This window comes from Pogona vitticeps, chromosome 7 (assembly GCF_051106095.1).
Source record: "Pogona vitticeps strain Pit_001003342236 chromosome 7, PviZW2.1, whole genome shotgun sequence".
Classification (NCBI taxonomy): domain Eukaryota; kingdom Metazoa; phylum Chordata; class Lepidosauria; order Squamata; family Agamidae; genus Pogona; species Pogona vitticeps.
In genome coordinates this window covers 14,162,523-14,226,470 of record NC_135789.1, presented here as the reverse complement: position 1 = coordinate 14,226,470, position 63,948 = coordinate 14,162,523, and the positions used below count along the sequence as shown (strand labels likewise).

The 63,948-nt window shown below is 49.5% G+C and overlaps 1 protein-coding gene and 1 long non-coding RNA gene across 4 annotated transcripts; one reads left to right on the top strand and one right to left on the bottom strand.

Moving 5' to 3' along the window:
• Positions 1 to 14,609: 14,609 nt before the first annotated feature.
• MIDN (midnolin) lies at positions 14,610 to 51,020 on the bottom strand. Of its 3 annotated transcripts, none has more exons than XM_020780933.3 (8): positions 50,454 to 51,020; positions 41,549 to 41,775; positions 38,599 to 38,686; positions 38,067 to 38,129; positions 28,754 to 29,179; positions 27,365 to 27,491; positions 25,926 to 26,213; positions 14,610 to 19,435 (listed from the first exon to the last, which is right to left on the bottom strand). In XM_020780933.3, the coding sequence occupies exons 2-8, from the start codon at positions 41,764 to 41,766 to the stop codon at positions 19,173 to 19,175; spliced, it is 1,473 nt and encodes a 490-aa protein (XP_020636592.3). In that variant the 5' UTR covers positions 41,767 to 41,775; positions 50,454 to 51,020; the 3' UTR covers positions 14,610 to 19,172. The 3 variants fall into 3 exon arrangements, with proteins under 3 accessions (XP_020636592.3, XP_020636591.3, XP_020636593.3); XM_020780932.3 differs by lacking the exon at positions 50,454 to 51,020 and adding an exon at positions 42,414 to 42,770; XM_020780934.3 differs by lacking the exon at positions 50,454 to 51,020 and adding an exon at positions 42,126 to 42,407.
• On the top strand, positions 38,682 to 41,378 carry LOC140701669 (uncharacterized). The gene is made up of 2 exons (XR_012080582.2): positions 38,682 to 40,518; positions 41,157 to 41,378. It is a non-coding gene; the product is annotated as an uncharacterized LOC140701669 (long non-coding RNA).
• Positions 51,021 to 63,948: the final 12,928 nt, after the last annotated feature.

Genomic DNA, 63,948 nt, shown 5'->3' with positions numbered 1-63,948 from the left:
CGGATCATTACGCGTATGAGCATTGCGTTAAAAACATTCCTTGTCCTATTGCACCATCTGGTAGTGAAATTTGGGTAGTGCAGCCACTATGGTTTGCAAAGGAAAAGGCATGTTATATTAAAACTGTCATTCCTTCCTGAGATTAAAGAATGACAGGAAGGAAGGAAGGAAGGAAGGAAGGAAGGAAGGAAGGAAGGAAGGAAGGAAGGAAGGAAGGAAGGAAGGAAGGAAGGAAGGAAGGAAAAGATGGGGAAGGAAGGAAAGATTAAAGAATAACAGGGAGAAGGAAGGAAGGAAGGAAGGAAGGAAGGAAGGAAGGAAGGAAGGAAGGAAGGAAGGAAGAGATAGGGAAGGAAGGAAAGATTAAAGAATAACAGGGGGAAGGAAGGAAGGAAAACAAAGAAAAATAAATGGGAAGGAAGGAAAAGATAAGGAAGGAAGGAAAGTTTAAGGACAGGGAGAAGGAAGGAAGGAGGAAGGCAGAAAGAGAAAGAAGGAAAGAAGAGGAAAAGAAAAAAAGAAAAATAAAGAGGAAGGAAGGAAGGAAAAGATAGGGAAGGAAGGAAAGATTAAACCATGACAAGGAGAAGGGAAGGAAGGAAGGAAAGAAAGAAAGAAAGAAAGAAAGAAAGAAAGAAAGAAAGAAAAACAAAGACAAAAGAAGGAAGGAGATGATGGATGGATAGAAAGGGAGGGAGTAAAGATAGATCTGATGCTTTACAAAAGGAAACAAGCAAGCAAGCAAGGACAGATGGAAGGAAGGAAAGAAGGAAAGAACTGGTGATGGCCGGAAGGAAGGAAGGTGCCCTCAGAGCTCCCAAATGGAAAGCAGCCGAAAAGGCCTTGCATGCAGTGCAGGGCGGACATCGGCAGGCGGCAACCTTGCCTTGTGTTGAAGGCCGATGCTTTGGCACACAACCGTTGCACCACTGAACCCACAGGGAGAGGGAGAGGGAGAGGGAGAGAGACATGGAGCAGGCCAGCTCGCCCGTCCTCTTTGTGTGAGGTCCTGCGGAGACATTTGCCAGAGCGCCAGCCCGCCTCGTTTGCTCGGCGCCTCCCAGGGAGAGCCTCATCTCAACAACAGCCACCTCCTCGGCCCTGCTAGTCTTTGTGCCGTGCAGCCTGAGGCGGAGTGGCGGGTGTTGGAAGGGTATTTCGGCCCTAAAAAAGAGGGGGGGAAAGAAAGGAGGCCGAGCAGGCAGGAATTCAAAGGACCCTTTTGGGTTGTGAAAGGCCTTCCCAAAACAGAAAATAAAAGGATATCGGGTGCCTTCCAGTTTGAATCTGGTTTCGCTCCGGTCTGAGTTCAAATCCACCTTTTCCATGCCCGCCTGAGTCAAGGTCATGAAAGCGCAGAAGGGACCACATGGAGGTCGGTCGAGACCAACGGTGGCTAAGCAGAGGCTTTGGGGAAGCCTGTGAGCCAGGGCTCTTTGGGTGGACAGATAGACTGCTGTGGGACAGGGCAGTTCCCACCTAAATGGGAATAATAAGCCTTCATGCCCCCCCACCCGCCTTTTCTTCCTCAACTTAGTAGGAAGGCAAGGGTCCTGAGGGAGGGAAAGGAAGGAAGGAAAGAAGGAAGCAAGGAAAAGATAAGGAAGGAACTGATGATGGATAAGAGGAAGGAAGGAAGGAAGGAAGGAAGGAAGGAAGGAAGGAAGGAAGGAAGGCCTTTAAACTTTCCATTTGGAACTTACACCCTAAGGTTGGCCTCCTGAGGCTCCCTCTCCTCTCCACACCTGGATATTATTTTTGAAACCAAAAATTAAAAGTCATCATTGGCAAGCTGCCATTTCCAGCCATCAGCGGCTTTCTTTCTTAGAAAGGAGGTGACTTATGAATTTTAGGAGGAGGGGAGTGTTAAGGAGAAAGGGGGGGGAAGGATGTGAGAGTCTTATATTAAAGGGAAACCTAGATCTGAACGTTCTCTGGATGCACAGGATGCCGAGTCAGGATTTGTCCCCAAAGTTGACTCAGCATAATTCCGGCACCAAGTTCTTTCTCCTCCTTGGTGATTGTTGGTCAGCCGACTGGCACATACAGTCTCACTCTGAATCGTTCGTAGTAGAAATAACAAAAACGTTTCATTTAGTTACAGTTGAACACCTAACAGCAACTAAAACAAACAAACAAACATGGCTGCTCTCTGCTAACACGTCACAACTGACTAACCAACCACCAACTGAAACCATGGTTTTTTTCTTGGCGCATTCATTGTGGCGTGTTCAAACCACGGTTTGTAGGATCTTTGAGCCAGCCTCCTCTGTGGCCAGTGGGCCCCGCAATCCTCAAATGAGAAGAAAAAGACGGGAAGAAGAACAAACCAGAGATGTTGAAAACAAACCGTGGTTTGTAGCCCTACCTAGTATGCAATTTGTGGCTTAAGGGGGAAATGATGGTTAGTACAATCCATGGCGTATCGTGGAGTCAGGTGTGAATGGAAGCTTTGAGGTCAGCTATGCAGGACATGTGAAGGCATGAAAACAGAGGAAAATGTTTTCCATTGTTTCTTTAAAAAAAAGAAGAAGAAGAAGAAGAAGCATCCATGTCCAGAATCTGCCTGGATCAGAAATCCCATCATCCCCTCTTGTTCCTGCCCAGCCTGTGGGTCATTTTACAGGATGACTCCAAGGGCTTATTCGAAGCCTTTAAACTCCCAAACCAGCTCTCATCCCAAACAATGCTTTCTGGATGGCATGGATCACAAATACCATCGTCCCCTGTCGGTGCCCAAAAGAGGAATGGAAGTGCATGCCCCCCCCAAAAAAAACAACACACACACAAAAGGCAACCAGGAGCGAAGAAATGATGGTGGCCCCTCTTTGGAGGCTTGCCTTTGTCGACCGGGTGCGGCATGTGCCACCGGGAGGAGTGTGGGTGTTGCTGGGCGTGTGCGCCAGCGGAGGTTTCGAGCTGGCACCCTCTCCGTGCCCGGTTGGCCCCGGGGGCCTCCTCTCTTCGCTCGGTCTCTGGCTGCGGTGTGACTCAGAGGCCTGCCGCCTAGGCGGTGACTCAGCCTTGAATCGCAGCCACGTGATCCATCCTCCGTGTCCCGAAGGGACCTCGGCTGACCCCGATCACAACAGGACATTTTGAAACCACCACTCGCCAGATGCCAAATGTCCTCTGAGCATGTTCGGAGTGCCTTTCCCTGAGCCCCGCCCAGCTGTGGCTGCCAGCCTTGTGGGCAGGCATCCACGGCTCTGGAGGGACAGAGGTTCTGTACATCCTTAAAAGACGTCCAGGAATAAATCCCTTTTTGATACCTTGGAGAAAATGTGGATTTTTAACAAAAACAGATATTTCTGTACCCAGCCGCTGCCTTGTCTGTCTATCCTGGATGTGTGGGTATTGGCGAAGGACCCCATAGGAAAATAATATGCCATTCCAGAGACATGAAGTGGGATTTTGACCATGGTTCCTGAGCCTGGAGGGAAGGAAACTCTGTCCATGGTCAGAGGCAAGCTGCTGTCTTGTGGCCACGCCACTATGCAGGGTCAGACCCAGACTGGAACGATAAACAGCTGGCCGCTGGCCCAGATTCTACGTTTCTCTCCCTTGCAGTGTCTCTGACCATTTCAAGAACTCCCACCCAGATCAGATGATGCCGGGGGGGCCAAATCTGGGAGGCCTTTCCGAAATATTTTAGTGGTGTCTCCTCAGCCTGACAAATCCCCGACACACAGGGTCGCTCTGGCAGTTTGGAGGTTGGAGGGAGTTCGAATCCTCCCCATGCCTCCTTGGCAAGGGCTGGACTGGATGATCCCAGAGTGTCCCCTTCCAGCTGTGCCCTTCTAAGCTCTTGTTGAGAGCTGGATCTTCCCTCATCCAATTTAGTCTGTAATTAACAAAAACATACCCACCCACCCACCCACCCCTGTTTGAGGTTTGGCTGAGCAGGTGGGCGGTTGGGCCGACAACCAGCTGGCTTTGGGCAATGCCCCCGCCTTACAGGGTGCCCGCAGGGCTGTGGGCGTGGAGGTGCCACGCCAGATCCAGGGACTCGTCTGCCTTCTGCGCCGCCTCCGCCGGAGACAACTGGGTTCTGAGCAGGACCAGCCGTTTCTCCCCCCCCCCCCCGCCAGCCTGACACAAGCCGTCATTAAATCCCAAAAGCCAAACCTCAGCGGTTTTCCACGTGTCTGCTGTGTAACCGGGCCTCCGCCCTGCTGAAGAACTCTGTTGCCATCTGAAGCTGACCCATCCTCACCAGATCTCCTCCTTCCTCGCCTCCTGCAAATCCCGATTAAATCCGGCAGCAAAACCTCGACACTTTTCCGACCCTTTTCCTGTTTAGGCTCCTGCAGAAGAATTCTGTGTAAGTCCAAAACTTACACACCAGCTTGTTTCTGCAAGCAAGTATTCTGTATCATTCTGAAGCTGGCCTCCATCAGGTATCCTTTTATAGGGACTCATTAAAGGTTCTCTGTGCAACATATATATGGCCAGGAGTATCGAACGTTTATCGTTCAGCCCCGCACATCTCTACCACAAAGCCTTAATTAGGGGAGGATGATCAGGGTGGATTGGGGTGGATGGAGGATGATCTGGGGGGGATGGAGGCAGCAAGAGTCGGCCTCTCCAGAGGATGAAACCACCTGTCCCATGAAACGCCCCCATCACCAGGAAGACACTCTGCCCATGGCCAGGAGACCTCGTGTCCTCCTCATTCTCATCCTCAAGAATAATTAATTGATCTGCCACTTGGTGTCACCCATGAACAAGAAGACGGCTAACGAGCAATTAAATCGGCCTTCTGATGGCAGGAAAGGAGCCAGCTGTTCCAAACCCAGGAGGTGTTCCTGCTCCTGTAGAAAAAACATACTTACATACAGGTATATGTATGTTGATACATGTACATGTTATATAGGGCCTGTCCTTCCATTCTTCCCCAAGGGTAATCCAGTCCTGGTTTTCCCGAGGGCCCAAAGGAAGAGGTTCCCTCTTTAGATTGGTGGTGGAAGCCAACAAGAAAACCTGGACCAAAATTTCAGATTGGGGGACCAGCCTAGCATTTCCCAGCCCTAGGGAACCAACCGGTCGTCCTCCGAATATGGTTGGACTTGAACTCCCATCAGGCTGGTCAGGCCTGATGGGAGGTGTAATCCAACCCCAAATGCTCTCTATTCCAGAGGGATTAAAAAAAACCCAACAATGTCAGCCTCTCATCCTGGTTTCCCTCTGGAGGTTGTGAACCCCTCAGCCCATGCTGGCCAGGGACAGCTTTACCCGTTGAACTACTGGCCTGACAAAGATTTTGTGGGTTGGTTTCTGAAGAGCTTGGCCTGCCAGGGTTGTTGGGGGGAGGGAGAGGGACCACCAGAACTTCTCAAATAGCTTCCTTGTGACCCCAAGTGGGGCCTCTCCCAGCTGTACCCCCTTGACCTCCCCAGAGATGGAAATGTGAGGAGTGGGAGGGGGTGGTGGAAAGGAGGCCACGTCAGTGCAGAAAAATCCATTCATCCCCATGCCTCCCATTCATGCACACGGTAGGAGCCCCCAGGAGGGCCTGGTTGCCACGGAAACATCACTCTCCCCCCCTTATTTTCGTGCTGTCTGCATTCACCAAAATTTTCCAGCATTGTTCTCTAAGAAGGTAACATGATTTCCCTCTCCTCTTCCTCCCACCTGCCCTTCCTCCTCCTCCCCCTTATTATTATAATATATATTTCTGCAGGCTTCTCCAGTCTCCAAAAAGAAAAAAAACTATTTCAAGGCAGGTGGACATCCAACGGGGAGAGAAGAATAATGAACTGTTCCTTTTGAGTTTCCGCCTTGCTGTTTCTCCCCAGTAGCTCCTCCTGGGTCCTAAAGCATCTTATGGGGGAAACTGGGAGACCTTTCTCTCCCCCACCGCGATTTCATCCCCCAATACCCTCTCGGGGCCTCCCTCCCTCCCCCCTTCAGTTTAGCATAGAGTTTTATCCCCATGGGGAGGTGTAGCTCCCTCCTTGGGGGCTCCCAGTCTCAGTTTGTGGGGAGGGAGAGGCAGGCCCCAATCCTGCTGGGACTAAGAACAAATCCCCCCCTACACACACACTCAGGGGGTTTCTCTGGTAGAATCGCTGCCTCTGCTCGCCCTAGGCGAACGCGCCATGGTGGATCTGTCTGTGCAAGTATTACATATATTTTTCAAGAAAGACAAACTGGATTTAAAGAGCATGTGTGTGGGGGTTGGATCTAGGGCTGAGTCCATTGGCCCCCCCACCCCAAGCCTTTGCTGCTTTCTTTCCCTTCCTCTTTCTCGATCCTACCTCTCAGTGTTGTTGTGAGAAAACCAGGGATAAGAGGAAATCCATCTCCTCCTCTCTGTACTTCTCAGAGAAAACCTAGACATGTTAACGAACCCGTTCATGAAGCAATAAGGAAAGGATGCCTGGATCCAGGTGGCTACGAACCACGGAGGTTAGTCCCAATGCTCTGCTCATGGGCAGAAACACCCTCGATCGCATCGTGATAGCTTTTACTTCACTCTTTCCCGACCGGAAGCTTCGGAAACTGCCTCGGAGTGGAGCCAGGTTCAAATTTCCACTTGTCTGTGAAACTCCCTGCAATGGTCCTCGGCCAGTCACTGGGTGTCCCAGCTTGGCCTCCCTCGCAGGGCTGTGGCGTGGAGAAAAGGATCAGACTCGGGGTGGGGTGAAGAATGGGAGCCAAAAAAGCAAGATCGTGGCAATTGACTGAGGTTTGTTCCAAAGGAAGGTTTGGAATTGGGAAGAGAGGCGAGCGGGCCTCTGAGCATGTGCCGAGTGTCTTGCCTCCAACATCGCGGGGCTTGAGGAGTGAAAGGAGGTTCCCTTTCTAGACCTGAAAAGGGGGGGGGGGAATCTTCCCTAGCCTTCCTTTGCAGAGGAGCTGCTCAGACGTCACAAAGCACGTGCAGAGTGCCTTTGACGCCAATCTGCTCCACATCTTATCGAGGGTCTCCTTCACATGTTCTGGCACGCCAGCAGCGTGATGTGGCTCCTTTGTTCCCTCCTTGGCACGACAGCCTTGCGGGGTAGACTGTACGAAGGATCAGACCACCTTCGCCCAGCAAGTTTCGCTGGCCGGCGCACGCCCAGTCCCACGGTGCCCTTGACAGGAGGGTCACCCGGGTCCAGATTCCCCGAAATCTGGGTGGGAGGAAGTGGTTTTGGGAACAGGGCGGAGAACAGCGGGTGGCTTTCCTGACGTGAAACCAGGCAGGGCATCCGATCTGAGACATCTTGTTCCCTGGGCCGCAGGGTGGTGGAGGATCACGCAACGCTGGCCCCCTTCCCACCCCACCCTAGGAGAAAAAAAGCAACTTCCTGCACGGTTGAAACACCCGAGGGTGAGCGGAAAGAGGATGATTAGTCAACAGTTCTTCCTGAAGGACATTCTTTGAATAACTCTTAAGGTTGTTTTTTTTCCCCACAAGGCACAAAGGTTACAGCCAGATTCCAAGGCGGCTTTTCCAAAACCCTGGGAAGCAGCAGCAACGGGTTGCCAACTGACCCACAAAACCCCAGTACGGAGTGCTCTTCTGCTTCCCTCAGGGGCAAAACCACCCCTCGGTGTATGTGTGTGCTTGTCTGAAGGGCAAAGCCAGGAGCGTGACTCACCATTCACCTCTTTGGGCAAAGGGTGAGAGGCCAAGCAGAGGCGCCAGGGTGGATGGTAGAAGCTGGCAACTCTGCCTTTCCTGCTTTTCCTACCATGCCTTTCTGGGCCGGAGATCAGCGTGGGGTGGTGGTGATGATTCCCAGCCAACCGAACCGGCTTGGCTCCTAGGAATTAAGGGGGTTTGCCTCTTCCCACTCAGGGACTGGTGGGATTTGGATTCGAACCCAGGTCTTCGCTTTTTGTCCAGGGTGGTGGGTGTTTTTTCTCATCGGTCCCTTTCCTTTGGCCTCCAGCGCTTTGTGTTTTGAAAATCCAGTCCTCGTTTCACCTTGAACAGCCTCGCCTCCCCCTGTGCATACGCCACGTTCCCTCCTGGCAATGCCAACCCACCCACTAGGCGTCTGGCGCAGAACCGTTTCTCCCCACCACCACCCCACCCCTCTTCCCGGCACAGACGCCAGGTGCTGCGTCTGAGGAGAGGCTGAGCCGGCCAGCATGGCGTGGGCGTCTCTCTCTCTCTGTGTCTCTCTCTCTGTGTCTGTTTCTCTCGCTCTCAGCACATCTTGCATCCAATCTCTGCTTGCTCTTGCACCCCGTCGGACCTGAGGCTCTCGAACCCGGGACTGAGACAGACCGACTCGCTCAAGGACGCCACAGGCTGGAGTTCACAAGAGCCGAGCAAAGTATACAGTATAATAATAATAATTAATAATAATTAATAATAATGAATAATAATTAATAATGAACAATAACGACAACGACAACGACGACAACGACGACAACGACGACAACAACAACGACAACAACAACGACAATAATAATAATAATAATAATAATAATAATAATAATAATAATAATAATAATAATAATAATAATAATAATAATAATAATAATAATAATAATAATAATGGGGCAGAGATGGAAGCAGTGCGGTTGGTTTGCAATTTCACCAGTTCCCTGTACCTTTCAACAGTTTTGCAATGAGGAGAGGGAAGTGGCGTCAGCTGGTGGGAACCAGGGCTGTTGCAAAACACAACACAACACACAAACACACATACAACCTGGCCTCTTCTGGCAACCCCAAAAAAGCCAGCCTCAAAATCGACCCCTGAGTTTCGACCCAGAAGAGTTTGGGTGGGATCCGGCTCCGCTGCTCGGGGACCGCCACACCAACGCCTGTGTCACGAATGGTGTCAGCATGCGGCACCGTTCCTCTCTGGTTCGTTGTTCTTACCCAGGGATATCGGTACGAATCCTGGGTTCGAGTCTCCGTCTTTGACGCTTAAGTCCTAAGCCCAACTAAACACAAGTTTTTTTCCCTAGGGAGAAAAGGGGGAGCGTTCATGGTTCCAAGTTGCAAGTCAAACCCAGATCATCTGGCTCTGGAGCCGAGGTTGGGAGTTTGAATCCCCCACGGGGCCTCCTTTATCGGGGCTGGACTGGATGATCCATAGGGCCCCTTCCAGCTCTGCCATTCTCAGATGATGATGATGATTCTCCCCTGCAATGTCCAACCGGGGAGTCTCCAGGCTATACTCTCTTTCTGTGCCTCAGTTTTCCCATCTGTACAACACGAGCAAACCCAGCCCATGTGGCGAGAGGTGAAGTTCAAGATCCAGACATTTCTCGGTGTGTGTGTGTGTTTGCAGGTCCGTCTGTCTCCAGAGGCTGCCGGACACCTCTGGTTGATTGGGGGGGGCTCCCCAGCGGGCCACAGAGTTTATAGAAAAAGGAACATGGCCTCCTTTGGCAGAAGAGCTGCGCAGGCCGAGGGCTGTAGGTCCGCGTGGCTGCACGGATGGGGGCCTGAGCATCATGAGCCGATCAGGAACCAACATGGCTGGTTTGGGGCTCTCGCCCCCCCCCCATCGCCCAGAGCAGTGACGGCCCCGTTTGAGGCAGGTCAGACAGCCTGAAGGGTGGGCCCCAGCCACCAGCAGCCCAGGTGCATGGGCGGCGCATGGGGAGGAACGAGAGGGCCCGGATTCTCCGCGCGGAGGCCAAAAGGCGCAAGCGGCGCAGTGTAATAAGAGCGAAGGGAAGAAGGCTTGTCTGAACACCGGTGGGCGACCGCAAGCTGTGTAGGCGGGCATGTGCTGGAACATTTCTGGGCTGTTCCGCAGTGGGTGCGCGCTGTCGGGGAGCCGGAGAAGGGGAGCATGAAAGAGAGACCGTCCTCTCCCCACCCCTGGGCTTTTGGCAGCGTCTGGCTGTCGGCAGCCGCCCGATCCTCAGGGAGATGCTCGAAAACCTTGTGAAAGGGACGAGAAAGAGACGGATCGCCCACTGCAGCCCTTTTTGATCCGGCAGGAGGGGGGGGGGGGAAGCGCAACAGCACGAGAAGGCAGGATTCTGTGGAGGAGACCGTCCTGCTGGGAAAGGCAGGAAGCCAAAGGGAAAGAGGAGGACTGAATGTAAGATGGATCTACTCCCTAAAAGAAACCACGGTGGTTGCATTTTCAAGAGCCTGTTTCAGATGAGGCGTTCCGGAGGTCACCTGTGCAAGGGGTTACCATGAGTCAGAGGCGACTTGACAGCATATTCACAACCCTTAAAGGATCAATTCAAGGGGTCCAGTGCCACTCGGGCAGCGTGGCTGCCAACTCGGCACAGGACAGCAAATGCCAACTCCCAGCTTCCAAATTCCTGGTGGTTTTGCCCAGCGATTGGATCGGATCCCTTCCCTAGAAGCCTCCTGGTTTTAGTTGATTTCATTTCCTTTGGCCCGCCTGACTGCAGGCAGAGCGGACTCCCACCCGTGGGCGTCCAACGGCCTCCTCACACTTGCCTTTGTGTACATCTCTGAGGTTACAACTTCCTTTTCCTTTCCACTTGATAGGGCCAGCCTTGTAACCGGAGCTGAACCAGCCGGATTGGGGCCTAGGTGGGCCTTTTCCGGGGGGGGGGGGGGAGTAGTATGGAGCTTCCGAAAATTGCTCCTCTTGGGCCCATTCCCGCGGTACCCATTAGCCAGCTGGGAGCTGGCCGCTTCCCACATTTGCACAGAGCTACGGAGTCTTCATGTGGCTGTTTTTCTCGATATCGCCACCCCCGCTGCTGCCACCCCTATGAGTGTTTGCAGGAGTTGTTGTGACTTGCGGTCAAGTTGCCTCTAAGTTATGGTGACTCTTGAACGGAACAACCTCCCAAATCTCCCTTGCCCTGAGAGTCACATCTTCTGGCACTATCACTACTTTCGTTTTGGCTCTGTCCCAGCCATCGAGTCACCTCTGACTCCTGGCAACCGAATGGATCTTTTATCCTGTAGCCGTGCCTCGGAGAATATTACGGATATTAATTTTCTTTTGAAAATTATAAATGCAGTATTTTTTTTAGAACTTAAGACCATCAAGGCACCCGGTTGAACTGACCAAATCGAACTGGTGAGAAGAGGCGGCAAAGTAGAAGGCCTTTGAATGGCGGAGATTTTCAGGACAGCTTGTTATTTGACAAGGATTTATGGATATGGAGCCTGTTTCGATGGAGCAAAGCAATGAGATAGAATCAACCACAGAATGGAGCCGGGGGGGGGGAGCATTCTGCACATGCCCAGAGACACCCTTTCCAAATAAAGAGTTATCTCTCTCTCCCTCTCTCTCTCTCTCTTCCTCTTGTGTTGGGTGATGTTGCTCAAACCGGGTGTTTCTGCCGGCGCACCTGCTCGTCTCCGGGCGAAGGGTTGCGTGGGTGGAAGCCTGTGGGTGAAAGAAAAAGAGAGAGAGAAACTACGGGAGCGGGTGGCTTTCCTGTCGCTGAAAAACCCCAAACCCAAAAGCACAAGATGATGAAAGGACACCCTGCCAGCGAGGAAGGAAGGAAGGGGACGGTCGTCTTGGTCAACGCTAGAGGAAGGGAGATGGAGGTGAATTCGCACACAGATCCCCACCCTTTCCTCTGCGGCCCATATCTGGGGCAAAGGTGGCCCCCACGCCTTTAATAAACGACCCTTTATTCAAAGAGATGCTTAACGCCTCACTTCCTAAAAGCTGAAGTGCTGGACTAGGCCTCAGGAGATCTGGGTTCAAATCTCCGTTAGGCCGTGCAAGCTCCCGTGGGGGGTCGGCTTAACTTTACATGAAAGGCATACAAAATGTGTGGGTTTTTTTTCCCTTCCTTCCTTTTCCAAGTGAGAAACATCACGTTGTGGTCATCTGCCACGATTCAAGGGGCGCACCGAAGTCACAGACCTCTCGCACTCGGGTCCGACTTCCTGCAAGCTGCCAGGAACTCTGCTCGAACATGACTCCTGGCCGAGAAGCGCTTCTGCCTGCTCAGCACCCACCCCTTATAAAATAAAATTCCAAACTCCCATCTTCATCAATACTGTACAGTACTTGTATTTCTGCCTCTGGAAATGTTATCCTGTGTCGGGCAGCGACACAGCTCCTTTCCAGCATCATCCCCGTGCACGCCCCCCCCCCCCCCGCTGTTGCAAACAGAGGATTTTTGAGTCCTTTCTTTGCAAAAATGGGGATGAGTCAACCTGATGACAGCCGGGCACACATCCCCCTTCATGCCGCCGGTTGGGGAAAAGGTCACCCACGAGCCCCCGGGGAGAAAAATAAAGCAGGTTCTGCCGCTTTGGTAGCTGACGTGATGAGCAATGTGCAGCCTCCGGAGTTTTCATGGAGCGCCTGGGTGTGGGAGGGTGCTTTCGAACTCTGCCCGGCCTCCATGCGAGATTTCCGAGTTCTTTACTGGAGCGGTCTCATCCAGATTGGACGCGTGTACACATCACACCAAAAGATGCACCTTGGCAGAAAACTCCTACTTTGCCCCTGAGCCAAATCGATCCTCAGCCTGTCCCTTAACTATTCGTTCCGAAGGCTTTGAGGGTGAGCTCAGCCTAGCTTCCTGTTCCTGTCTAGCAATTGCACCGTATAGACACCTAAATGTGGCTCACCCAGGAACTGGAAGGCCGAGCTTGGCCTAGTTTCCTGTTCAGAAAGAAAGCTCCCACCTAGCACTGGGGATGAAACAGGAAGCTAGGCCTAGCTAGGCCTTTTGCCCAGGCGAGCCACATTTTGGCAGAGGAAGGGTATCTTCCTGTCAGGTGCTGTTGTTGTTATGGCCCTTTCTGGGAGCCTGAGGAAAGGCAGCAATCCCCATTCAATCACACAAACGTGGTTAGATCCCGAGATTCAAACGTATCAGAATTAATTGCCCTTTTTCCCACCACATAATTTCCCCCCTGCATTGCCTGTCCCCATCCATGACATGGAACTAATTGCTAGAGTGAGTCGTTGAATTCATCGCGTGCCTATCTGCCTATTTCTTCCAGCAAACTCAAGGTTGCGCCCACAGCTGTCCTCCCCGTTGTCTTCACAACAAGCCTGTGAGGTGAATCAGCTGAGAGAGAGTGCGTGTGGCAGGCTCAAGGTAACTTCCCTAGATTGTACGGCTTCTTGACAGGTGCGAATACCAGCCTCCCAACAGTTCCGTGCTTGTAACTTAAGATATCCCGTTGCCTTTCCTGGTAATGCAGCATGCCTAGCCAATAACAACCGCTCTTGGGAATCCATTTTCAAAAAATGTGAAGAGGCAAACATTCGACTCAACTTTTAGGGCTTTGTAACCTCCGTGGCACCTGGCAGGACTTTGGCTCACCTGGGTGAAAGGCCTAGTTAAGCCCCACTTCCTGTTTCAGGCAGAACCCCCGACCTAGGAAAGCTGTAGGTTTTGAAAGAAAGGCTAGGAAACTGCAGGGGCCATGCAAGGCTGAAAGCAGCAGCATACCGTGTGGGAGGATGATGGCAACGGATTTCTGAGAAGTAAGACACAAGGATTTCCCTCTTCGGCCCCATAAGAGGATCGATGTGGCTTTCACACGCCTCCAGCAGCAAAGATTTTGGGTGCCGACAGCCGAGGCCTTTCTGCTAAGCCTTGTCATGCTTTGGGATTGGTTGAGGGTGAAGCGAGAACCAAAAGGCACGAATGGAAACTAAACCTCTCTTTTAAAAAATTTTAAATTGAATTTTTGAATCCCATTCCAGGGCAGCACAAAATCCCACAACTAGAAAGTACAGTACTTTTAAAAGGGACACAAATGGCTACGTCAGGGACTGGGACAGTGAATCTGGATCCTTGCTCTCTGGAAGCCAGACTAGAGCTCCCATCATCCACAGTCCCCTACATTTTTGGGGGGATGATGGGAGCCCACATCCCTCAGCTGCTAGAGGGCCTCAGGCTCCCTCCCTTTGGCTTGGATAATCCAGCGAGCAATCCTCCAGGTTGGCTGGAAGGCAACAGCGCCCTTCCAAGTGCCAGCTGGCAGGCCACAGTAGACTGCTCCTGCAGATGGAGGTCCTGTTTTGTTACCAGAACAGGGTGCTTGCTGCAGGAGCAGCCCTGCAGGAGGAGAAACCCAATTTATTTACAACAACCTCTTAAGTCTCTTTTGCCAATAGATTAGGTTATATCTGCCTTTCCCCTAAAATATTTTAGAATTAAAAAAATTTATTGTTGTAACTAGAGGGTGCAAGAAATGTCTTTTCAAGGGGAAAATATTTTTAAAAAGTTTATAAGGTGGGTGATTTTGCCAGGGGGGTTTATATCTGCCTCCGCCCAAAACTATTTTATAATTTTAAAATCTTTTAGCCGGTAGAGGGTTCAAGAAAGCTCTTTACATTCCTTTTTTAATTTTTTTTAAATATTTTTAAAATTTTCTAAGGTGGATAGTTTTGCCATGGGGAGGATTATATATGCCACCACCCAAAAGTATTATGATTTTAAAAATATTTTTGGCCACTGGGGGGTGAAAGAGAGCTCTTCCCATTTAAAAAAAACTTTTTTAAAAAAGCAACTTTTAAGCTGACAGCTGAAGATGGGTCTTGAATTTACTCATTCCTGGGATAAGAGACTGCAGTCTGAAATACTGAGATTTGACTCATCCACTGTCCTTTTATTTAACGTGCCTGAGTTTTGCAAAACTTTTCCCCTCTAATTCTACCTCCCCCCAAGCCCTCCCTCCCATTTCCCATTTTTAAAAAACGAAATCCAGCTTACACAATACCCAATGTGGCTCAAGCATTCTTTATTTTGTGTTTATTATTTTAAAACCATGTTTAAAAGTTTCTTTTTTTTTTAATACAGGTAACTTAAATGAGGTGATAAAACAGGTCTACTCATTTCCCCCCCAGAAAAACCCCTTTTCACTGCTCCTTCCATACACTTGATTCACACAGACAGGTCCATTTCCCCTTGCTTTTGTAATGCTTTTGACTCTCCTCTTTGCTGTTATACCGACTTAAAAAAACACACACACAACAACAAGCGAACAAACAAACAAACAAAAGATAAAGGAGGGGAAAGGTCAAAGCCATCAAATCGAGAAGGTTGGGTGGAGGAATATTCAATAGACACACACCATTAAAAAGAGTACATTTAAATATTTAATAAAAAAAGATATTTAAAAAATTAAAAACCTTCTACACAACATCACATACAAAGGAATTTCACATCTAGGAGGGGAAAAAAAAACCAAAAACAGGAAGTGTAAAGACACTTTTGGACCAGAAGGGGAGCAGTTTTCCTGTCACCCTCTAGTTGGCAAGAAAACTAGTCTCAAGGCAAGCCACAGAGAGAAAAAGACAGACAAGACCCAAATAGATTTTTGTTGTTGTTAAAAGTCCTTGAATGACAGAGTGTCGGAGAAGTAAATATAGAGAAGTAAAGATTAATGGGAGCGAATGATTTCAATGTTGAAGGGAAGTGCAGGGAATCTGGTTTTGGTCTGAACTTTAAAGTTCGGATGAAAACAGTGTGGAGTCAACCTGTTTTGAGGGTTTAAAGGGCCTTCTGGAATATGAAAGTTATTTAGAGTCCAATTTTCAGATTTAAAAAAATTGTAAATTTAACTTGGTCCACAGAAAGATAAGAGCAAGAAAAGCAAGGAACAAGTCAAATTCATATTCTTATTCAGAGTGTCTTCTCCAACAGCCCCATTTCAAACACAGATTAATCTGCATTTTTGCAAAATTCAAATCCCATCCGTATGTTTTTAAATCAAGTCTCTTCCCCCCTCCTGCCCTTCATGATTGTATTTGTATTATTTCTAAAAAGAAAGCGTATTATGTTAAGCAGAACAGATACATCGCCAACAGAATGTTTGATCCATGAACTTTCTTAACCATGCAACATTTTCATTGTGGAAATTTTGAAATTCGTTATAATTTTATTCAAATCCATGCAGATTTCTTAGGACAAAAGAGACGAGGTAAATTCGGGATGAATGGAAAAAATTCTTCCTGTTGGCTCCTTATTTCTTAATATCTGAACAAGTGAAATTTTTAATAACTTTGCTGAGGTCCTCCAGGATCATAGAGTTTGTTCCTGGCACTTCCTGTTTTCGCTCAATCATCTTCTATTGGTTGGGCTCCCAGGAAGTGATGGGCGGAGCTCACAAGGCCTCTTTAAAAGGAGCTCAGGGAAAACCCGGCTGTCACATGGGAAAAGACCAGGAGTGGAGATGTACCTTTCCAGGACTACACCACCCATCATTTCCCCCAGACAGCAAAGATGGATTTGAGGATTTTGGGATTTGTAGTTTTAAAAAAACTGAAAAATTAAAAAAAAGTTTCTAGTTTCCGGCAATAGAGAAATTGGAGGGTGAGAAAGGGGGCGTAAGCGAGATCCAGGCAAAGGAGGAAATAAATACTGAATCAGATGTGCAAAATAAAACAAAAAATTGAAATAATAATTTCAAAGTGAGGCACTTGCTTTAGAAATTTATTCTCCTTTTTATCCACACACCCCTTGGCATTTTTTTCTCTCTCTTTCCTTTATTTATTTATTTAAAAAGCACACAACGGATAACAAGTAGTGTTAAAAACCTCTGGATTAAGGCCTAATCCAGCAGCGAGCAAATGGGGAAAATTCCCACCTATTGATTTACTGAAAGACAAGAACCAATGGCAACCGAGCAAGACCCCCCCACACACACACACACAAACTGAGGAAGAAACACTGAAAGCGGGAGGGGAGGCATAACGAGGCAACAGATAAAATGGGTTGTTTAGAGTGGGGACGGCTCAGCCATCCCTGGTTTCCCCAAAAGAACATCAACACATGCTTTACGTAGACAACACACTCGGGGGGGGGGGGGAACGGTGGAAGGAAATTAAGGCTCAGGGGCAAAAAAATAGGTTCTGGCTCCCCAGAAATTGCTGCGGACTCCAGGCCCCATCAGGTCCGGCTGTGTTCAGGTCTGATGGGGAGTGTAGTCCATTCTGATCTGCAAGGTCAGGCTCCCCCTGCTCCCACTCTCGTCTTTAAGCTACCGCAGCCCGAAATTCACACCCTTTTGTTTTTAGAGCAGGAGGGCAATGCTTCTAATATGCAACACGCTTAACCAAAACAAATCCTTAGAAAGAAGGTTTTAAGGTAGATTTGGGAATGGTAGGGTATTTTTTTTGCAGGGGCCCCGTTTCCTGCATTAAAGCCCACCCCCAATGTCTAAGATTGGGTTTTGACTGCTCACCCTAATGCAGGCACCCCCATGGTCCACGAAGGCAAGCGACTCCAGTTCCATGGGGACAGAGAATCCATTCCATGAATTTTCTTCATTTTAGAAGCTGGCGAGGAAGGAAACGCCTACTGAATCTGCAGACATATTCTTGTTAGGATTAGCAATTCAATTGGGCCTCGCTGAAGCAGGGGCTGCCTCAGTTTTAAAACAAACCAGCATCTGGATTTATGGATTCCTCCTTGTTTCGGTTTTCTGTTTACCTGTGGAAAAAAGACTCGGCCAGATGCAAAAGACAGACATCCCCCCCTTGACTCTCTAAAAAACCGAACAAGCATGGATTCCCTAAGACACCCACACGCCGGACCAAGATTTTACAACTGATGCAGGGAGGGAACATACTATAACTACTGGCTCAGATAATCAAGTCTATAAATAATATATATTGTGGTTTTCTTTTCTGTAAAGGAATGGGCCGAAAGTTTGCCACTGAGGGGCGGAAAGAAGAGTGAGAGGAGAAACCAAGGTGGGTCTCCACAAGAGGGTGTACATTTTTGGGTCCGGAGTTGGGAGGGTGGGTGGCTGAAGTTGCCAGATGGTGGAAAGGGATGTGTGTGTTGAAGGATTCGAACGAGGCAGATCAAAAAAAAAACCAAACCCCAAAAAACCCCTCTAGCGGTTTTAATGCACCCCATCAGGGAAATAATATATATAGATAACACCAGTAAGTTGCGCCGGGAATGTACAATGCAAAACAGGACAAGAAAAAGGCAGAAGTGGAAGATCGTACGGACATCCTTCCTCTGAACACTTTCCAGCCCGCCACCCCTTCGAGGTAGGCTCAGGCGGAAGGGAAGGGAGATCCCACACATTCTCGTGAACTGACGTCACTCCACGATTTACACCTCTTATAAAGTGCATGCGGTCCTCGGGACAAGAAAAAGACGCAGGATGGAGGACGAGAAGGGAAGGGGGGTGGTTAGATCAGACAGCTCCAGACTGGGAAATGCTACATTAAAAAAAATTGAGAAAAGGACAAACAAGGAACAGGGAGTCAAACAGACACACAGGAACACTCATGTCAAATGCTGGGGAACCTTCTCACTGCCTGCCTCCCCCCCCCCCCCCCCCGGATCTGGGCCTCCCTCATTCAGCCTGAAGAATGCAGAGGGCTTCCTGTGATGCAGAAGTCACCCAAATAACATATATATTTTTTTAAATGAATAAAATTAGAAGAACCAGGATAACATTCCTAACGAGTCACGCACCGCCTCCCACTTTTAGGGAGGAAAGCAAACCTCCGTGTCAGTTTCACAGGGAAGAAAGCAAATGTCCAAATTCCAAAATCCCGCCCGCCCGCCTCCCCCCGAAAAAAACACCAGCCCAGAATAATCCCTAATTTCCCTCCTCCCGTCCCTGGGGAGGGAAAAAAAACAAACAAAAAAAATTAAACCCCACCAAAATGAAATCAGGGTCAAATCCTCATCCTTCCGAGGTCCACGCAGCTGAAAAGTCCATTGCTTTGCCATCGTCTGAACGAACTTCTCGATCACGTGTCGTGCTAAGGCAGCCGTGTTTCCTTCTTCAATAGCAAAGCATCCCCCCTCCAAAAAATCACCGTTTTTTCCCTCCCCCCCCCTTTTTCCCAGAAAAGAAGAAGAGTTTGCCAGGGAGGGAGCTCCCCTCCCCTTTTCGCTCTCTCATCCCTGGAAGAAACTGTTTTTCCATCTCCCTCCGTAGGCCCCGAAATGGTTTTCAGTTCTTTAAAATAAAAAGCAGAGCAAGGGGTTTTGGGGAAATCATAGAAAATACTGTTCCAAAGGCGGGACATCTCATCCCCCCTCAAGACCTCTGAAGGGGGGGGACAAAAATTAAAAAATTAAAAAAAAGAAGGTCCGAACCAAGAAAATCCACAGCGATCGAGTCTTTGAGAACCAAGCACCCAAAGGCAGGGGAAAAAACCCACATCGCTCTCGTCCATCCAAATCAACAACAACAAAAAAGAGTAATGTTAATTATTACTAAACAGTCTCTTGGTTTTTTTCCCCCCGACGCAGCCTCCCTCGAAATTCCTCCATCTCTGTCCCCATTCGAGGCTCATGATCAAATTTTTTTTTTATGCTACAACAAATTCCGATTTCAGGTCCGCCTTCACGTCGGGCTTCCACACCGAGTCTTCGAAGTCTAAATCAAGGCTTCCCTCGCTCGAAATGCTACTGTTGCTGTTGGCCCGGCTGGCTTTCCGGTTGGGCAGCCAGTGGTAGGGGGCTCGGGCGTCCCGGCGAGCTTTCCGGCGCAGCCGCTTCTGCTGCATGAGGAGCTGCAGGCGCTCGACCTTGCAACGGGTGGCGCGGTTTTCCGTCTGGCGCACGCGGTCGCCTGAAGGCGGCGGGGGGGGAAAGAGAAGAAAGCACAACATTAAAATGCAGCCCAAAAAGAGGGGAGATCCATCGGCATCATCAGCACAGAACGGCAGAGCTAGAAGGGATCCCATAGATCATCTAGTTCAGCCCCTGTCAAGGAGGCCCAATAAGAGATTCGAACTCCCAACCTCTGGCTCTAAAAGAGTAGACCTTTGGTCGAGATGGGTGGGATAGAACAGCAATCAATCAATCAACCAATCAATAAAAACCAGAGACCAAAACCCCTGAGCTATCCAGCAGCTGAATAATAATCTTAGAGCAGAAAGGGTCCCCCAGAGATCATCCAGTCCAGTACCTGTCAAGGAGGCCCGGTGAAGGATTTCGAACTCTTTGCCTCTGGATCTGCAGCCAGAGACCACAATCCCTGAGCTAGGCAGTGATTTGTGTTCATCTAAAACCACATATTCCAAACAAAACTGGGCCTTCTATCAAAACGTAGGAGGTCTGGATGCCATGGGAATGGCTACATCTTGCCATGTCGTAAAGTCGGCACCCATCATTTGTCTCTGAAATGCAAGCTCGAATCTGATGAGATACAAATGGTTTAGGCTTTTTTTCTGGTTAGAGGGGGAAAATGAGAGAAGGGGCTAACTTTAAAGGTGTGTGGCACACAAACTGAGCTCTTTCTAGCAGCAAAAAGGACAACTAGCTTTCCCATCATCCCGCACAACGTGGGAGAGGGGACCACGCACAATGGGAATTGAAGGCCGATACTCTCCGCTCCTTCGTTCCCTCCCCCACAGCGTTCTTCTCGTACGTCAGGTTTGAAGATGCCGGTGGCCACCACCACCCCGTCCCCTGGCGCACGCTTGACGCAGACGCCACGCCGGTCCCCGAGCATGGGCGAGCATCCTTAGGCCCCCGTCGCCACGGCAACGGAGGCAGGAAGCATCCGCCAACCAACTATGGAATCCAGGATCTATCTTTTTTCTCTCTTTTTTTTGGCACCTTCTCTTTCTCTCACACCCCCTCCTGAATTAGTCCTCCCCCCCCAAAGCGGCCACTACTGGGGTTTGGATCACTTCCCTTCCACGAACCGAAGCCACGCTTTCACGCCCGCCTCCTCCTCTTTCTCCCCCATGAAAAGGAGGTCGAGAGAGTGCAGTGTGTCTATGCTTGTGTCTCCCTCTCTCTCTTTTTCGCTCGCTTTTAGCTGTGCGTAGGCGGGCGAACAATTGAACGTTTACAGAGATGAGGCTGGAGAGCAACGGAGGAAGAGGAAAAGCAAAGCCCACTCCATCGTAAACTTGGCCACGATGCTGGCTCCCTTCCCCGACACCCGTTCAAGTCTCTCTTCATCTCAACGACGCCGCCCCCTTCCCCAGCCGCAGGCGGGGGTGGCAAAGATGTCCCCGAGTTTTGCATTGGGTGTGTGTGTGTGTGTGTGCGAAAAGTGTGGGGATGAGTAGAGCAGAATAGCCCCCCCGAAGGCCCAGAGATGAGGCCACCCCTTCCTCTCCGGAGAAGGGAAAAGCCCTGAGCAGAGAGGCAGGTCTCTCTTTGAACTCACGAAGCAGGGAAGGCTGGATTGGTTAGTGCCAGAGAAACTGACAATCAGAAAGGTCCCTCCCAGCCGAGTCCACTAAAGGCAGGATGCGAGGTTGCCAAAACTCCCAACAGATTGAGTGGGAAGGTGAATGTTGTGAATGAAATCAGAGGGAAGATCAAAATTCGGCTCGGATTTGACCGGAACCAGAAGAGCGGACAGAAAGTCATGGATTTCTTGAAGATCAATAAGGCCACAGCTACAACATCAAAACCATCCCATTGTCTTTCAGGGTTTTATTTTCTCCCTGCAAGGGGTGAACGCTACTAGCTTTTAGCGGGCGGGGGGAGGAGACAGACCCCAGAGAGTCAAACGCAAAATGAGGGACTCAAATCCGATTGGGAATTTCAGCAAAGGCCATTGCCTTGAGAGGAACTAATGGCACAAGAGTTGTTGAATTCACTGCATTCCTATCTGCCGATTTCTTCCAGCAAACTCGAGGTCCTCCCACATCCCTCCTATTTAGAAATCAAAGCCGCCCCACTTCATGGTGCGCCTGAGTCGCCCCGCTTGGTCACGCAGCATCCTGTTTCGGTAATGATGACGCTCGCGGGCAGAACCGCCAGGATTGGGGCTGATAAAAATACACAAGATGGGTTTCGTCATCCGAGCCTCTTTCCTCGCATCACAGCAGAGAGAGAGAGAGAGTGAGAGAGCGTGTGTGTGTTAAAAATGGACTTGAATCAAGTCGAAGGCAGGAAGGGAGAAAAAGGTATACACACACGTAGAAAACAGATTTTCCATAGTTTTTGCAGGCAGTAATGGGGTGAAAAGCAGCAAAAATCTGTTAAGAATTAACTCACTGCTCCCGTGCCCTTAAGCACAGAAGGGCTCCGGTGACAGCCGGGGGCGGTTTTTATTTGAGAAGCATTCATGCAAAGAGAGATGGGTGGTGCCATCGCGTCCAAGAAGGAGAAACCAAGCAGACCAGCTCAGAACAACAACGAATTGGCTTCAGAACAAGCCTCCTGGCCCAGCGACAGCCCTGCCAGGCGGGCCAGGAGGAGGACGGCAGGACAGGTCCCGTCCCATCCCTGTCCCCCCCCCCAAAAAGCCACCAACGGATTTCTCAGCACAAGCCAAATTTTAGAAGTGCCAAAACAGCAGGGCAGGACAGGCGAATCTGAAGAGCTGCTGGGTTTCCCTGGGGAGGATGGGAGTTGGAGTTGCAGGCACTTGGGGGGGGTTTACGAAAGCTGCCTGGCGGGTCTCAGAGCCATGGAGAGGCAGAGGAAGCCTCGCCCCCATTCTTGGTTCCCAGCAGGGTTCCTGGAGCTCAGCTGAGCAGCAAGAAAGCTACACTCTGCGCATGCTCAGAGGCTTCCCCGTTTTTGGAGCCAAACATGGAGGCAACGTGGGGGTGGGGTGCGGGAGACCAATGTGACCCGCACCTTCCAGGTTCAGAGTTGGAACAACGCGGGCACCCTCGCTCTGCCACCCCACAAATCCACGATGTCTCTCTTAACGGCCAACCCTGCAGGGGAGGACGCGTGGATAACAGAAACAGGCGCTCGCTGGCGATGGGTGGTGGAGAACCCGGTCAACGGGCGCAAGAGAAAGCACGAGCGGGTGGCGACGGGAAGTGTGAAAGAAAGACCCGTGGAGACCCAAGTGTTGTCGAAGTGGGTTCGTCCCCCTGAGCAGCTAGCTTTCTGCTGGCGGGGAGGCCTTGGCTTATTTATTTCTAGCCAATGCAGGAAGCGAACGTGGCATGCATTAAACATGGAGGTTTTTCTTCCATGTGCTGTCTGAAAATCATCTGGTCTCCCCCCCCCCCCCCCGCCTGCCTGTGCGTGAGGCTGGTGTCACGTCTCCGACAGTTGGCATCTGGTGCCCCCCCTCCCGGTGCCCTCTCTCGCTCTGTCTGTCTCCGTGGTATTTTATTTCCTCTCTGGTGCCGGGCCAAAGAGACCTCCCCAGCTGCCAATTTTGCAAGTGTGACGTTTCTAGGCCAGCGTGAGCCGAGGAGGCGGTGGAAAGGGGGGGGGAAGGAGGGGGCGCCGGCTTGTGCCGCCGCACGCCAGGAAAGCCGAAGGGAGCCAGCGGGAAAGAGAAAACACTTCCCAGAAATCCACAGGCAGGGTCGGGGGTGGGTGGGGAAGGGGGGGAGAAAGCGCCAACCCCTGACGCCAGCGGTCCCGGGTTGGGTGGCAGAGCGATGACGAGAGCATGAACCCGACCAGCCAGCAAAAGAGAGGAAAGAGAAAGGAGAGGTTCTCGCACTCGCAGCCCATTGGAACTGCTCTCCCCAAAACGGCGTTGGCCGTGGTGGCGATAAAATGGGCTTCTATGTCGGTCCAAAGACTGGAAGAGACGGCGGGGCCCATTTAAGCTAGAAATCAGGAAGTCAAGGCATCCCTGCAGGCAGAAAGCTAGCTGCTTAGGGAAACAGATGCCCGATCCCAGTGCAACTGGATTCTTCGTTGCTACCTGCCTGGGGATGTTCGGGATTCGCCAGAGGGCCTCTCCAGGAGAGACCGGAGACCCCGATTTTGGGTGGGTGGGGTGGTCAGACCCGGTCTGCCTTTCAACCCAAACTTTACACAAAAGGGCCAAGGTCTATTCTGCTCCCAGCTTGGGACTGGCCCGCCTGTCCACTTTCCTTTATAAAATCGGGACCAAAACCCAGAGCGGATCCATCACCCGGACCTTTCTCAGCATGGGGAGGCAGAATTTCTTTCACCATCTCTCCTGAGGAAGAGCCCTGTGGAATTCCAAAGCTTTCATCCTTTGGGAATTTATTGCTGATCCCAAAGAAAGCGTTTTCCTCTATGCATTTTGTTTTCTTTCTAGAGATGACCATGAATGCTGTTTCTTCTGTGGGGCGAAATTAACTCCCCCTCCCCAATTTAACCCAGATCATCCCTGCTTTGAACTCTGCATCTCACTTGTGATTTTTTTTTTTTTTTTTTTTTTTTTTTTTTGCTTCTGGATAGCCCAGGGGTCGAAGTCTCTGCCTGTGGAGCCAGCGGCTGAGAGTTCGAATCCTGTGCCTCCTTCAGAAGGGCTGGACTTGATGATCTTACAGGGTCCCTTCCAGCTCTGCAAATCTAAGATGATTTTCTCTCCTTTTCAGGACTTCTCCCATGGTCAGAAATGGACAGGGTGGGGACCAGTATCTTTCTAAGAAGCATCCTTTGTGAATGCTCTTTTAAAGAGCCATTAAAATGCCTGCATAGGAGGGTGGCAGATGGGGAGGGGAGTTATTTGCATGCCGATGGTTTTGGAAAGGTGATAAATGTCCCCCAGGTCTTAAGCCCTATTTCCTAGGGGCTGCAGGGAGGTCTATAGAAAAGAAGTCTATTGGGGTTAAATTACCCATTTGCCTATGCAAATGTAACCCAGTCAAGAACAAAGGAAGCATTCAAAATCCCATCAGGTGAGGAAGGAGCACCTATTCATCAGCAACCTCAGAGCCATCACCAGCCTTTCAAAAAAAAAAAAAAAAGCCACGAAACAACTGGGATCCTGGAGGGCATGTTTCTGTGCTGGGGGAATGAACCATCTCAAAAATGCCTTCTTCCCCAAGGCCCTGCTCTGCTCTTGCAAACTCAAAAAGTTGTGGTTTCCTCCAGGGGGCCCATCTATCACACACTGGGTCCTCCTCTTTTCCTGCTGACTTCCGCTTTTCCCTCCCCCAGCTTTCCAGCCGGATTTTAGTTTCTCATGATGGGTCCCCCCAAAAATAAGACTTCCATTTAGAAACATTTCTCCTACCCAGAGATTTCGGGTTGGGGGGTTGTTGTGCAGCCACCCAAATTACACTCCCATGTGCCTGCATCTACACAGGCTGGGCTTCTCCAGGTGAATCCTGGGAATTGTAGTAAAGGGAGGGATTCCGTGGGATGAAGCCATGACCACTAGATCAGTCCATTCCCCCCCCCGCCCCCGAACTCAAGACTCTCCTGGGAACAAACTCTACACGGAGTCAGAAAATATTCACATTTCTGCAACTCAGTTTGAACTCCGGGAGATTTCCACCAGATTTGCAAGAATTTGGAAGAGGGAAAACAATGTTCCAGGTTGAGGTGGAGGGATGGGTGGGGAGTTCCTTTCTGTAGGGATTCCTACAAATCCCATCCTACTTCCACCAGCAGGGCTGAAGGGGGCGATGGGAGTTGTAGTCAAGGGGGGAGAAGAGGGACTTTTCCCCATCTCTGCCTACTGCAGACCTCAAACTAGATCTTGGTGGCTATTCATCCTGCAACTCTTCCCGTTTTGGGTAGGAATCTGCCAGCTTGCAGGTAGACTGCTGCTGGCCAGCAGGAACGACACACTAAGAATGATGCATTAGACCAAAGCCAGGTAATTCCTGCTAGCAAATCCCTTTTGAGAATGAGACAAGATTCAACCCATTTCCCAAAGCTGGAAACTTGGCGACAAGCAAAAAACCCCAAAATAAAATAAATTTACATTCAGCCTAATTTTAATGCTTCTTTACACCAGCAGGAAGATCGGTGGAACTTATTGTGCTTCCAGCCACTTGTCAAAACTCGCTGCCTCCATTTTTTGGGACTCAAGGTGACATTTAAACTTTCCTATCTCTGAAGTTACGAAAAGCCCCATGGGAGACAAAGTTTGGAAGCAATCCCCAAACCCTGACTTAAAAAAAAACAAACACAAATCTTGTGCTCTTTGATATTTTGGTACGCCCATAAAGGTTGTTCCCAACTGGAAGTAATGAAACACTTTTATTCTTTCTCTTACAAATCTATTGGGAGCGAGTCCCTGTGCCCTTACATACCGGCTCATGAGAAAGGGGTGGACTCTTTGGGGGACTTGGAGCTATTCTGCCCCGCAAATCTGTGCCCTTCCCACTGCGTCACACACACGGAATTTTACCAGAAATTCAAGACTCTCTGGGGAAGAGCACGTGGGCCTCCCCATTCAAAGAACTCACCAGACGGTTTGCAGGCGGCCGCTTGGCCAGGATACTGAGCTGCCAAATAAAAGGGCTGGCTAGCCGGAGTGGCTGTTTTCTCTGAGGTAGCGCTGTGGGAGAGATCCGGGGAGGACGGCGGCGACGGAGACAACGAACACTGCGTCTGGCATCGCAGCTGGTTCAACGACTGGGGCATGCCCTGGTAGTGCCGCGTGGCGCTCAGGAGGTCATTGAGAATCTGGAGGATGGTGCCGATATCTCTCCGCGGCCGGCCGCTGCTGTCCTGGCAGTTTGGGTGCAAAGTGCCTGTGAAAAAGTGAGGGGTCAACACAACATCCTTCACTTAAAGCAGAAGCCACTGGACTTCCTTTAAAACAAAACAAAAAAAATTAAAACTCAAGTTCCTAGTCCTCATGGCAAGTTTCTTCAACCTAAATCATTCCAGCACTGGGCAGTCTTTAAAATTATCATAAGGACTTGCCGTCAAGTCGTTTCTGACTGGTGAGCCTTTTCCAGGGCTTTGCAGGTAGAGAAGACTCAGAAGGGGTTTCCCATTCCTTTCTTCTCGGACGGCGCCGCTGGCCCAAGGCAACCCCGGCTGGTTCTTTTCATAAGAGGTGCAAGTGAGGATTCGAACGCCGAACCTCTGCCTCTGCAGCTGGAGAGACCTCAACCCCTGAGCTATCCGATCTTTTAAAAGCAGCCCTTTGAGGCGTCAATAAATCATCACCTCAGCCTCTTTAAGGCATGCATTAGTTTTATTTCTTTATTTTTTTTAAAGTAGGGCTTCTAGTCCTCATTAATGTATCCAGGCTAGATTGTGATCCCATTCACTCGTCATTTCTCAAGATGGTATGTGGTACCAGGTTAAGAACTTGATTTTTTTTTTAAAAAGTTCATTTATTTATTTATTACTACAACACCCCCAAATCCTGTCATTTTGCTGGATGGGAATGATGAAAATGAAAACTAAAATGTCAGGGAATGCAACATTTCCCCTAATATAGAGGAAAATGGTGGTTATACTCATGGCTAGGGTTGCAGGCCAGCACGAGTGGGAGGTAAACAGAATTAAATAGGATTTGGGTTGTTGTTGTTTTAAATAACCTGCTTTCTCATATCAGTAGCTGTTAAAACAACTCATAGCAGAAGAATTCAGGATTTCACCTTAAAATAAATGGCGCTAGGTCTGTATATCCACTCAGCTCTTAAGATACACATCCCACAATGCTTACAAGACTCAGGAAGGGATCCGGTCCATTCCCACTTACTTCAAAGCAGGTATTTGTCACCATTTACTGGTGGAAAAATATGCACAGAATTATACTAGCGGCACTTCTTTCAGCCTGACAAAGAACCCTGTGAAATCTGACGGCTTGCAGGCACTAAATCTAATTTATATCTAAGCCCGATGGAGGAACAACAGCTGGAAGAGACCAACGCAGCCATGGTCTTACCGGAGAACGTTCCGGAGAAGACGCCAGGGGCATGGTTGACAAAGCTTTCGATCACAGCACCAGGTTTACGACTCCGGGAAGGTTGGGTTGGGGTAGCCGAGCTGTTACTCCGTGTGGTGCAGTCCACCTGGAATTTAAAAAGGAGACACTGAAGCTCACACAGGCCATAGGAGAAGGTAGAACCTCTCCCTGATCTTTAGGAAGGAAAGCTCTTCGCAAACTATTTCAGACACCGAGCTACACAGAACGCCGCCACGGGCTCCCGAAGTTTCAAGCGACATTTGATTTCACAGCCAGAAACTCAGGCCAGAAGTGGAAGCTGTCAATTTTTTCTTGCATGTCCGGCTTCATCTTAACCCACCAGCCAGAAGGGATTTGACATCAAAACAGTTCTGACTTAAGGCAGCCCTTTCCAGGGTTTTAATAACTAGTAAAATATAATCGTGAGCCTGCATTTTTCCTCTTTTCTCCTTGTGGCTTTTCCTTCTGTGTCATGCCACCACTTCGCACCAGGAGCCAGGACTGGGGATCAGCTTGATGCTGAATAAAGCCAATGCCTGTATTCCTTTTAAAGCTTCTCTCCAGAACAAGGAGGACTAGAGTCTTTCTTTGTTTTTAAGAAACAAATCGCAACTCAACGGGAGACCACAGAAGCAGAGTAAAAACAAACAGGAATGAAATAAGTTGTGCCCGAAACCATTTAAACCGTGGGCAAAGCAGACTCTGCGCATGCTCAGGAGACCAGGTTTGCAAGACGAGACAAAGCCTTTAAGCCTCGGCTCAGAATTAGGATTTCGAACGAGTCGTGAGCCGGGCGGACGCATGTTTGAGGAACGGGGCCTTATGGAAAATGCAAACTCTCTGGGAGAAAATAAGGAAAGGCTAGCTAAAAAGTCAGGAGACAGGGCGGTCTTTTCAGCAATAGCTCCCCCCCCCCAACATCTGGAATTTTTGTGGGCTAGCAACTTGGGTCAGGTTTTGGAAGCTGTGATTTGTAACATTTCAAATGTCCTGCTTGTAGGATGCAATGTATGCCCTGTATTTTCAAATAGTTATTTAATTGTATTTATTGAAAATATTTTTGCCCTGCCTTTCTCCTTAAAAGGACCTCTTGAAATAGGTAAAGCACCTCAGAATTTGACATCCTCCCTGGCTTGCTATCCCTGGCGTTTCAATTTTTGGCTTATTTCAGCCCCCCGTTTGGGGGTTTGTTCATTCTCTCTTGGGTGGGGACCTCCTCTAAGTTTGTACAAGTGGCTGTCGTGTAGTAGTTGTGTTGGGGAAAACATGAAAACAATTTATGGCAGGATTTGAACCCAGAACTCCGGCACAACAATGTTGCCAGCCGGGCCCTGTCGCTCCTGACCAAGCCGTGAAGGCACAACGAACCTCTGAGCACGGCGAGGTCCCGCTCCCGCTGGCTGGCGTGCTGGCCCCATGCGACCGGAACATGCCTGCCGTGACAGGCGTGGGGTGCGTGGCTGCGGTGCTACAATACGTCGACGTGGCTGAAGCAGGCGAGGAAGAGGCGGTGGGACTCGGTGGACAAGTGGGCGCTGTGGGGCCCCGGGCAAAACCAGATGGGGGGCTCCCAGTTCCGCCGCCCCCGTGGAGGGGTCGGCAGCTCCCGGTGGCCGGCAGTGGCGTGGTTCCTGTAGCCCCTCCGGCGTGGTCTCCATGGCTGGTGACCACGTGGCGATGCTGGAGCTGAGCACCGCTCTGCTGGGCGGCCAGCTGCAGCTGAACGAACATCATGTGGTCCCCGACACGGAGGGCGAGCGTTAACGGCGACCTCCCAGAGAGAAAGTCGTTTACCTGGAGAGAAGAGATGCACAAAAGCAGGACTTTAGGGGGTGCTAATTGTTTTCTCTTTGCAAAATGACGAAATTAGGCAGCCTCGAAGACATTCGAAATCAGCCCCCTCTGCAAGGGCCTGCTCAATGTTTGCACAAGGCACTGTCGTGACGTAGTGCTGCAGTGAAACATTTGGGAGGAGCGCCATTTAGAAATGGAGCTAATCACTTTATTCCAATTTCTTAGGATTTTATGGCCTTTCTACATCCATTTTTAATTTAAAAATGTACCAAGATTGTCGATTTGCAGTAGGAGTCCCACACAGCCCCCTGATTCGGGGCGAGTGGGTTTAAAAATTTATGTTTTCACTTAGGATCTTCCTCAGAACAAGCGCCATCAACGAACCCTTCCATGCCTAATCGCCTGGAGGCTCTGCTCGACTCGCCCCTGGCGTGCAGTTAACCCCCCCCCCCAAAAAAAGTTCCGTTTTGTGCTTTAATAACCTCTGATCACTTCTGGGTTTGGCCTCTGTGTCACCTGGCTGTTTGGACCCAGGCAAGGTTTGTCACACACCCCCGACCCCCCCCCCAAAGCTCCAGGCGCAGGGTCAACCAGTGAAGCCAAACCTGCTGTTCCAGCTACACCTGTTGAATTCCTAACCCATCGGGGTAGGGCAGATCCAACGCGGGCCGTTCCCACCGCAATTTGCAGCCTGGCCTGTCAACACCTCCCCACGCCAGAGAGAAGATGCCTTTGGGGAGGGTTAATAAAAACCAAGACGGAAACAATCTGGCATAGCGTTCCAGAGTCACACTGGCCTCTGGGATAGGAAGGGGCGGGGAAGGGAAAATGGATGTCGGAATACAGTAAATATTTGCCTAAGCAAGGTGGAGCTCTCTGCTTTTTTACAAAGAACGACAAAGCTGGAGACCTTGGCAAAGGCGTAATGGGAAATTTTCACTTTGCCAGCTGAACCAGGAAGGGTGGTGCTAAGAGAGACATCAGGAGGAAAAAAAAATATGAATTATTACTCATTTTTCTTCTCTCTTCCTTCCCCACCAAAAAGGAAGAGCCAGGAAAAAAAAAAGAGAGAGCAAAGGGGGTGAGGATTCAAACGAAGCTTTTAGGGGCGACTGAAATAGTAAGACTCCAAACCCCAAGATGCTGGACCTCATGTTTAATTTAATTTGGTTTTTTAATTAAATGATTGACCTGGCATGGGAGAGCAACATTTGAAAAATAGTAAGAATCATTTTTAATTTTTTTTTACCTTTGTAGCTCACCTTTCCACTCAGAGAGTGCTCAAAGCGGTTTACAAAGTTTTTTAAAGAGAGAAAGATGACATTTAGAAAAGACTTTCATGAAATGGACGGTGCACGCAAATCCACCACACTATAAAGCCATAAAAATGGGCAAAGTGCTTTGAGAGGAAAACACGAGAGGCGTGTCAATTAAGGCCTCCTGAGAATGCACAGAATGTTTCTGTCGTAGACAGAGCCGAGGGTTACAGAACCAAGCAAAATTTCGGGGATTTGGTTGGAAAAAGCAGTGACGCGCACCCCCGCTGTTTACAAAATGCGAGGCTTCCTTTGAACCCAAGAGTTAACCCTTTCTTTTCACACAAATTAAAAAGTCAGCAAAAGAAAAGAAACTCACACACTGGTGGGTGACCCTCGCTTGATGCCGGGGCATCACGCCGGAAATCTTCCCCCACCCAACGTGAAGGGGAAAAAAAACACTTACACGTGCACCACAGCTATGAATTTTCTACAAATCCAACCGGAAAGAGAAACAGAAGAAAAAAAAAAAGATATATTTCTGAGAAACTCAGAAGGAGGACTCGAGAAGCTGAAGCTGAGCTGCGTGCCAGATGGGAAGCCACAGGGAGGAAGACGTGGGCGGGGAGGCGATGTTGAAAGTTTCGGACATCCTTGGGGCGAGAAACAGTGGGTTTGAGAGGAGGCCGTTTTTACACGTGGAAATCAGAAAGAAATGGGGGGGGCGGTCGAAAAGGTAGAATAGGTCTCAGGAGAGCAGGGTTCGAATCCCCACTCAGATAGATAGGAAGTTCACCTGTGGTGTGCAATCACTGCTATTACTTAAAACAATACCGAGATCCCCTATATGCTGCACATTGATTTGTGTGCATCAGCCAGGGGAACTCACTGTCACTGGATGGCCAAAGCCCAGGTTCCTAGTTTTTGCCAAAATATTAGCTGAAATCAGGGATGCCGTGATGCCAAAGATGTGATTGAGGCAAAACAGGGAGGGGGGGTTTGTGCTTCAAAATTTCCCAGGATGCAGCTGCGTGGTTTTTACTGGAGGTGCTATGCTGGGTGAAATGGATCTTTGGTTTGATTTCACCAGACACAGAGTCCAGACTACGAAGAAAGCAACCTCGTGGCTTCCAGAGAACTCTACTACCACCCCCATCTTCCCCACCCAAGCTGGCTGGGGATGATGGGAGCTGGAGTTCCCACTGAATAACCTCCAGAGTCTCATGGCGCCAACTTTAGTTCTGGCCAGGTGGGTAACAAGACATTGACTGACATGCTGTAACCACGATCCCACACTGTCTCCCCTCCACAACCACAGTACTGTAGTGGGAAATTCAGTGCTTAAACCAGTAGGCCCTCCACCCATCCAGGAAATGCTGGATAGCTCAGTGGGTTAGGTCTCCGACTGTGGAGCCAGAGGTCGGGACTGGATGACCTTGAGGTTCCCCTTCCAGCTCTGTTGCTCTAAAATTACTAAAATGATATCCTAGATTGAGACTCAGAAAGGCTGCAGTGAAGGACATTCAAATGTCAGGATGTAACCCTGCAGACCAAGAACCAAGGTCCTCCACACTCTTGTATTCCCGATCACCATGTAGGGGTGTGAAAGCTGGACAGTGAAGGAAACTGATTGGGAAAAGAAATGATTGGTTGGAGAGGTGGTGCTGGAGGAGAGCTTTGCACCTACGACGGACAGACAGAAAGACAAAGAAGTGGATCAAATCAAGACGGAACCATCCCTGGAGGTGAAAAAAATGAGGAAACAGACTGTCCTACATTGGGTACATCCTCAGAAGGCAGGATTCCCCAGAAGAAAGGGTAACATTGAAGAAGGCGGAAGCCAGCAGGAAAAGAGGAGGACCCCAACATGAGAGGGACGGACTCCCTTAAAGAAACCACAACTTTTGAGTTTGCAAGAGCTGAGCCAGGACATGGAGGACGGGAATTTTTTTGAGATCACTCCCCTTCTGAAGGTCGCCATACATCAGAGGTGACTGGATAGCACTGACGCATGCCCAGGAATGGGGTCATGGGGGGGGCTTATCTGTCTCCCCCTCCTCCTCCCAACTCAAATCGGCCCTCCCTGGGCCTCAAGGGAGCCTCTCTGCCTCCCACCAGCCCCGCCTCCGTCATGACTCTCAAGGCCTCCCGCCGGCCCCCACCAGCGCCAACAGAAAAGCCCCCCCCCACTGGCAGCCAGCCAAGAGACACACAAGGCTAACAAAGCTATTTTAGAGAGAGAGAGGCGAACCTTCAAGGCGGAAAGGAGACCGAACCCCAAAACAACCCCCAGATGTGGATTGGAGAATTTAGCCAAGCTCCCCCCCCCCCGCCGACTACCGGGGCGGGGGGGGGGACCAGAATCTCCTTTTCTCAGCCTCTTAATGGGAACTCAGGTTTTTTCTTTGTTCTCTTGAGCAGCCAGGAAAAGGACAGATGGTAATTATAATTATTGTTTGCAAAAAAAAAAAAGAAACAAGAAAAAGAAAGAAAAGAGGGGAGCTGTTTCTGGGAAAAAGTTACCCCGTGGCCACGGGGTGTAGGTGTGTCTGCTTCGGTGTGGGGGGGGCTTTCCATCCCTTAAAAAAAAGTCTGGCCAGGTTGATTTTGTGGGAGCATGGAGCGAGGACATTTCGGACCCAGGTTCGAGTCCCACCTGAGCCACATTGGACGTGGGGGGGTCTGCTTTCCCAAAGACCCAACGCCCCAAACAGGGAGAGAAGCAGGGAGCCCTCGATGGGCCAGGTTTCCAGACCAAAGCGAAACCTACACCACCTCTTCACCCCCACCTCCGAGCATAAACTGGATTATTGGGGTGCAAGGAAATGCAAGCCAAAATGGATCGAGGCATGCTGACCGGCCACCTCAACACAAACAGTCTGTGGGGCCCCCGTTGGTGTCTAACCACTAGACGGCCCTCCTTCCCCTCCCTGCCTGGCAGAAAACCGGCGATTTCTCCCCGCTGCTTTCTCCTCTCCTCCAGATTCCTTTGACGTCAGAAGCCAATCTTAAGTTGGTGGATATGTCCCTGGCCCGCCCGCCCGGGCTGGCTGACTCACCCTCCCTCCCTCCTTCGCCCTACATCGGCGTCATTCAAACCCAGGCCGTCCTTTGCGCCGCCCGCCCGCCCAGGGACCTACGCCAAGCACCTCCGTGCCAGGGGCTCACAGCGGCACTAAAAATAACCTTTCCTTTGTGCCTGCGATGGATTTTTTTTTTCTCTCCCCAAGAGAAGAGGGAGGGAGCCGGCCAAAAATGCCAGCCAGTTCCCAATGAAAGATGCCCTTCTGGAGAGCAAGCACGACACAGGCACTGCCCCCACCCACCCTGGTTGTCCACGCCAGAGGACCAACACCCCCCCCCGTGTTGTCCACCCTTATGCTTCCGGGGGTTCTAGTCCTCATTATTTTTGTTTCCGGAAATCAAAACAAGCAAGGTCCTTGCTTCAAACTTCCAACCCACAACTTTGGGGGGAACACCAGTGGCTTCTGAGGACCGGGCACTCAGTCCATGCTCTATGGCGTCCTTTTGGGACGCAATTCTTCTTTTTTTATATCCAAAGGAGACAGCAGGAATCGAACTAGAGACTTCCCTATGCAAAACCAGACACAATCCCAGGGGCTGCTTTTTTCCTTTTAACACCCAGTTTCCCCTTCAAAATCCCAGGCACAGTGTTTAGGGGCAAGGGATTCCTCCAGCCTTCCCTACACACACACACACACACAAAGCGATTATACTACAACTCCCATCATGCTGGGCCGTGACGGGTGGGAAGATGGGAGCTTACAATGCCCTTGGACTGAATTGCAAAACTTTTAATCGGAACGAAGAGACGTCCACCAGGAGTGGGGGAGGGGTGGGTGATTCCTTGGCACTCTTCCCATGCTCAGAGGCTCAGCACCGAGCCACAAAGTTGGAAGACTTTAAATTCGCCGGCCCTGTTTTTTCAACTATCAACACGCTTCAAGGACGGAGAGTAAGATAAAGCGGCTAGCTAGGGGCAGAAGGAACTTGGGTGTCTCCTCTGGAGTAAGCAGCTGTCCAGTTTCATTTCTCTGAAGGGGAACCAGTGGAGCAGAGAAGCCAGCACGGCTGCGGTCAGAGAATATATAAAAATAAGAGAAATTCAACTTACAACTGTCTGAAACCCTCTGCTTTTCTTTCTCTTGAATTCAGACCCTTCTAGCTGGACGGGGAGGGGGGGAAGCATGCATTTAGAAAAAAGTTGGGCGGTAGAGGAGAAAAGCAGGGGGAGTGCAGAACTGATCAACCCTGTCTCGAACTCGAGAGCGAGCCCAGTTCCGAGAAGTGAGGGAATGACTCAGAGTACACCCAATTCTTTCTCTGGCGTGCGCTCGGCGACACAACTGGCCCGAGATAACCTTGCTCTTCCTTCCCTTTCCACAACCCCCCCCCCGCTCCGGCTGTAGGTGGGTGGGGAACATCTACAGAAGCTCGGCTCAGTCACCACCACAAACTCCATCATCCCCAGCTGCTCGGCCCATATCGCGGCCGGAAAGCTTAGGAGGTTTGGCCTCCGGTTGTGTCTCCCCCCCCCCCCCGATCTTGACAAGGGCTGGATTCCTTTCTAGGAGAATGGGATAGGTAGTCCAAATGTTTGCAAGGGGCCCAGGGGCTGTAAGTTCATCTTTTTTTGGGGGGGGGGGACTGGATGTCAAAAAGATTTAAAAAACAAAAACCCTGCTCTTCCAAAGGTGTTTCTCGACCTTTTTCTTTCCTTTCCTCCCCAATGGGCAGCCACGGCCGGGGCAGTCTATCTGACTCTTGAAACAAACATACCCGGGAAATCGGAAAAAGAGAAAGAGAAGAAGAGATTGCTTCCGCCCCCCCCAATCATCTTTTCTGGGTCGGAAGCCTCGGCAGCCTTCTCTGTAGGGAGAGGGCAGGACTATATAAAATGGGGGAGGGGGAAGTCGTTTCCATAGCTCCATTCTATTATTCAGAGGCGGTAAATCTATAAATAAGCCAAAATCATCGCCGGGGTTTAGCAGAGCATCTAAGAACCCACCTTTTGAATCTGTTCTCCTTTCTCTTTCTCATGCCCCCTTCTCAAAAGTGAATGATTTCAACCCATCATCCTTCCCCCCACCCTCCTCTGTACCCCCCCACTTTCAAAAACACCCCCAACTGTGCCAGGAAGAGGGACAGGCAGAGTGAGGGGAGGGGAGACAAGACCCGGGGGGGCTTTAAACATTGCCACCGTCTTATCTGGCATCCCCCCAAAAAAGGGCAAAATGAGCCTCCCCGGCAGGGGCGTTGTGCAGTGGGCTGACTCCAAACCCCATCGTCCCCACCTGGTAGAGGATGGAAGGCACTGGCCTGCTGCTCTCCTCCACCCATGTCATTGACAAAAGCCTTCCAGACACCCCCCCCACCCCTTCTGCCACCGCACACCGGAATGAACAGGCGGGCTCGCCGAACGACGCCGAGGCAGGGCGTGACGTCAACCGGCCATGAATGAAGAGGAGGGGCTTCCGACTGTCTCCTCTTTCCTGCCTTGAAAATACCCCCCCCCCGAGAATGACAGCTCACAATCCATTTCCCATCAAGAGACACTTTGGTGGGTGCGGATGAAAAGGCGGATGTGCGCCCCCCCCCATCCTCACTAGACACGGAAGGAAGTGGCTCACGCACACGCACGCACCCTCGCTACCAGCCTCCTGGGCTCAAGGCGAGATGAAGAGGAGGAGAACTAAGAGGCGCCCAGTTGTGTCACTTCCCTGCACCATTTTTATTTTTATTGAGAAGGGGGAGCAACCCGAGGCCGGCACTTTTTCACTACAACTCCCATTTGCCCCAGCTGGTTGGCCGAGGACAGTGGGGTTCGTCTTCCAAGACACCAGGGAGGCACCCGGTGGCCGAGACCTTAAGTCTTTCCTCGGGACCCCCTCTGGCAGCCTTTTTAAGATTAAATTTCAGTGATTCAGTCATTGTACAGCCAGAGGTTGGGAGTTTGAGTCCCCCATGGGGTGGTCTTTGACAAGGGTTGGACTGGATGGTCTCATAGGGTCCCCTTCCAGCTCTACCCTTCTAAGATGTCTTAGGTTGCCCAAGTTCAAGATTTCTGCCAGCCAGGGGCCTGGCACCTTCACCCCTTAAAACCCAGCATCGTCCTGCTTCTCCCCTTTACAATCCACCTCTTTTGGGTCCCACCAGCCCCACGGCCTTGGCCACCACTCCCCACCCCACGGAGGCAGAGAGGAGGGGGGAAGTATATAGAGAAAAAGAAGGAGCGGAAAGCAGAAGTGGCCTAATGAAAGCCAGTCCCACCACAAACAGATGGCCGGCCGGCCCATCTTCTCCCCGTCTCTAACCTTTCTGTTTTTCCGGCCAGGAGAGGTGACAATTCCCCCCCACCTCAACCCCCCCAAAAAAACTCTCTCTCCCTCTCTTTTTGCTGGAAAGCATGGGGAGCAAAAGGAAGTAAGGAGGAGAGAATTACCAATCCGCTCATCGTCCTCCCTCTGAAAAGGTCCTGCTGAGCACAGAGGGTGGGGGTTAAAAAAAAAAGAGAAACGAAGGGCATCCAGAAGCCTGTTTCCCTTGCAAATCTCTTCCACCCCAGGTCAGAAATGCAATCCTGGAGAAAGGGCTCTGAAATCGAGCTTCCCACCTCCTTGGCAAAAAATAAAAACAAAAAAAACCCAGCCGTGCATCCCTGGATCTGGAGGTGTGGGAAATAGGGGTGATGGCCAGGGACACAGGAGGGGAGATAGGAAGGCATTGCCTGGAGAGGGGCTTAAACTGACAGGGTGGGTGGGGACTTATTTATGTCAGGATTTGCACGCAGGACAGGTGGCTGAAATGGCCAGAGCTTGGGCCACAAGGGTCGTCCCGGTCCCATTGGATTTTAAAAATAATACTCCTCAGATACCCCAAGAAGCTTTCTGGCCTCTAAATGGAATTTAGCCTCCTGGGGCTTCCGCTCACCCACATCACCAAAACAAAGGTTTTCCAAAACATTTTATTGCCTTTTAAAAACAACGTAACAATTCCCTGCAATCCGAAGTCAGTGGGGAAAGCAGAAATGTGGATTTAAATTCCATGAACAAAGGGAAAGTGTTCTAGGCTAGGGGGCTCAGCAGAAAAGAGGTAGAGAGAACTACAAATCCCATCATGCTGGCTCACGTCCTTTTCACCAAAATCCTCACTCAGGTCCACCACAAAGGCAAATAGAAAAGCGGGCATGAATGCAGGCGGTGACGACAACCTCCAGCCTCGCTATGGACTAGAAACTTGACACCATGACATATTTGTCCTCTTTTTCTCCAACCACAGACTGATCATGGATTCAGGAAAACTGGATTTTCAGCCTCTTGATGGTCTCAGTTTTTAAAAAAGGGTTCCTGTTCCTAGCTCCTAGACCCTTCCCCCTCAAAATAGAAGCTGATCCAGAATGTGAGAAAGCCGCCTCATGAGATCCACCTCTGCCACAGACATAGCCTTCTAACCCCAGTCATGTCACCTAAACTTTTTTCCCCAAAATCACTCCTTGCCCTCTGCGAGGTAGGGAAGACAACACAACCCAGAAAAGTTCAAAGGCATATTTGCAATTAATTCAAAGAACACCAGTGCTTTTTTCACAAAAACAACAGCGCTTTCGATCTTACCTGAGTTTCTGTTAAACTTTCCAATGCCTGCATCACAGACTGTTCTGGTCTGGACGCTTGAGACTGCAAAAGAAGGGGGAAAAACAAAAGAAAAAATGAGTTTTCTTTATTTGCCACTTTCTCTGCTCACCTGGACTCTGTTTCCAATCGCCTCTAGGCGATCAGGAAGGGAAAAAGCTGTAGCGTTCATAACTATGGACCATTCACACATGCGGGGTCTCCCAGTGACAAACTGATGTGTGAACAGGCATTTAGCCAGCAAAATATTTGGGGTTTGGGGCAGGCCAGGAGTTCTGGCCCTTTTAACCTTCACCCTCTTTCAGAAGAGGAATGCCACGTGATTTCAGTCTCTGGCTGCAGAGCCAAAGGTTGGGAGTTCGAATCCAGCACTGGGCCTCCTTGACAGGGGCTGGACTGGATGTTCTTGAGGGTAGACTGTAATGCTGGATGGGACCTTAAAGGCCATCTAGTCCCACCACCACCCCGTAACTATCCTCCTGTGGGGGGGGGAGAGGAAAGGGGAAATATTTACCATCAAGCCAGCTTCGACCGTAGGAACTAAGGTCAATTTACTGCCTTCGCTGACCCCGAGATCTTGCAGTTTGCCAGAACTAAGGCGACTAAGGAGAGGGGGAAAAGGGATGTGGGAGGGAGACAAAGGGGGAAAAAAACATTACTTGAAAGAGAAATACTGTTAAAAATACATGGATCGTGAAACACTTCCGGATGCAAACTTCTGCTGAGGAAACCCAACCCTTCTGAAATCAACGCCCGGAAAAGAATCAAAAGGGTAAGGTGGGATGGGGGGGGGGAGAGAGAGATAATAATTCATTTCCTTACATGGGTTTTTTTCTCCCCTAAACCCACATATCTGAGAGTTTGCAAAAAAAAAAAAATCCTTTATTCCCCCTTGAATACACCTTCAACCCATTTTGGCCTTTTTTCTTTTTGGCTTCTTATGAAAATGTAATAGCTTAAGTTTGTCTGTGCGAGCTGTTCTCTCTCTTTCTGCCGCCCCCAGACCGATCCAGGCCTCTCTGGCGTTCACCCGCAGTCATTTATCAAGGAACGCTGCTCTTCCCCCCCCTCAACTCCCCTGCTCCGCCAGACAACTGGAGTGACAGCCCTTAAAAAAAAAAAAAAAAAAAAAAAACCAGAAAGAGAGAGAGGAGCAAAAAAAAAAAAGCCAGAAAAAATAAAGCTATTTGTGTGCAATGTATTTAAAGGTGGGGAGAGAATCTATTGAATTTGACGGGAAGGAAATCTTGAGGAGTGGGTTTCTTTGAACATACACACACACCCTCCAAGACCGGTTGGATTGGACGTAAGTAAAGAAATACAGCCAACACCCCCCCCCTTCGAGGCGGACACACAAGCCAGTCATGCATTGGGGGGGGTTCCTTTCTTAAGTTCAAACCCATCTCATCAGCAGGGAAGCAGACTAAAATAAAATAAAACTTGTTATCTCCATTTTAACTAGGTGGATCACACACACACACACAAGCAAAAAAAAGAAGCAAAAAAAGAGCCATGTCTCGTTTATTATTTTTTTTTAAAGCAGATTACAAAGCAGAGCAATCTCCCAGAAATATACAACACGGGGGAAGCGGTTTTGCATGCAGTTCAGTGTGTTTGCGTGTGCAAAAGGGGGCGGGGGGAGGAACATTATGGGGGATTTCACGTTGAAGGGCAAACCTGCCTCGCATCTTAAAGACACCCCCCCCTCCGCCTCCTCCCGAGCAGCAACCAAGCAAGCCTGATTGAGTTAAACAAAGAGGCAGGCTTGGGTTCGACACCGCCAACCCCTCCCTCCTCTTTTTATGAAGTCACTAAGGCTGGGAGCATTGGTTCGCTCCCACCCACCCACCCCCCAGCCCTCCCCACGGCCAGCCCCATTGTGGGAGAGAGAATGCTCAGGGGTTGAGGGTTTTGTGTGCCATGGCGTTGACTCCCAGACACCCCCAAAGAGATGGGATAAGACCGTGTGTGGATGCATCTGTGTGTGTGCATGTATGTATGTGTATTTATGTGTGTGTGTGTGTATGTATATATATATATATGTCTGGAGGAGGTATACTGCCGTGCATGGGGCTGGGGCGTGCAATTACCGGAGCCTGCGCGCGCACTGTAGGCGTGCGCTCCTCTGCCTTTGCACGCTACCCAAATCCAAGCCTTCTAGAACAAAGGAGACCTTCACGGTTGAGAGGCGGGGGGGGGAGGGAGAGAGAGGAAGTACACTCTGGAAGACCCACCACGGAAGACCTCCTTCTCTCGTACCCTTGGCGAGACCAGCTTTGCATCTCAACTTTTTTTCAGTGGGAGGGCAGACCCCCCCACCCCAGAGCTTGGGATTTATTTATTTTTAAGCTTTCCCCCTAAAAAAAAAAAAAAAAAATAACCAACCAGGGAGAAAGAGAGAGGGAAAGAAGCAGCAGCAGAGCAATCCTACAGGGTATGTATTTTTTTTTGGGGGGGGGGAAGAGAAATCCATTGATCAGATGTTCATACATTGATTTTATTGGCATGCACGCTGGTGCAGAAGTGCAATATATATTATACTTGTTATGTCCAATACAAGAGTTATTTTATTTTAATTTAAAAAAATAAAGCAGGAACGGATTTTAGCCATGCTCCTTGGAATGGGGTTGTAAGGGGAACACAAGCCTCAATAGGGGGGTTGCTTAGGGATAGGCAACATTTTCTGTGGGTGTCCCTGCTTTGGGAAGCTCTCTCCCCCCCCATCCCACACCTTTGTCCTACCCCTGAATGTCACAGGGGAAGACATTCTACTTTAAAGATAAGTGCTCACCCCCATTACCCCGGTTGCCCTTGGTGGGGACAGTTGGAAGCCAAAGCAAATATAGGAGGCAGAAAGGAAAGAAAGAAAAAAGGGTTTTTTTTTATCATACCTATAGCCAGACAGGCATACAGAGATATATCTATCTACTCTGACAGAGGGGGTCTTCTGGCTAAATCTCTCTCTCTCTCTCTCTCTCTCTCTCGGATTCAATTCAATTCCACGTACTGTACTCTTAAAAGTTTGCCAAGCGATAACGCTAACACTTCTTTGTTGCCCCCACCCCTCCCCAGCCCTTAGATCCCAGGGGCTCACATTACTCCCAAGGAAGCCACTTCTGAACCCGGAGCAAGCCCTATGGAGTCCAAGGAGAACCCCCTCCCCCAGAGAGAAAGAGAGGGTTTTTCTTACAATGTACAGCTTTAAAGCACTTTCCTTTAGAATGGAAGCCCGGTGGAACTCCAAGAGACTTGGCTCCTTGAGATCCAAAGAAAGAAAGAAAGGAGGAAAGAAAGGAGGAAAGAAAGAAAAGAAAGAAAAGAAAAGAAAGAAGCGATATTCTAACTTTCTAGGTGCTTTGCTCGCCTCCCTCCTTCTCTGACTGCCCTGGGGTAAAAAAAATAAAAATGAAAATTAAAGAGATTTGAAGCTTGAGCACTGCTTTGGGGAAGGCAGCCGTCCTTACCTTTCTTTATGCAACAGAGCCAGCCGTTCCTTGGGGACTTTGAGTTTTTGGGAGAGCCGCCGCTTCAGACCCTCCACCGTCTCCTCCACGGGCAGAGCGAGCTCATAGCGGGCCCCGGTGGTCGTGTGGATGAGGACTTTCATAGAGGGCTCGCTCTGGACCGGCTCGCAGGCTGGGGGTCCCTGACTGCAACTCCTGGGAGTCGGTTGGTGGTCCATTCGAATGACCTGTCCGGTGAAGGAGGAGGATTCACGGTGGTGGGGAGGGGTGGAAGGAAGGGAGAAAAGCAGAGGGAGGGTGAGATGGACACGGAAGAGCCCACCAGGGCAGACAAAGGAGCGCCACGCCGCCGCGTTCACACGACCAACCCTCTTTTTAATTTTATTTTTTTTAAAGAAAGGGAGGAAAAATCCGATTATTTTTCCTTTTCTCCCCCTCCTTCCTCTTCTCAAGCTGAGAGAAAGCCGAGCCTCGCTCGCCTGGGGCTCCGGCAGGCTTCCTTTCGTGCGGAGGCGGCGCCGGCGTTACTTTTACCGCCCACCCCCGCACACCCCACAGCCCCGGACCCGCCACGCACCTCGGCCACCCCGGCTGGAAGCTTTGAAGACAAACAGGAGGGAGAGAGAGAAAAAAAATAAAAATAAAAAAAAGGCGACGCGAGTGAGAGAGAAAGAAAGGAAGGAAGGAAGAAAGAAAGCGCCCACTTCCTTGCAGGGAGGGGCTTCAATAGAGAAAAGGGAAAAATTAAAACGCGAAAGCCAGAGGAAAAAAGACGACAAACCCCCCCCCCCTGCGACCCTGAAAATTTTAAATGGGTTAAATACAAAATTTTAATTTCCTCCCCTTTCTTCTCTTTCTCCCCCACCTTGGGTTCGAACCCGTGGCCAGAAGCTCCGCCGCTCCCGAAGGCTTCGCGTGAAAGTCCGCGACGCCGGGCAGACGAAGCCAGCGAGAGATGAAAGGGGGCGGAGGAATCAACAACAAAAAAAGTTATAATGTATCAACGTTCTAAACGGGGGCGGAGCTTCTCTCTCCTCCCCATTCATTCTTTTCTACCTGCTCTCCTCCCCTCCTCTTCCCCCCTACCCGGGGGGGGGGGGCGCCTCCGCCGCAGCCAATGGGGGCCCTCCGAACGCGAGACGCCGGCGCTCTGGGCCAATGGGAGCCCGCCCTGCCGCTCTCCCCCACGTGGAAAGGGGGACCGGATACTTCACCTCCCCCTCCCCCTCCCCCTCTCTTTCTCTGCCCCTCCCCCGAGATCGAGCAGTCGTGGGAGGGTTTTTGAGGGGGGGGCGCAGAAAGGAGCGCTTCTCCCCCCCACCCCTCACTTCTCTCCGCCCACACGCGGCGCAGAACCCGACTCCCTCTCCCCCCTTCGACACACACATTTCCTTCCCCCTTTTAAAGGGACCTTCGTAATATTTTATTTCGACAACAAAGAGGTTTAGAGAGGAAGAATGTCAAGAGGAAGGGGCGGATCTCTATAGTTTTTTCCTGCACGATTCACAAGTTACGGGTGTGTGCCTGAAGAAGTGGGGGGGGTAATTCCACGAAAACTTGCTTTTTAGTGGCCTCCTGGCCACCTCCTTCTACCATTTTTCCATCGCTCTTTAGCTCTGGAGCCTCTTTATCTGATGGATTTAGCGCCACAGCACTTTTATTTATTTATTTATTTATTTATTTATTCATACATACATACATACATACATACATACATACATACATACATACCCTGCCTATCTGGTCATTGCGACCACTCTAGGCGGCTTACAACACTTTAACTTGATGCATGACTAAAATCTCAGAAAAATCATATTGGGAAAAGCACACAATAATGTGCCAACACTGGCACACAATAACAAACGTATCTATAAATAAAAATACATATATATGTGAGGGCCAGTGTGATATCCTAGATAGTGTTGGGCGCAGGAGAGCTGGGTTCAAATCTCTGCTCAACCAGGCAAACTCACTGGGGGTCGGGGTGGCCTTGGTAAAGCCATTCCTTCAATATCCCGCATACCTTGAAAACCTTATCAGGAGTACTTTAAGTCAAAGGCATATCAGAACAGCAAATACTGTATACAATAAACATTATTATACAATACGGTTACATTTTTATGCCACTATGTAGTTTACATGTATTCATGTGAGATACACTGTTATACAATGCGACATTATTTCATGCAATTTTATATACTGTACTACACAGTACATTTAAATTTAAACATACAGCAGATACTGTTGTAACATAAATAAGGTATTACATTGTATCTATGCTGTTCCATGTCATGAAGTTGGTTCAATTTTATACTATGTATCGCTGACACTGCTTTAGGGTGACCCTAATAGTTTTTTCAAGGTACTGTATGTGAGATATTTAAGGGTAGTTTAACCACTGTTGGCCCCCAACCATGAGTTTCCCTGGTCAGGCACATTCGAACCCAGTTCTCCTGATTCCTAGGCCGTCACTCTCTAGCCACGACACCACACTGGGGATCCTGATAATTCCTAATACAGTTTCTGAATGTTGTGAGAAACTTAAAGATTTTTCCCTCAAAATATTTTACAAGACCAAGCAGGACCCTCTTCCAACACTCTACCCATTAAACCACGCCGACTCGTTTTATTCTATATTAACATAGATTATCTTGTTCCTATCAGGGGGGAAATCAACTATATATGGAAGCCTTATTTGCACATTTTGATGGCTCTGATAGAGACGCACGGGGTCAGGAGGAGTACTGGTTTTGAAAGATGCATAATATGACTTTTTAAAAAAATTGCCCTGGAGTTTTTGCTTGCTTTCCTAGCAAATTATATAACAGATACATGTTTTAATAAAAAACCTAAGTATCTGTTGTTGTTCCTGCTATTCATTATTATTATTACTATTACTATTACTATTATTATTATTGTTGTTGTTGTTGTTGTTGTTTTGTTGTTGTTGTTGTTGTGTTGTTGTTGTTGTTGTTTTGTTGTTGTTTTGTTGTTGTCGTCATTGTCATCATTGTTATTGACCCAATCTTTGACTGGATTATATAACAGATACAAGTTTTAATCAAAAAACTTAAGTATCTATTGTTGTTGATGATGATGTTATTGCATCCCTTTTGATTGCAACCCTCTGATTCACTAATGGATTGCATTAAATTCTAGAGCCAAAAAGTTTTAAGTTCTGGTCCATTTTTTGGAGGCACTGAGAAATAGGAAGCCTGCATTGGCTTGCACCCTTGTGGCTGACTCTCCCCAGATATTTGAAAGGGGAAGCAAAAAAAAACAAAAACAAAAAAAAGGATCCTTAAAATGCCCAAATCCCGAATTTTTCCCTTCTCTATCTGCTGCTTTTCAGATAGGTTAGGCTCTCAGTCCCATCATCCTCAGCCAGCTGGGCAAAAAGACTCTGCCCCTCCTGCACCCAGGGTCCTTTTAAAATGACATGGATCATTTTAAATGCCCCAAGTATTTCAAGACAATATTTGTCATTTCTTCCTTGTTTTTATTTCTCTGACAGCCCTACAAGGTAGTCAGTCTAAAAGGTGACAGGAGCATAGAGAGGAGGGATAAACTGGGGAGCTATGGCCTGAAGGTCATTCACCAAACTTCACAGCTGAGAAAACCCAGAAGCAGACTTGTCAGGTTTAAACCTGGCACGCTCTGACCACTATCCCACATTGCCTTACAACAGAGACCAGAGAGAGGGAATCTCTGAGGGAGGCAGTAATATTGCTCCCTGAGGCTGGAGAAGGTTCTCCTCCACACCATGTGATGTAAAATAGCATTGTCAATTTTCTAAATGCGAAAGAACCCCAGAGGTCATCCATTCTGACCCACTTAGAACAGCTAAGTAACCTGATGCCTACTTTGCTATGCTTACTCAGAGTCCCCCTTGAGCCCAGTAGCCTCTCCTCGAATAATCGCATGGAGGATTGTAACTCCAGAAAATAAGGTCTGTCCAGAATCAAAGCTTTCTGAAAAAATAAAGTTGTATTCCATATTTTTAGGTGGGACTGCTCAGTGGTTTGGGGCAGATAGGGAAGGCAAAATCACACTGCACGTTCTCAGAGGCTCTCTGGTTACACAGGAAACAAGAGAGGGAAAAGAATCACAGCGGATGCCCATAAAGGAGACACGTTCCATATAGCTTTGGACACAGGTGTGCTAATTTGTGTTTGCAACTATAAAACCCACCATCCCCAGCCAGCCATGGTCTGATGATTAAGCCGGCCCATGAGCACTGGATTGGTTTCAGTACCCATCATCCTTCTCTGGGGCAAAATCTTTTCTCCTTTTTCCTCAGCTCTTTTTGCAAACCAACCTGAGGTCCAAAGGGGCAAGCTTCGGAGTTTCACACGACGCTTGGCCACCAGGCAGCCACATGCGCGTCTCTGTGATGCCCAGAGGCTTGCACAGTTCCTCATCCAAAACAGCCAGGTCCATATCACAGACACCCTCCTCTCCGGGGGGGGGGGTGTCAGTGGCTTCTTTATATAAAATATCTAAGGCCCCATCTGAGTCAGGCAGGAAAATACACTTTTTAAATCAGTTGTAGGGTGGCTGTTGCTTTTCTTTACAGCTCCATTGATTAATGATCTGCTGAAGCAACGAAGCAGCCGGGGTGGATGGAATCTGGAGAAAACCAGGGTCAAAGGCCTGGAAACCAGCTCTTGCAACACATCCAGTAAAATCTAGATTTCTTTCCTCCAAACCAGCGTGATTTAAGGTCACCACCAGCCTCCTGGCACAGCTGGGAACCTTGAAAATAAATTTCTCTATAAATATATTGGCTCTCCAATCCCCCCCCCCCATGCAGCAAAACACATTCAAGAGGATATTGAAATCCAAACTAAAAACTGATTTTATAAAAAGAAACCCCGATTCCAGGGAAAACGAGGCATTCCTTTGGTGTTTGTATTATAATGTTCTTTTCTCCTTTTGCCTTTGAAAAGCCAGCATAATGGCAAACACCAGGCCTTGGGGAGGGTTCTGTATCTTTTTTTGGCTCGCAAGGTCCCTGTTATTTCTTAAAATTTAATAGTACCCAAACAGAACTGGGAGAGCCTCCAGAATGAGTCAGCAAAGCAAGGGCGCTCTCTACTGGATGAAGCTGAGAATATAAATAACAAATAGTGCTCTGTAAAAGGTGGCTGAGAATGGATCTGGGTTAGATAGAATGTGAAAAAGGATCCTTTCCATGGGATTACTGCCAGCTGCAGGGGCAGGAATGGGCAAGGTTTGGGATCCCACAGGACACTTCAGAAGAAGGTGGGAAAAGCACAAAGCACTGGCGGTCCCTTCCCCCTCCAAGGTGTGACGTGAATGATGTGCCTGGCATTATGTTCTCTCTCCCTCTGGGATTAAAGTGGGAGCTTTGTGAGTGTCAAAGCATTCTGTGAATCCCTGAAGGTGGTCCAAAGTAGGCCAAACCCAGCTGGCAGGGTGTATGTAGAGGTAAGGAATAATCTTTAGAGCCTGGTTATTAAGTGAGTTTATATGAACGGCTTTGTTTAATCAGTGTTACAGAGAAATTTGGGTTCTTTAACAAAGCAGCTGTTGCATTAGTCACTAAACCTTTCCTGAGGTACAGCAACTTGTTTTCTGCATTCAAATCAACTAGCTTATACGGGAAATGAGAGCACCCCAGAATCTGGAAAGTACAGAACCCCTAAACCTTGAGCCTCTTTAAGGCCCGAAAACTAAGTTTGTCCAGCTCCAAGGTGCAAAATAATTCCCTATTATACATTCCTTAAAAAGAAATTTTTGGGACAAAGTTGCCATGTCTCTTGTGCCTGTGCCAACGAGATCACCAAGTCCAGCCGTTGCCAAGGAGGCACCGTGGGCGATGCGAACTCTCCCAACCTCTGGCTCCACAGCCAGAGAACTCCACCCCTTAGCCATCAAACCACCCCAGCAAAAGGACGATGGGACTTGTGGTTTGAAAGGCTGGCTTTAAAGGGATGTGCAACCGCCACAAATGAGGGGGGGTGAGTGGGAAGGGGGAGAAAGCATAAAACATTTTGCAATCTGAAAATCCTGCTCCCACCGTTGTGACGTGCGGGTGGGTGGGCGTGCGGGGGGGGCAGGAATTAAGCAACGTGAAGGGTGTGGAGCTGGCGGCTGGGAGGGGGAAGTGGTGACAGCGTGGGCGTTGTGATGGCCTGCCTTATTCCGACACCCCCCTCCTCCCAGGCCTCTCCCAGAAAGACAGGGTGTGTATGTTTGTGTGTCTGTGTTTTCAGTAAGGCCTCAGCCACCCACTTCCCCGCTCTACCTCCTTCCTTTACCAAAGACACAGGAAAACAGCGGCTTCTCTTATCTTCAGTTGCTAAGAAGAGGAGCGCTCCCACCATCGGCTGGACTACAACACCCATCACCTCCCAAGGCCTAACTGGCAGGAATGATGGGGTTTGTTGTCTGCCCAATCAGGCAAGTAGGCCAGGGAGTGTGTGAGGGACACAGAAACCACACCAGACAAAGGAGACCATTATGTGTGTGTGTGGTGGGTTCAAAAAGGGGGTGAAGAAGGGGAGATATAATATTAGTGGGGACCCCCACCCCCAAGTGAGTCTGGGGCATAATATACTTTGGTATGAAAATGTTATTTTTTTTTTCATCTTGGAGGGTTTACAGCAAGGTCCCCAAGCTCTCAATTTGGGAAAACGTTTTTGGGTTTTTTTGCAATTTCATTTTTTAAAATTAACATGATTTTTTTTTAAAAAAATGTCATTTTTCAAATGAAATTTAAAACCCAGGAAAGTTTTTCCACGGGCGCTTTCACTCTGTGCCGTAGCTGTCACTCAAGGAGAGACCTTCCCCACAACCGGGTTTGGATCATTCCAAAAGGAGGAAGAGTTTTTGGTTTGCTATTTGTTTTGTTGACAAGTTTCTAGTCCTTATGGTTTACTTTAGGGGAAGTGGCTCAAGCCTCAGTTTCAGGAAGGCGAATAAACAAGCCAGCTTCCCGAGAAGGCTACGGAACAAGCCCGCTGAGGTCCAGAAGGAGCTCGGTGGGCTAAGAATCGCTTGCTGCTCTCCCGGGAAGGCCCTCTGCACATGCTCCAGAGCATCGAGATCCGTCCATGATTCGGAGCATGCAGTGTTGAATAGGGGCCATCAGAAAACAAGTAAACCTTTTTCCCCTGCCCTCATCTTCTAAAGCAATTTTGGTTTTCCCAAAATGGGCTTTTATCAAAATGGCAAAGGCGGGTTTAAAACAAAATCAACCAGCTGGAAAATGCACAGGGTTGGGCAGAGGGAGTCACACAAAGCTCTTTCCTGGTCTAGAAAAATAAAAAAAACCCTTTGTTACACAGGGTATGGGGTTTGTTCCACCTCCTCATCTGAGAGACATCCCCACCCACCCAAATAAACAAAGAAATAAAAATTACACTGTGGTAAATCAAGAAAAGGGGATCTGAACTAGGAGAGGACCTGGGAGGGAATAGTTCTGATCCCCTTGTCTTGATTTACCGCTGTGTAATTTTTATTTCTTTGGTGGAAATTTTTTATTTTTAAAGGAAATTTCCCACATTTTGCTTTTCCAGCCCATGACCGGATCCACGCGTTTGAAACCCGAACGGGACACCTGACTCTCTAGGAGACTCCCAGGAGCAAAATACCATTTTCACCACCACCCTGCAGGGCCCCAATCCGAGGGGATCCACTCTGCTCCTTCCCAAGAGTTGACCCATGAAATCCAAGGGGGATGAGCCCCCCCCTCCAAAAAAAACCCCTTGAATTAGCCCAGCCCCATTGGCTTCTATGGGACAACCCCTCTTGGAAGACTGCTGGATCCGGGCCTGGTGGAAGAATTGAACTCCATGGGTTCTGGATCCGCTTCATTGGGACTTAGGAAGGATCCAGACCGGAGCAGCCCTGTCATCTTTGTTCGGGCCCAAGTTCCATTGCGGGGGGGGGGGAAGAGACCCATAAATCTGGGGGTTCAGGGTCTCTGATGGTGGCGGAGAATTAAAAAAAATCAATATTTGATTTGGGGAAATGTCTCCCCCCTTCTCTTTGAAACCTCCTTGACTTCTTTGTGACCCACACAAAAGAAGTGCCAGAATCCAACCTTCCCTGCTGTAGAAAACCACTGAAAGAGAGCAGGCAGGACTTCTGCCTTACTTCTGAGTAGACCCAATGAGCCCTGTCACCCTGGAGAAAAGGCAGGACGGGCTCACCACCACCCCCCTTGTCTTCTCTTGAAACATCCAGCCGGCAAAGCCTCGCCAGGTCTACTCGCAAGTAAGCCCCCCCCCCGGGGCTCCCTCCAAGTTGAGGGTTTCCAGCTCGCTCTCATTAGGGGAGAAGTGCCCGCTCCCTTCGATTCGGGAGAGGCAGCCTCCGGATTTCACAGGACTCCTCCGCAGGCAGCGAAGCATCGGATCGGGGCCAGAGAGAGACAGAGAGAAAGCGGACCATCCTTCCCGGGTTTTTATTTTTCACCTCCGAGATCGACCACCCCTTGTCTGGCCGGATTCGGGAGCCAGAATTCCCCCCCCCCAAAAAAAACCACTGGATAAAAGTCTTCCCGGGTTCGGGCTGAACGTGGGAACGCGGAACCGCGTCCGCCTGGAAACGCGAGGGAACTCCCGAACAAGTCTAGAGGCAGGATCAGACCCCCAGATCTGAAGGCTCGCCAAGCTGGGACGGGTGGGAAGAAGTCCCCCCTCTAGAAAAACCATATATACATAGACAGATATAGAACAAACATATACAGTATGTTAGTATAAACACACACACATATACGGTTGCTTTCTGCTCATACGTATATATTTATATTTTCCAGATTTTATTTACCAACTCCTTTGTGTTCAGTGCCTGTTCAGAGAATCGGTCCCGAAACGCGGGGAAGCCATAGATATATATATAGAGAGAAATACGTAATATTCCAGATTCTACTTACCAACTGTTTTGTGTTCAATGCCTTCTCTTGTTGAAAGAATCCGTCCCGAAAAGGCTGTAGGAAATTTCCCCCGAGAAGAAAAAAAGGGTAAAAAAATATAACACCCCGTTTCCCCTCCCCCCCAAAAAACTCCCCCCCACACCCTCTAAGCCGCGGAAGGGGAGGCTGGTTTCGAAAAATAAAATTTAAAAATCCGATTTTCTCCCCCCCCTTCCCTGCTTGGTTCCTTTGGAGTAAATCCGTGGGGTAGCCAGAGAGGGTGGCTGGCGGCCGTGTCTCCTTCGTTGGCGAGCTTTGAAAAAGGTTCCCAGAGTTAGCCGTGCGGGTTGGTATTATGATTATTTTTTAATTATTGATCTGGGAGGTGCTAGCAAAAAAGAAAAAAAAGTTTTCTTTTCCTTCTCTCTCTCTGTCTTTTTTTAAATTCCCGTACGCACATGAACGGTCATATTATACTGGGTGGGGTTTGGGAAGGAGGCGGTGGCCGCTTGCGAAAAAAAAATTATATATATATATATATATTGAAGACAGCAACTCAGAACAGAAAAGGGAGGAGGAAAGGGAGGGGAGGGGGGGGAAAAAGGCTGCCGACTCAGCAGAGGGATTTGCGCGGTGACGCAACCGCCGGGAAGCCGCCCGCGCGCCCCCGCGCGTAAAGGCGCGCACGGGCGCGCACCCTTGGCTCGGGCGAAAAAAATAAAAGAGAAGCGAAGCGAAGCTGAGGTTATTTGTGGCCAAAGCACTGCCGGGAGGCCTAAGCTTTTGAGTGTTCAGCCGCTGAGAGGTGGGAATGTTACGTTTGCAAAGTCGTTACTCGTTATTTTCTCTCCCCCGCCACAGCGTCTGGTGGGCTGGAAAGGAGTTCGTTCCACGTTCCTTCTCTGGAGAAGCCAAGTGGCTTGGCGGAGCGGGGTTCGGTGGTAGTGGTGGGCCAGCTCTGAGCTGTTTTGTGCAGTTCCTTGCGTTATTAACGTAACGGTTGTCGTTACCGGTACGGGGGTCCGGAAAACGACGGGGTGAACTTCTCCAGTTGTCTCTACTGGCCGATGGTAGTATTCTCGTTGGGAAAGGTTAATAAGAAAACTAAGCATTGATTGATTGATTGATTGATTGATTGATTGATTGATTGATTGATTGATTGATTGATTGAGCCATCTATCAAACCCCACTGACTCTCTCAGCCACCCAAACACTCTCTTGTTGTTGTAGGGGGGAAGGGGGGGGAAAGGCAGTGGTGAAGAGTAAGACCGAATTTCAGCTCCATGGTTTTGGACAGTCAGGAGGGGGCAGGGGAGATCCGTTCCGCCTTTTCGTCTGAACTTCACAGAAAGGCAAGGTAAGAATAAATAAAAATAAATGCTGCCAAAGTGAGTTCAGCAGCTTGGGTAGCTTCTTTGAAGTTTGGATAAAACCCGGACAACCCCTGCTTTTTGACTGTGAAGTGCTCGGAGAGGGGTCACGGGCAGGACTTTGGAACTCTCTGCCACGGGACAAATACCGGGCAAGGTCCCCAAGTGTGCAAGATGGGGAGTTGTATATCCGCCTAGATACGGCAGGTTGGCAACTCCCACCTGTCCTACTCAGCAAGATGGGGGCTGTAGTCCTGCATCGTCTAGAGGGTGACGTATTGCCTGTTCTTGCTCTTTTGACAGATACTAGCAACAAGGACGTTGCCAAAGTAACAATGAAAGATGTTCCTTTGATGGCATGGCCCAGTTTAATACTCTTGTGAATGGGGGCCTCTGAGCCCGAACAGAGTGCCCTTTGCATCAATGTTAACCAGGCCTTCTACCTTGAGTCCTCTGGGGTCAGGTTTTGGCCCAGGCTGAGCTCATAGATGCAAACAGACAGGCTGCTCTGCAAGGCAGCTTTCTTTCATTTGGGTTAGTACGATCAGACAGAAATTCAACAGGTGCTGTTTTTTCTTTCTCTCTTTTTTTCTTTCTTTGAAGTTTGCTGTGCAACCCGGTCAAGGTACGGGAAGGCAGTCAAAACATGTTTGCTCGCCGGCTTCTTGGAGGCTCGCCCTCCGCCTTTGCGGGCATTTACAGCCCTTGCCGCACGGCTGGGCGACTCCAGTCTCAAACAGGAACTCACAAGGAAGCTGGTTTTGACTCACCAGACCGCGGCACAGTCACAACAGATGGGAAAGCATGCGGACTGGAGCATTGGGTGCGAGAGGAAACCCACCACACCCCTGTGATCTCCCCAGAAGGTTTAGACTGCCAAACCCTCCCAGCTCCACAGAGTCAGCAGCCACTGACATCTGTACATGCTCAGAGGCACCGAGGTCGCTGCATAATCTTAGATTCCTTCTGGTAGCAATACTTACTCCTTCGCTTACCTTGAAAAAAGGAACGCTGGTCTTACAGTGTTTCTTGGAGGAGACGTGGGCCATGATTTCCCCCTTCTTTGGAGACGGGTTCAAATTAGGGGAGGGGGGACCCACTTTACTTACTAGATTAATAATAATGAAAAATGTTATAATTAATTATATTATTATAAAATAATATAATAATACTATCTGTTCAATAGTAATAATAGAACAGCAGAGCTGAAAGGGACCCTGTGGTCCAGCCCTTGTCAAGGAGGCCCGGAGGGGGTGGGATTCGAACTCCCAACCTCCAGCTCTGTAGCCAGAGACTGAAACAGACCGAGCCACCCAGCATCTGCTTGGTGGATTTCGACCCATCGCACCCAGTTTTCCAGCAAGGAAAAAAAAAAGGAAAAGCGCTAACTGGGAACAGAATGGCCGAATGGACAAACTGACTCCGACCGGCCACCGGGGGGGGGCTTCATTACTCCCCGGAGGTTGGACTGCGAGCCCCATCGTCCTCGCCACGCAGGCTGATGGGCTTTGGAGTCCATCCCAATGCGAGTCACCACAGAAAGGATCCCGTCTTCAGACGGATTCGTTAGTGGTGACGTTGAGAAAGGAGACGACCTTCTGGTTTAATCAAATGTTTAGTTGTGAGGGGATAACTTTTTGAGTGGTGAACGCTTTTAATTGCGAGACGTCTTCGTTTTTGTGCGACTTTGTTCTTCGGTGTTTTTACAGTAACAAAACAAGCACCCGGCAACCCTGAACTCCTCTTTTTTTCACAGCAAACCAGGCTGTTTGATTGTGAGATTGTAATTTTTCTCACCTCCCTGGATGATTCAAAAAGTTACTTTGAGGTTTGTTGAATAGAGACAGCGTGGTTCACAGATGGGCGAAATCTCACCCGATGCATTGCTCAGAAAGGCCTCTCAGTTCCTTTCCCAGCTTCTTATTTTTATTTTTATTTGATTTGATCATGATCTGGTTTTCCTTTTTATTTTTATTCGTAACTTTACATTTGGTTTCCATTTGGTTTTGATTTTTTTTTTTCAGATTTGATTTGGTTTGATTTGGTTTGATTTCCCTCCCAATGTTTATTTTGAACTTTATTTTAAATTTAAATCTACATTTGATTTAGATGCTGCCTTTTCTCTGGACCTTGGGAGCTTGGCTGGTAGCGAGAGGGAGGGTGGTCAGCTCAGAACAAAGAACCGGTGAGTTAACCAGGCATCCTTAAGCAGGTTTAATCAGAAGTAAAGTCCCACCGGAGTTCCTCTCCGATGGCAGCCTAAGATCCCAAGGGGAGATCCTCTGTATCGGATGAGTGGCCTCTTCCGTCCTAAGTTTGTAAAACAATGGCACCGGAAGGGGCTGCCAGAGATCATCTATGCCAACCCGTCTGGCTCAAAAATCAACAGCTAAAAAGATCCCTGGGAAAAAAACCCTATCAAACTTTGTGTAAAAAAAAAAAAGCTTCAGTCGAAGGACAGGCTATCACAGTCAAATTCACCACAAAGCTTTGTGTGTGTGTGTTTGTTTTAGACTGCCCCTGAAGCTGGAGGTTCTTATAAGCAGCCCTACGCAACAGATTTGGCCTCTTCTCTTCTCGTGTGTAGACTTCAGCTTAACAGGTGGAAGGCAGGCTTTCCCCCCTGCACCCTCATCTTTGCGAACAACCCTGGCCTGCCACTGTACTGTAGCTTGGTTTCAAATGGGTCATTGAGAGCTGTTAGCTTGACAAAAGACCCACTCCCTTTGTGGGTGTCGAAATCTGCCCTCCGTACCCCCCCCTCCCAGATTTTGTCCCACTGAGGTTCGAGGGGTGGAAGGAACGACCATAACGACGGCCATCGTTTCTTTTTCACGTTCCTCTCCAGCATTTTCCTTTGAGATGGTCTTGTGTGGCTCACTTTGTGTTGCAACAGCAGGGGGGTGGACTAGATGACCCTCGGGGTTGTCCTTTCTGCCCCACCTTCCAACGGGCACAATTTTCAGGAAACCGGCACACCTTTCCTGGGAGATGAAAAAATATACGGCCCTGTCCTGGGGAGGAGATCCTTTTCCAGCACCCGGCGCCGGCTGGTGCCCACCCACACATGCTCAGCTAATACCCCAGCGTCCGTCTTGACCTGTGGAACTGCCAGCTATTCCTGGACGCCTTTCTCCCACACACCCCTCTTAATTCTCGGAGGCTCAGGGCAGGCCAGTCGGCGCCTCTTTTCCCAGCTCCAGCCTCTCCCACACGCCCGCTCAGCACGCCCTGACCCGAAGCGTTTTCTGGGCCAGGCGAAGTTTCACCCACTCTGGGCGAGGGCGGCTCTTCAGGGGTGGCGCGGAGTCCCCAGGGGTGAGGGGGGGGAGAGACACGGCCAGGAAATCTCAGGGCCTTCCCTGGTGCCAAACCCTTAACCGGCGTCCTGCCACACGAGGGTGCGAGGTGTCCGTTTTCAAGAGCCTCTGAGCATGCACAGAGTGCAGGTACCATTTTGCTTCTGGATCTGGAACCTGCCCTGGAGACCAAGAACCAAGATCTTCCACACTCTCGTATTCCTGACCGCCACATACAGGTGTGAAAGCTGGACAGGGAAGAGCAGCCGGGTTTGAAAGGTGGTGCCGGAGGAGAGCTTTGCAGATGCAACCGACGGCCAGAAAGGCGAATGAGGGGATTCCGAAAGCAAATCGAGACTGAACTCTCTCCAGAGGTAAAAAGGTGGAAACGAAGGCTGTCTGATGTTGGGCACCTCCTGAGAAGGCAGAATTCCCGGGAAAAGATAGTATAGCTGGGAAACATGGAAGGCAGCAGGAAAAGAGGAAGGCCCAAATATAAGATGGATCAAGAGAGGAAAAGCTATAAACAGGCCATATCTCCTCATACAGATTTTGGTTCACCTCCTCTCCCCCAGCTGATTTCCTCTGTTGGATCCGGTCCCAGAAGTCGGGGTGTGGGTTTGACACCCTTTTGCCTTGCTCAGGGGCAAAGTCCACGCCCGAGAGGCCTTCAAACACCAGGCGTCTAAGCCAAATGTGCAGAGATGCACAGGGAGAGCTTTGGAAGGAGAAGGGAGTGTGTGTTTGCATGCATGTCTGTTACACAACAGTGTGAAGACCCACATTTGGAATGTGAAGCCCAGGTCTCTCCTCCCACTGCTCCTTGAGCTGGGAAGGAGGAAGGATTCAACCCCAGTTCTCCAGAGTGTGACACACTGTACCACACAGGGAGTAATGGCGATGGAACACTGGCAGTAGAACGTTTTAATGATTCTGGAAACTAGGAAGAGAAAGTCTAAAGTCCTCTGAACCTCATAAGGTGTAACCACTAGACTGAACTTCCCCCCATTGGGAATCTCAGAACTCTGGAGTCACATCTTGAGTTAATTATGAGCTTCTCCTATAGTGTTTGATCTGAGTCTGGAAGCATCAAAACTTTTTCGCCCTTCCACCCTGTCACTCGGAAACCCATCTTCCTGCACTGGAAGTCATGCACATTTACGATGTGCAGGAACCACACGAGGAGGTCCTGGATTCAAGTCCCAGTCTTCAGAACTGGAAAAAAAAGAGAGGATCAGATGGAAGAAAGGAATTGGCCAAGGCTCCAGACAGGTGCCGGAAATCATCGGAGGATGGTTGATAAAGATTTAGTCTTGACCAAGAAAGGAGCTTCCAATTTTAAAAGGAGACTCATGAGGACTAGTACCTTGACAGTCAAGGAGAACGCTCAGCTTTGATTCTAAGCATTTCCAGAAAGAACTCAGAAATGTGTGATGGAGTATAATTTCTGGAAAATTTGGATGGGGAATAATGCATGAGTGGCCCATCCCCCCCCCGCCCCCATGCTTCTGGATCTTATCTTTAGGTCCGGATGAATTGATTCCCCCTCTAATCCGATTTGCGCTCCAGAGACTAAAAGGATCTGTACGTCGGTTTGGTTGGGCTCCAGAATGAAATCGGGCAGCCAGGCCGGGCTCCAAAGGATCCGAATCTGGCCGATCCGATTTGGAGTCTGGGATGCGGACCCCCCCGGGGCGTGCAGCCCTTCCTTGGCGCTCCTCGCTTCGTTCCAGCCGCCGCGCCACGAAACCCTGTCGCCAGCAAGATTGTGTGCCAGGGTTTCTAGACTCGGAGCAGATGGATGCGTCTGGCTGGCTCAGCCTGTTGGGTCTGGACTTGTCAAAGGAAGCAAATGCTCATGGCAGCCTTCTTCCCGGCACGCCTCACTCGCTCCAAACCAGCCTGGCATCCTCTCCCCAGCAAAACTGTGCAGAAGGTTGTGGGTTCGATTCCTGGCGTCTCCCACTGAGTCCTTGGAGAAGGAAACCGTGGCTTTGCCAGGGTTCTGTGCCATCAAGACACCTATCTCTTATGGCAGTACCCAAAACGCCCCGTCCTCCACAGCCCTGCTCATCTCTTGCAAACTCAACAGTCTTGGTTTCCTTCAGGGAGTCCGTCCATTTCACCATCGGCTCCTCCTCTTTCCCTGCTGGCATCAGCTTTTCCAAGCAGTCCCTGGATTGAGCAAAGGGGGTTCTTCCTATTCTTCTCAAATTGTCTTTTCATTCTGAACCTGAGGGCCGGATAGCCATCACGCCCTGCTTTGCACAGAGAACTGTTGGGGCATTTGCAATCTTCCATGTTGCCTTTAGCAAGGCTGACTGAGAAGGACCTGTCAATCTATCGAGCAGTAACCAATCCTTTCTTTCCCTGCCTCTGAATTTGAAGAGAGCCCTGCCTCTCTGGGAAGTGTCTCCTTTCCCTCTCCTGAGACTGTCGGAAGCAGTCGTTGCTTGGTTTGCTGTTGATCTCTTCACAACCGTAAGGAATGAAAACATATGCTCATTAGAGCTCATGTTAATTGCCATTCTGCTTCAAAAGGGCCATTTTTTCTTTTGGCTTCCTCCCACACACACACACACACACACACTAAAGAAAGGGCTAAGCTTTGCAAGACATGAATTGCTGGAGGAGACGAGAAATTAGCTCCTCCGGAGGTTAATCAAGGTAAGGCAGGCACTGGTATTATCTGAGCCGGCAGAGGCTGCCAGCGCTTTTTGGCTTGCAAAGGTAAAATAAGGTCTTTTGGATTAGCCGAGTCCCTGGGTCACCACCGGATGCTCTCAAAACTGATCAGGATAAGCACAGCAACGTTTCCCATGGATGGGGATCAGGGCGAAACTGAAATGCCTCTCTGGGATGAATATGAATCCATGTGTGCTTTGGAAAATGTGTAGCTTCTCTCGTTGTAAATTATTCCCCACTGGGTAGGTGATGTCATTAAGATCGCCTGTGCCTGACCTGAGCTGCTCAGCGCCAGCAATTGTGCTATCCCCAGATGTAAGCAGACAACTGCTCTGATTAACCTTGGCAACACCTCCTGAGAAGGCAGGATTCCCTGAACGCTTCTGTCATGTTGACAAAAGGGGAAGGCAGCAGGAGAAGAGGAACGCCGGATGTGAGAGTGATGGATCCCCTGAAAGAAGCCATGACTTCTAAGTTTGAAAGAGCTGAGCTGGGCTGCGGAAAGCAGGACATTTCGAACCTTTCGCTCACTCAGAACATCAATCCCGGGTAGAAGGACACAAGATCTGGCTTGCTTTGCGACCTTTGGCCCTTTGACCCATAAAATGTGGAGGTTGGGGCCATTATTGAACCTCTTGACCTAAGTCATTTGGACTCTGAGCAGGCCCAGGAGAGCTTTTGGGTGGCACTGATGAGACACAGGAGGGGGAAAAAAATCCATCACACGCCCTTTTCTGACTCTATCCAGGACGGAAAAGGAAAAGAAAAAGAAAATTCCAGGAGGTGGTGATGAGCAGCCACTGAATAACCCACATGTGACGGCCAGGCCCTGAGTCAGCCGGCCTAGTGGGCGTCCCTCGGCCCCCGAGAGGCGCGGCCCCGCTTGGTGACGTGGCGCCCTGACTCTCCTGGAAACCACAGGGACGAGGGCGCGCAAACTCACGGCCCCGGCATTCCCACGCCAGGGCACGGCTCGGCGTGGCGTTTGGCCCAGTTGGCCGGGGGCCAGCAACGCGCAAGGCCCAGCCCCGAGGAAGTGGGAACGGGGAGCGGGGGGGGGGTTTGAAACAAACCAAAACCACACCCCAGCAAGGTGGGGAGGCCCCAGGAATGGGTCTGCATGCATGCACTTGTGCGTTTCCAAGCATCTGTGCGCTCCTGGCTTTCCTCGGTTGCTTCCTTTGTGGCACTGAGATCCACAGCCCGTTTTTCTCTGCCGGACACTCGCTGACCTTCCCGGAAAGGGCTCAGCAGCAACGCAGGGCCAAATTTTTAGCGTTCTTCCTCCTCCGTCAGACTTTCCTGGCTGGGAGGCATCTATCCAGAAAGCTTTGTTGGCAAGGGAGAAAAACTGGGATCTTTCGATTCAGGTTGGATCGAAAAGTGCTTAAATATATATATATATTTGATGCAATCCGAATTGAAATATCCCAGTTTTTATATATATAAAAATAAAATTTATTATGTTTCCCACAGACACGCTCTATTCCTTTGGATCCTATATAAGCCACCTCCCCTTATCAGGAGAACGGCAGGCAATCAATCGATCAAGCCAACAAATAAAAATTATATATCACAAAGCGAAGTGGGGTGAGGGAAACGGACCTCTGCCATTTTAGAAGTTTTTGACTCAGTCTCCCATCATCCTGTTAACATCCCTCATGCTGGCTGGGCCCTCTGAGAGCCGAAGTCCAGACGCTTATTAGATCCTTTTCCGGAGAAAAGCAGCACAGAAACACAGAAACAAGCAAACAAATAAACCACTAAGGCTGCCTAAGATCTGGTTATTGCAGGTAAGAATCTAGAAAAACACTCTTCCCATTTCATGACGAGGCGGTCTGGGGATGATGGATAGTGGAGTCCAGCAACTTTCAAGGCTCATGGGCACTGCAGTCCAGGATGGCTGGATCACGGCATCGCTGAACTGGCTCACGGCTGTTTGTGTGTGTGTGTGTTGTTTTCCTTCCTCTGTGTGTGTGTGGTGTTTTTTTTTTTTTCCTCAACGCCTCGTAGTCTAATTGAACCCTCCTATTTTTTTTTTAAATCTCTCCTTTCCAAAATAATGGTTATCATTATCTCAATTGCCCAGGAATTAGATAGGCCGAAGAAGAAGGAAGAGATGCTTCAGAGTACCAGTCAACACCGCCAGGGCTAAAAATAGAACACACACACACAATGAGCCTAGGATTCCTTTAACCACTAGGCCGTGCTTCCTGAGTGCCAGAGGACTGAGAAAAGTGGGGTGGCCCCGTCATGATTTTGATGAAACAAAGGGGGCGTGGAAAGAATTAAACAGGAACGAGGAGCCCGAAATGATTCAGCCGGGATGTCTTACAGTCCACACCCACCAAGCGGGTTTACTTGGAATCAAGTTACACAGACCTCCATGGGTTTTGATCCCAGGTCAATGATTTTAAGATATATATTTTGTTCCTTATCATTGTTTCTCTTTATTGGTCTTCTCCCTTTTCAATGCTAAAACGGTGCACACAGCGGCTTGCAAGCCCCATCAGGAAAGAAAAGTAATAATAATTAAAAAATCTAATCTTTCCAAATCTTTGCCTCCATGCTGGATTTTGGGGTGTTTATGATCCGGAAAAGGCATCTACTTTTAACTGTCCCCCATTTGCTCCGAAAGACAATGGTGCTAGGAAACGTTGGCAGCAGCAGGAAAAGAGGAAGGACCCAGACACGAGACAGACCAACCCCCTAAAAGAAACCACGAGTTCTGAGTTTGCAATTGCTGAGCCAGGCTGTGGAGGAGAAGCCGTTTTCAAGATGGCTCATTCATGGCCTAAATACTGTCTCAAGGCAATTTATTGAGATAGGACAGATCATGGCAATTATTCTAATAGGGATGACGATGGTGGCCATCAAGAGGCAGTCTTGCATAGTGGTTAGATTGTTGGCCTAGAACCGGCAGTGAGCCATCAACAGCCTTCCTACTTATAGAGGCCCTAATAGGGATGTGTTTCCTCAGCCGAGCAAGGATTTGAACTCAGGACTCCTGGCATGACACCCTCTCTGCTACACCACACACTCAAAGCCTGGTAGGGTCTGGGTTCGAATCCTCATTCAGTCGTGAATCTCCGTAACCAACTTCTGTCCGCAGCCACGCTCTTTTAAAAAGGTGTACAATATAGAGGGACGTTGGTGTCATAGTTCGGGGCTGGACTAAATGACCTTTGAGATCCCCGTTTTCTTTTTCAATTAAATTAAAAAGAAAGAAGATGGTGTGGCTTATTTCATCCTCCTTCCCCATGCCTTCTCTGGCTTAAAGGCTGAGCCACGGCTCTCTCATGTGGCCGAAATAAAGCCTGAATCCTCTATGCCCCGAACCCCAAAATTAAGTGGATGATTACTACCCCCTCCTATATATATCACCACAATGATGGGCCCATCGTGCTCAAGATACAGAAAGTGCATTGTCCACTCCTCTTTTTGGGAAGTGCGCGGAAATCTACGGTGTCTTGAGACGAGAAATGTAGGATTTTTTTTAAAGTTCGCTGTGCCACTGGACTCAAAAGAGGGGCACCCCAAATGAGGACACCAGGAAGGGGAACGCTGTGCGTGGCCACCCACTCTGAACCCCAAAAGCAGTGGGGGGCATAACTGGGGCACAACCGGACCCAGCCGCTGGCTTCTTAGGGGGCAGGGGCTGAACCTGCTGGGCAGTGCCCGTTCTGCCCCCCCCAAATAGTGAAAAGGGAAAAATTAAAAGCGGTGCACCCCAAAAATAAAAGTCATGCCAGCCTGCATGGCGTCAGGAGAGAGAGGGGGTTCACCCGTGGCAATCTGTTGGCCACCCTCCGGTGACCAGACGCCGTTGGAGAAGCTGGGCCCGACTTGAAAACAATCGCACAACTAATGAACGTTCTTGACAACGCCTGCCCTTTTTCTCATGGCAAGATTCGGGGTCAATTTGTCACGCGCTGTCTCATTGGGCTGGATTTTCGGCCCCGGGGCGGCTTGTGTCGCTGCTGTCTGAATCACACGCAGCCCTGTGACGAGTTCAGGAGAGCGCAGGAGGATTATTTTTTTAAAACCACGCCTTGTCTTCTTTCTTCCTGCTGGAGCCGAGAGAGAGAGAGAGAGAGAGAGAGAGAGAGACAGAGAGACAGAGAGACAGAGACAGAGAGACAGAGAGAGAGATCAAGGCTGCCGGTAGTGGATTTTGGTAAAATCGACTTTGTAAAACCTCAGCTGCTAGCACAAGGCAAAGGGGGAAGCCTTGCAAGACAGCAGCTGTGATGTTCAATACAAGCTCCTTCATGGAGGCAATGGTATTCTTACGACAGACTTTCCTTACAGGCAGATTCACTGGCCTCCCTCTCTTTCTGTCTTATGTTAGAGGAAATACTAATAATAATAAACAAATGTATATTAAGTAGCCTGCTGTCCACCACCCCCAATCCGCTATTCTCAATTATTATTATTTTTGCATGGTTTGCTAACAACAATTTATATCCCTTTGAAATTCTTTGTTGATGTTCTTTTTATGTTGCGTTTTCTTTTCATACTGAGGTCCTTCGGATAACATTTAGAGAGAAACGTTTACGATTACTCAAAATCTCAGAGTAAAATACTGTACTAGAATAAGGCAAGGCAGAAGCTTTGCTGGACATCAGCCGCAAGCTGGTGGCAAAAGCTCAGCACAACCTCAGGTGCTCAATCTTGGCGAGGGCACAGCCCGGCTGGGTCCAGAACATGTGCTAAATGTTGCACACGGCTAGACGGTGGCGCAGGAGGAGAAAGACATGAGCTTAGCACAACCTCAGCTGCTTTGCACTCCGGCCAAGAATCTGCGAGCCGTCAACAACGTTGTTTTTCCTGTCCAGAGGGAGAGTGTGATACATCAGGAAGCCGGTTGCATTTCTCTCATTAACAACCTTTAAGAAAACGGGGGAAGCACCTTTTAACAGAGGAGTGACGCAGAAGGAGAACTTTTTCTCTCTACTCTATGTATCTAGGATCTTAGGGCTTCAGGGTATTTGCAAAAGCCAGATTCCAGCCTCCTTTGCTCAGCCCGAGGGTGGACGATGCCGATAAGGCCCGTGTCAGTGGGGACATGATGGGGGTTGTGCACCGGGGGTCAGGAACTCCCGGAAAAAGGAAAGAGATAACTATTAAAAGAAACTTGGAAAAGTTTCATGGTTTGTACGCTGAAGACATTTGAATTATGTCCACAACTTTGTTCTAGGAGCTGCCATTTTAATTAATAAATGAATTCCTATATATAAAATTATACTCTGTGCATGCTCAGAGGCATGGCTCAGGAGAAACTCCGGCTCCTTTTAAAGGACAAAATCAGGTTAACCCTGATTTTGTCCTTAAAAAGGAGCCGGAGTTCCTCCTGAGCCATGCCTCTGAGCATGCACAGAGTATAATTTACCTAGCACCGTGGCACCCAGAGGGGGACCTTCTGCAGAATTCATACACATTATGTGCATGTTCCTGATGAAATATATACACAGACACACATTTAGATGAAGGGGATTGAAAAGTTTGCAAACGATGGGAACGGAAGCCACATTGTCCAGAATAAGACTGTTCACTTTATTGATCTGTCCATTTTGATGCCGGACGGCCACAGGGGCTGCCAAACCAAAAATGCTGAGAGATTTGAACTCGGGACCTCCCACATCTGTCACTGAGAGGTGTAGACCAAGAAAAAGAAAAGAAAGAGGAGGCAGCTAAGGCCCGCTTTTCACATTCCGCCTGGGCAGTCGTTTTCCTCTTCCCTCCTCTTCGCCTTCTCCTTTCGTGCCATGCTCGTTTTCCTTACGCGGTGCCACCCAGTCCGCACAAGCTTTTCCCAGCGGCCCTAGTGGAAGGTGGGCCAGCCCGACGGACTTTGATCCTCCGCGCAGGTGTCTCGAATCCTTTGGGAAATGAAAAACCAGCCCAGCCCGACCTCTCCTTCTTAGATTCAGGGTGGCTGGGCTAAGTTCAGCTGCCCCGGGACGTGACGAAGCTTTCAGGAGATGGGGCCGCTCCTTTTTCCACCCACGTTTGAGCATGGATTCAAATACATACATTCATAAACGCCTTCCCTTCCACCCTGCCTTTATCTGGCCATGTGCGCTGCCCCAAGGGGAACTTCTTGGGCAGGAGCAGTCTACCTGAAGGCGAGCGCCAGCCAGCAGGGGGAGGTAGAGAAAC

Coding starts and splice junctions, on each gene's coding strand:
- MIDN (XM_020780933.3), bottom strand. CDS start 41,766: ATGGACCACCAACCGACTCCCAGGAGTTGCAGTCAGGGACCCCCAGCC. Junction 29,180..38,066: donor AAAGTTTAACAGAAACTCAG/GTAAGATCGAAA, acceptor TCTTCTCTCCAG/GTAAACGACTTTCTCTCTGG. Junction 27,492..28,753: donor GGACCTCGCCGTGCTCAGAG/GTTCGTTGTGCC, acceptor TTTAAATTCCAG/GTGGACTGCACCACACGGAG.